The 72,089-nt window shown below is 38.6% G+C and overlaps 3 protein-coding genes across 4 annotated transcripts; all 3 read left to right on the forward strand.

Annotated features, from left to right (window-relative positions):
- The first annotated feature begins 723 nt into the window (after positions 1 to 723).
- Positions 724 to 3,738, forward strand: RPT2 (Phototropic-responsive NPH3 family protein). The gene is made up of 5 exons (XM_010246262.3): positions 724 to 929; positions 1,063 to 1,132; positions 1,393 to 1,770; positions 1,876 to 2,601; positions 3,092 to 3,738. Exons 1-5 carry the CDS (start codon positions 868 to 870, stop codon positions 3,569 to 3,571), a joined length of 1,716 nt encoding a protein of 571 aa, XP_010244564.1. The 5' UTR covers positions 724 to 867; the 3' UTR covers positions 3,572 to 3,738.
- A 14,825-nt stretch (positions 3,739 to 18,563) lies between these two features.
- LOC104588370 (26S proteasome regulatory subunit 6B homolog) lies at positions 18,564 to 45,002 on the forward strand. Its single transcript, XM_010246261.3, has 6 exons — positions 18,564 to 19,134; positions 37,422 to 37,652; positions 40,119 to 40,277; positions 40,495 to 40,647; positions 40,831 to 40,914; positions 44,682 to 45,002. The coding sequence occupies exons 1-6, from the start codon at positions 18,631 to 18,633 to the stop codon at positions 44,814 to 44,816; spliced, it is 1,266 nt and encodes a 421-aa protein (XP_010244563.1). The 5' UTR covers positions 18,564 to 18,630; the 3' UTR covers positions 44,817 to 45,002.
- Positions 45,003 to 55,177: 10,175 nt separating this feature from the next.
- On the forward strand, positions 55,178 to 60,136 carry LOC104588369 (uncharacterized). 2 transcript variants are annotated; one of them, XM_010246258.2, is made up of 5 exons: positions 55,178 to 55,533; positions 56,113 to 56,218; positions 56,916 to 57,039; positions 58,173 to 59,093; positions 59,471 to 60,136. In XM_010246258.2, the coding sequence occupies exons 1-5, from the start codon at positions 55,362 to 55,364 to the stop codon at positions 59,870 to 59,872; spliced, it is 1,725 nt and encodes a 574-aa protein (XP_010244560.1). In that variant the 5' UTR covers positions 55,178 to 55,361; the 3' UTR covers positions 59,873 to 60,136. The 2 variants fall into 2 exon arrangements, with proteins under 2 accessions (XP_010244560.1, XP_010244562.1); XM_010246260.2 differs by having other exon boundaries at positions 56,957 to 57,039.
- The last annotated feature ends 11,953 nt before the right edge of the window (positions 60,137 to 72,089 follow it).

Genomic DNA, 72,089 nt, shown 5'->3' on the forward strand with positions numbered 1-72,089 from the left:
CAGTTTTGTCTAGTCGAGGAGGATAATAAATTGTTGGGAGCAATTGTGACCTTAGGGACCACGGTCCCTGAATGCTTGAATCATTAATTATTTAAATAGGTAGATGTCTTTTCTTCTCAATGGGATGGATGCCAAATCTTTATGGGTAGTGACACGCGTACAATTTGTATCTGGTTATTGATTCCTGTGGAGCCCACCGTGTTATCCTCTCGACGACGGTTCAGTGACAACCCTCGGAGTCTAGTCAGCATGAGATGACGTGGAGAATCTTGATCCAAGATTTTAAGCATGCGGTGTCTGGAGATGCCTTGACCACATCTTTGAGTTTCAGACTTGATCACGTCACCTCATTGAGCAAAGAAAATGGATAAGAAAACTTCACTTTGTTATTGTAAATTGTAATCCGTAAGCCGATCCTTACTGGTTTCTCCCGGTTTGACCGTTTGAGTCAAATTATAAGTTAGAACATCGGTTCTGCTGTCTAACTTCTTCCCAAAACGACTCGACCAACACAAACCAGTTTACTCTACAAGTTCTCCCATTTTATTATACCCAGGGTTGGCATGATTCATGGACGAGCCAATCTGGTTCGTCTCGACCCGGTATCACTCCTGGTCAGCACACCCCATCCTCCCTCTCCAGAGAGCACCCACAGACCCACTCCACCAAGGCAAGCCGCGCGAGTACATTAAAGAAAAAAAAACAGTTACAATGGAAAAAGATAAACATTAGGTATATGATATATTTATTTATATATAGTTTAAAAGCAACATTAATTAATATTAATATAAAGTAAGAGTTCCTTCTCCTCTGTTAAGATCTCTCGAGCAGCTGCCTCCGCCGTTTCTTGGTCCAAATAACGCTTGTATGGCGACCACCGTGAAGAACAGCAGCCGAGTTTCGCTTGCCATGGAGAGAACTGGCCAATGGTAATTTAGAAGAGAAACATAACCGCCGACTGCAGTCTGCAGTGCCTATGTTCTTCTTTCTATTTTTTCTAATTATTCATGAGACTCTTCGCTCTGTAATGAATTACTTGTTTTCTTTTTTTCTTGTCTTTAGGGTTTTCTCGCAAGAGATCCCTTCCGACGTAGTCATCGAGATCGGCGAGGCGAATTTCGCCCTCCACAAGGTAAGGGAATCTCCTGCTCCTCCAAATTTTCGTTTTTCAGAAAATATTTTGATTTATTTTTTTTTTGTTATGGAAAATTATCCGAAAATGAAGCAAGAACTACTGAATTTTGATTTTGCTCGTCCTTCTCCTCCCAAATTTACTCTGCCTCGCCGTAGCTAGAGATACTTTACTTCCATCAACATTACACAGTTGTTATCTTTTGAAATCAAAATGATAAGTACTTTGTCTGTCTTTTGCTGGTTGTCGACTTGTTGCAGTTCATGCTAGTGGCTAAGAGCGGTTACATAAGAAGAAAGATCATGGAATCGAAAGAACCAGATTTGACTCGGATCGATCTTTCAGACATCCCTGGAGGGCCTGAGATCTTCGAGAAGGCGGCAAAATTCTGCTATGGTGTCAACTTTGAGATAACAGTACACAATGTCGCCGCACTTCGCTGTGCCGCCGAGTATCTCGAAATGACTGATAAATGCAGCGAAAGCAACCTCGCCGGACGGACCGAGGATTTCCTCTCTCACGTGGCCTTGACCACTCTTCCGGGAGCTGTTGTCGTCTTGAAATCTTGCGAGCTTCTCCTTCCCATGGCAGCAGACCTCAAGATTGTACAAAGATGTATAGATGTTGCAAGCGCAAAGGTAGATGAATGGGTAACTATATGAGGTTTTATTGCCATCATGGATAATTAAAGTCATCCTCGACTGAGCTATGAACTCTTTTTTTTTTTCGCTTTATGCTTTCAGGCATGTAGTGAGGCAAACTTTCCAAGTCGCTCCCCTACAAATTGGTGGACCGAGGAGCTATCGATTCTAGACATCAACTCTTTTCAAAAGGTTTTTACTTCCATGAAAACTCGCGGCGCGAAGACACTAACCCTAGCGAGTTGCTTGATGGTGTACGCCGAGAAAGCCCTTCCAGACCTCGTCCGAGACCACACCGGAAATGGCACTAAATCGTTGGATCCCGGTGACTCTAACATCAGGAACCAGCAACGGGACCTTCTTGAGTCGATTGTTGCGCTCTTTCCCTCCGAAAAAGCTGCCTTCCCTGTAAACTTTCTGTGTTGTATTCTTCGATCGGCGATTTTCTTGAAATCGTCGATTAGTTGTAAGAACGAGCTCGAGAAGAGGATCTCGGCGATATTGGAGCACGTTACTGTGGACGATCTATTGGTTTTGTCGTTCACTTATGACGGGGAGACGCTCTTCGATCTGCAAAGCGTTCGTCGGATCATCTCAGGATTCGTGGAGAAGGAGAAGAGCGTGGCGGTCTTTAGCGCTGGTGACTTCAGCGAAACTTGTTCCACAGCCATGCAAAGGGTTGCTAAGACGGTCGATGCTTATCTCGGTGAGATTGCTACGTACGAGGATCTTGCTATTTCCAAGTTCAATGGCATCGCGACTCTCGTGCCCAAGACGGCGAGGAAGGTAGACGATGATCTCTACCGAGCAATCGATATCTACTTGAAGGTGAGTTCACTCCGGCTGTCGGGCGTAAGACTGATGCCAGTTGTATTCTATTTTGGCCTATAAATCGTTTTGTTTTGTGTTGCTTGCAATTACATGAGGCCATTTCACTCTGAGCTTATTACCCAAAAAAAAAGTCACTTTGAGCCGTTGGGTAGGGTTCCAATCAACGGCCAGAAAGTGGAGTATAATATAGACCGGAAGGTTGATCTGATCTCTTAAGGGTCTAGCCAACCGGAGCCGAAGGTACCATTTGAATGGTCCCAGTTAAACCGGAAGAAAAGCAATCCTGTTGGATGATTATTGGATATTCGACGATTGTGATCATCCATCCAGTCAGGTTGAGAAGATTCTTGTATCAAAGCCGATGGCTCTGGGTTGAGTGCATATAGTGTTGACTTTTTACACGTTGACGTGTCAACCTGGAACTCATTTGTTACTTGTGGATGCATATTTTAATTTCATCATGTTGCTGGTTTTGGTTTCGATTCAGGCACATCAAAACTTGGACGAGATCGAGCGGGAGAAAGTGTGCAGTGTGATGGACCCACACAAGCTTTCTTACGAAGCTCGGGTACACGCCTCCCAGAACAAGCGTTTGCCGGTTCAGATCGTCCTCCACGCACTTTACTACGACCAGTTGAAGCTTCGAAGTGGCGTCATAGACGATCGTAAAACACAGGACGCGTTAATGACCAGGAACCAGATTCAAGCAGATGTTTCCCTGATCAAAGAGAACGAGGCCCTGCGGACGGAGCTATTGAAGATGAAGATGTACATCTCGGACCTGCAGAAGAATCAAGGAACCTCCTCCAAGTCAGGGGGCTCCAGGAAGCCCACTTTCTTCTCATCGGTATCAAAAACTCTTGGGAAGCTGAATCCGTTCCGGCACGGATCCAAGGATACTTCCAATATCGATGACAGTGCCATCGACTTGACCAAGCCTAGGAGGAGGAGATTCTCTGTCTCTTAAAATGTAGGAGAAGCTATTATTAGTTTATTGCCTTACTTATACGCTATACCTATATATATATATGTACTACTGTACTGTTTAATTTTAGTTGGCTAGAAAACTGCTAGCTTCTTGTAAATATTCCGGCCTGTTTATGATTATCATGTCTGAGTTTGCCATTTTGATAATTATTCGTTGGAGATTTTTGTTCTTATAAAGGAGGATCGAATGAATTTGAAGTGACCCTAGACTTAGAATCGGTTTAACCAAGAATTTGATTAGTAGTAGTTCATTCCGTGTGGAGTGTGTGGGGACTCCTGCCGGCACAATACCCTTAATTTGCATCCATGCATGTACAACTTCTTATTGATGCGAAAAAATGGTTGTACATGATTGGCCGGTGGTGGGCGAACAATAATTATGGTAGCATTGAACCTGTTTCGAGACCACGTGGAACGAAATAAATAATTTAGGTTAAATTGCTAAAACCTATCAATGAAGTTTCAAACATTTCCTGAATATTGATAATTGCAATCAATTTTCTATTATTGTAGCAAATAGATTCTTTTTGCTAGAATCCTCAATCCTCTAAAAATAGGCATTGAAAAGTCCAAATTACCCAATTATTTTTTATCAAAATATTTATTTTCTAGATTTTCATTACATATGAATGGTTAGCCCAAACCCTTTCATTCTCTTTTATGAGATATATTTATTTTTTAAAAATGTCCTTCATGTTAATTGCTCAAAGGTAAAGATGCAACATTAAATTTTCTTTTCTTATTGTTTATAAAGATTGAATTGTTTTTTCTCTTTAGAAAAAGCCTCAACAGTAATTGCATGGGTACTTGGGACCAAGGTTCGAAATTTCAATATATATCATACCATATCATTCGATGTATATCATATTGGGAGCCTCCCGATATGCCCTTGGAAGGGGTGTTTCGGGGTTTAACCCGTCTCAGGGGTAGAAGAGCATTAAACCGACCCCTTTGAACCAGGTTCGCAAAGAAAAAAAAAAAGAGTAACAAGGGCTGATACAACCCAATACACCCCAGGCGAGCTTCAGCGATCTAGCCCAGAATGTCTCCCAGCCCAAACTACAAAGCCTCACTAATGATTGAGCCCTCCATGGCTTCTTTGAGAGTTGGAAGTTGGCTAACTGTGGAGCTGGCCTCACAGATCGAACCTTTCATGATTCTCGTGAAAGTAGGCGACCAGCAGACAGTAGAGCCACCCCCTCAAGGTTAGCACCCACGACTCTAGTAGGAGTGGGTGGCTAACAATTTCAAGGGCAGGTGCAATGCATGTGCGGCATTGACCTACAAACGCAAACCCAGGGGGGTCAATCCCACGTGATGGCAAAGATGCATTCGTGTTTAAAGCTAATTGTGGAGCTGGTCTCACAGGTCGAACCTTTCATGATTCTCGTGAGAGTAGGCGACCCACAGACAGTAGAGCTACCCCCTTAAGGTTAGCACCCACGACTCTAGTAGGAGTGGCTGACCAGCAATTTCAAGGGTAGGTGCAATGCATGTGCGTCATTGACCTACAAACGCAAACCCAGGAGGGTCAATCCCACGTGATGGCAAAGATGCAGTTGTGTTTACAGCTACTATAGAATGACCATTCGCTTTGGCGACTTAGTCAAACTGAATTCTAAGGGGAAGCCAAACCACTTTTAGATAAGGCCCCTTACGTCGATCTCGAGACACATCAGTAATTTGATACCTCAATAACATTTTGACTTAGCCAAAATTATGAGTCTAGTAGCTTTGGCAACTAGGTAGTTCGTGCACCTCATCACGTCGGCAACACTAGATGTTTTCAAGACTTAGCTTATTTTCTAGCAATTAAAAATACACGACAAGAAGAGGGGCACAATATATATATAGAAACTTTGCTTCATTTGAAAGAAAATAGTATATCTCAAAAAAAAAATGTTTGGTTAAGCGTCCCCTTCCCCGGCATCGTCGTTCCTGCCAACCTCTTCAAGATCGTCTTCACCGATAATCTTGTCAGAGGTGTTTGGCTCGACGTCCATTACATCCACCAAGTTATTGGGGACCGGCCAGATGGAGATATGGTCGAAGTCAAAACCAAAGTGGCGGCCCTTGATGAAGCGGCGACAAAGTCTGAACCAACTCTACAGAGAAGGCACCGCAGCAGTAGCTTTCTCCATCTTGAACTCAACTCGATGGACCTCCTTGGCATGCCTTGACCGCCACTCTTCTAGTATACGGTCTCTTGCTTTCACCTCAATAGTCAAACTAGCCATCCTCTCTTGGGTCTCTCCATGTCAACGACGTTTGTACTCAACAGTGAGCTGAGTATCCTGAAGTTTAAGCCTCGAGAAGCGTGATCTGATTCCTCATCTTGTGTTTCTCACACCTTGTGCGTGCAGCCTGTTCCAAGAGAACTTGCATGAAGGAGTTGTCCTGGGAGCAAATGTAGCAGTTAGAGCAAGTTGAAAAAAAAAGAAGAAAAACAAGCACAACATACTTGCATCGCGTAGCAAACTATCCGAACGGCCAGGTTGGAGGATCAAGCTCCCCATAGGCCCAAGCGTCCTCTAGAAGAAGAAAACCTCTCCCCATCGCGTAGCAAACTATCTAAATCCAGTTAGTGACGAAGACGTCGGACACACTAGGAATGAAAGGGGAAGCCCTAGAGATGGAGGCCCTTGCCACAACCTTAGGAGTTGGTACAGGGGTGCGTTAGAGGTTGAATCAAGAACATGGGCAAGATCAAGACACACTACATCCCCGCCCTCTTCTAGGTCGATCACGATGTGCTCGGTCGACCTCCTCATTGACGATGAGTTGGCGGCCTCCCTTGCCTTTTGTTGACCCCGACTGCCTTGGCCGCAACAAGGATGTTGGATGCGCTTGACATCTTTGCATAGGAAATTACAATTAGACGAATTGGAAACAAAAGAAAAAGCAGCTTGCAACAAAGAAAATATCAAGGAAGACCAACCAATAGGACTAAGGCCGGCCTCAACAAGCCTTGGCTCAGTTAAGAACTCCTCAGCCCGAGATTGTCATACTACAAGGAACATGACTTCATCATCCAGCTCGCTATCAAACGCGACTCCCTTGATTCAGGTCACCAAGTAGTATCGACCGGCTAACCATCTTCCCGTGATAGGAAGAAGTACCTATGCTTCTAATATCTTACTTTCGTAAGGAAGCCATAAAGGAGTTTGTACCCTGGGCGGTAACTTATATAAAAACAATAGGGCACCCTAGGCATTTTCTTAATATATTGCAAAGCCCAACGAAATACCGAGGTGGTGACAAAGAGAGATTGTCCCCATGATGCACCGAATTGAGTTCAGATGGAGTTGTCCTAGGGAGATTCCTTAGTGACTGAGCACCTTGCAAAAGATGGGGTGAAGTGGGAAACGGAGTTCGATGACCATTGCCTTTTCAAAAATACATACTTGGTTCAGGCTGTGGTCGCATGGATATTGGCTACGACTGGGCAAGATGCAGTCATAAGATAAAGGAATGCAAAAGGTCGTCACCATCCCAACAACCCCATCATCAGTCAGCGAGCTAAGGACAACCCCCCCCCACGGGTTAAGAGGTAGAGGCTTCCCTCTAAGAGGCCTACCGCTCTAGAAGCGAGGTGTCAACCTCGTCTCGAGCGGGCACATTCAACTCCCCGTCAGAAGACACTTTGGAAAAGAAAGGCCACTCACTAGATAGGACGACGACAAATAAACTTTATAACGAACTAAAAGAAAGATCTCACTTGCAACAGGTAGAGCTTGTCCACACTCAAACAATCTTCGTAATGCACAATGTGAATGGGATCCCCAGGCCCCCCTCTATTTATAGGAAAGGGACCCAACTTTTGAATGGCTACGATGATAATGATCAGACGACTCAAGGATCATCCCAGGCAAAGAATGGCGGGTGATTTGAATTTGAATTATGCGCACCTCAATCAAATTTTGAATTTGTTGTGCACTGCTTTCTGCACGCCTTAAGCAAATTTTGAATTTTCTGTGCGCTGCTCTCTACATGCCTTAATCAAATTTTGAATTGGTCACGCGCTGTTGCCTGCACGCCTTAAATCGAATTTTGAATTTGACGCACGTAGCTTATACCCCATCTTTGGGAGTTCGAAATTCACCTCGCTGCAAACGTCGAGGTACCGAGCTTTCATAGAGGGATGAACCGGACATAGTCACTTCGACCAAAGATGTATAGCAAGCCTACCTCGAGACATGTCTTTGCAGGTTGGCCCCCATCTAATTAGCTTGATAGCATTTTGAATTTGTCGCTACCCTAATTGGCCAGTCCGGTCTTTTGCACAACAACGTAAGTGTATTTCGGTTTAAAGGAGGACTAGTTCACTTTCAGCACCTCGGCAGACATGCAAACTTGGCCTTCTTCACAATCGTCCTTCACCTTGGTTTTAGGCTCCGCATCGACCTTGTTGGCTACTCCTTCAAGGGCTGGATTGAGGGACGTTGTGTTGGAGTCTACATAAGTGGAGTGACCTGGGGAGGCAGTCACGCAATTAGAAGCCCCTCTTGAGAACAGCATACCAAACTTCATTCTTGAGGTATTTGGATGAATTGTAGAAGTCCTTGACGGTTGCATCCCTTGTACGGTAAATGTCCTCGGAGTGCCTGCTCCGCCTCTCCTCGAGCAGATGAGTTCACTCCTGTTCCTCAATAATCAAGATAGTGAAGTCTTGCGTAATGTTGCATTCAACCCTTAGACTCTTCCGACATGGGGAGCAAACTGGGTCGATGCCTATGAGTTCATCAAACTAGTCATTCCGGGCCAAGGACTTGTAGTTAGCTACTTCCTTCACCGTATTGACCACGTCTCCTAAGTGGAGGGGCAATTGATGAGGGATGATTTGGCCCTCCAGTGATATTATGCCACATGGAGAGCTTAAACCATTGTTTAACACCTCGACACCACATAGGCATCTCAACATTGGACCAAGTCGGCCATCTCCGAGTTGCCTTCCAACAGGAAGCGACCTGATCGCGCTTCATCACCAGCCTCATCTACTCTCTATCTCATTTTCTTGTTTACCTTCCCCCCTCCAAAAAAAATGAAAAGAAATTTCATGGTTATGCCACTAAATATGGAGAACAAGACAAGGTGGGAAGAAGAGATTACCTCTTTTCTTTCTTTCTCCGTCTTATGTAACTATCCCTCTATCTCTTCTATTGTTAGACTCCTTGTTTTATCCCTTACCTTAGGTGTGCCCACTTGAAAAAAAAACAAACAAAGAATCAAACAAAAATCAAACTTGACTCCTCCCATCTCTCTTTCTTATCTTTGTCTCTCCACATCTAATATTCGTTAAGTCAACGTGGCGTTCTCTTCCCATAGGATAGGGTATTTGCACGTGATTTTTTCCTTTTCGTGTGAAAATCTCTTGTAGTAGTATAAGGTATCCGCACGTATGCAATTCTAAATTCATGTCTCCCTCTTTTAGCCTCGGACAATGCAGGTGCCAGATTTTATTGTAGAGATGATCAAGGCTCCATGGCTCCTTTCTAGTTTCTTCCACTACTTTTAGCCTCGGTCGATGTAGTGTCAAATTTTATTGCAGAGATGATGCTATCGGTTCCGACTCTATTTCTCCTTTCCTTCACTACTTTCAGCCTCTGATGATGCCATCGGTTCAGTCGAAACAGTTGAAGAAATGGACGAGAGAAGCTTGATTTTGGGCTTGATTCTGCAATTCGACGAGGAAACCCTAATTTTGTTCTCTGTATTCTTTTTTTTTATGTTCAGATTTTATTGTAGAAATGATCAAGGCTCCCATGGCTCCGACTCTATTTCTCCTTTCCTCCACTACTTTCAACCTCGGACGAGGCAGGTAACACGGTTAGTTGAGGTTATCGTGCTCTTCACTCAAAAATTGAGCACTTTGTTGCATGTACAACATGTGTCACATTTCTACCTCCCACACCCTCCACTCCCAAACCATCAAACTTGACGAATGTAGAGATTTACTCACTGCAATCATCCAGAAATCTAACACTGAGGGGCTCGAGCTTCAACCACAATGATTTCTATACCAGGGTGAATGAAAGGAATGTCAACAACATAAGTCCCAGACAATTTGTTTGGAGTGAACTGATGGGAGAAAAGACCTCCACATGTTTGTTTGGAGTTCCAGTGCTTCCCTTGTCTCTGCAAGGGGGATTCATGTCTTCAAATAAGGAGATTTTGGGAATGTACATGGCGTAGCTCATCCTTCAGAAAATCATACCAAAGGTTAAAGCACTTTCTCTTTTCTGTAGATGGTATGTTTAATAATATCTAAAGTTATTGGAGTTTTGTGTTGATGGTGCAACAACATTCATAGTCTTGTTGGGTCTGGTTCTTGGAAATAAGCTTCCAGTTTTTGTTTCTTCTCTGTATTTTTTTTGTTGGTTTAGTGGGTTTTGATGGGTGCATTCTTTTTTTAGATCATTTAGGGCAACTGTGATTTTGGTGGGAGTTGTTATTGATTTATGAGGCGCACTTTGCTCATACCTGCGTGGCTCGCGAAGGGCGGTTTTGGTTTTGGTGCGATGCTGACCGTTGATGAGATCAACGTTCACGATTCGATCGGGTGTGATCAAGAGGCACAATTCAAAGTTAGCAGTCATTAACTGTTAACTACTTTTTAAACAGTCACCATGTTTGAATTTGTGACTATTCAATGTGCCTTCTCTGAACCTGCACCTACCTTTTCTTCATACCTCTTCATAAACTATTTAAGGAGCATGAATTAGACTACAAAAACACACATTTTCGAAATCCACTTTCTCTCTCTCTCTCTCTCTGTCTAGTCTGCTACAGTCTCACAGAAGGTTTCTTCAACTTTGCTGGTTGCAGATTCTCACCCAAGGCTCTGTTGTATCCTGGAAATGGATTTGCCTGTAACCCAACAGCAAACTCAGTGAAACTGAGTGGGGGCAAATAACGTTCTAAAGACAGTGTCTTCAGACACACTTCAGAGCTTCTCCTCCAAATTATAGTGACCCATTTTTCCAACACAAACTATATCATGGCAATTGCTCCATCAAATACGAGGGGCACATCTTCGACAGTCAGCACCACCAGGAGACAAGTCTCATCTCGGTGCACCTTTTCCACCTTTGTCTTTAGCCTGTAGCTGGTGTCCTCACTTCTAACGCGGATTTCTTCCAACCAATCTGTATTCTGTGTTCTGTGAACTGTCATACCTTTCAAAGCTTCTCCTCCAAAGTTACAGTGACCCCTTTTTCCAACACAAACCATATCATGGCAATTGCTCCATCAAATACGAGGGGCATGTCTTTGACAGTCAGCACTACCAGGAGACAAGTCTCGTCTCGATGCACCTATGCCACCTTTGTCTTTGGCTTGTGGTTGGTGTCCTCCCTTCTAATGCGGATTTCTTCCAACCAATCTGTATTCTGTGTTCTGTGAACTGTCATACCCTTCAGATCTTTTCCTCCAAAGTTACAGTGCCCCTTTTTCCAACACAAACCATATCATGGCAATTGCTCCATCAAATACGAGGGGCACGTCTTCGACAGTCAGCACCATCAGGAGACAAGTCTCGTCTCGGTGCACCTTTGCCACCTTTGTCTTTGGCCTGTGGCTGGTGTCCTCACTTATAACGCGGATTTCTTCCCACCAACCTGTATTCTGTGTTCTGTGAACTCTCATACCCCCCCCTCCCCTCCCTTATTCTAAGTGGTTGATCTTTAAGCCAACAAGTGGCCGTGGTGGGCGTTATCAGTCTCTTTCTCTTTCTCGTTCTCGGACAGCCAGACAGGAGAGTAGGTAAGATTTATATATAGGGAGAGAGAGGTCTGGTGGCTGGTGCTCTCCATCCTTCGATCTTCAGCGGTTGGGGTTGACAAGTCTAATGGCCCCTCCACTCCGTCCGAGATCCATTTCATTGTAGTCAAACAAACGCCATATTGTTCAGCTTTCCATGAATGGCCACACCCTCTAATCAGGCTTTAGATGGGAATTTCTAATTTAATCCATACTGCAACATCATTATAGCCACGTAGTAAATGGTCAAAGTTTAGTTTAACTACCAGTGTACCACTACTCTCACCATTTAGATTCACAAACCACAACAACGTAAGGGCATTCGTGTACTTTCACTGATAAGAGGGTGTGACCCTTTGGCCTTTAGAGCATGATGTCATTCATTGTAGCTTATGAGGTCAGATCGTCTGTCCCCGAGGGCCCAATAGCAATCAAACACGTCATTGGTCCCACTTAATATTTCAAACTGACGGAGTTCAGAATTAATGCCAGTCGGACTCCAAGTTTCTTTTAATTTTGATTTAGGCGCCCAACCTACTTCCATTCTTTTTATTTTCATTTCTTTCCTAAGTTGTATCCCACTTCTCTCTCATTCAACCAAACAGGCAAACATGCTACAACCACCAACATTCATCTCTAGTCATTGAGATTACAAAGAAGCACCCAGAGGCGGCTTTTCTAAATCTAATAGATCCCAAGGAAAACAATTGGTAAATGATATAACCAAACGAAAGAATGAAACAAGTGAAGCAACTGAGTGCCATTTCTCTCTTACCCTGTTTCTAGATTTCCAAATTCCAATTTCCAGGTGCTCTCTGGTTTATTGCAGGGCACGCAGTGGCTCTACATAATTGAAATGTATGAAAAACTATGTACCTTTGAAAAAGTTAATGGCTCCTCATCCTGTTGCCACTTAATAAAACATCTTGTTAGCTTTCATCTTACATAATAGTTCTATATTGTTATACCAAGAAGGCAAGAACTATTATCGGATTCCAACATATATGCTCTATTAATGTTTCTCCTTGTGAGGAAACGAGTTTTCACTTTTCTTTCTTACTAGAGAAGTGATATATGCAGCCTACAAACAGATTAAAAAGAAAAAAATGGTAAATCATATGGATTTTTTTCCTTTATTTTTAAGTGAAAAGAGGAACCTGTACCTGAGTTCTAGGTTTTGGGAGTCGATGAGGATGAGGCGGATCCCCTATTTCATACATATAGTAGTAGATTAATGAACTTGGAGTTGAGAACTTAGTGAAGCTTATAAGACAAATTCCATGCATTTCTATCACCTGAAAAAGGTTCACTCCTAATCCATGGTAATGGAGATTTTGCTTCCCATTTCAACTTTTTTGTTTTTCTATTAAAAGAAAATCTATACTTAGAATTTATGAAATTAATTTTGATGTGTGGAGGAATCCCATTATCATTTCAACTATCTAGATATTGCATATCAACTATGTCTTCATTCTTCTCGAGCTAAAGATTATTTACTGGTGGAGGAATCTACTGTCATTTCAGATGAGAAGATTATTCATGGTGAACCTGAACATTAGGAGAGGAAAGGCAGAACAGAAAATCGGTGGTTGTAGCATGTTCGGTTGAACAAGAGAGAAGTGAGATAGAGCGGATGAGAGAAATGAAAATAAAAAGAATGGAGATGGGATGGGTGCTTAAACGGAAACAAAAAGAAGTTTGAAGTCCGACAGGCGTTAAGTCTAAATTCCATCAATTTGAAATGGTAAATGAGACCAATGACGTGTTTAATTACTATCGGTGGGGACAGGACAGAAAATTTTCTGTCCCTTGGGGACAGACGATCTCAACTCGTAGCTTATTGCTATATAAGCACTTTGGCAATATCAAGAAATCCGTGCTCAACATGGGTACCTCCGCTAGTGTATACTTATTATGGGTCTTTTTCTCTTTTCGCTAAATGAAATCTACTCGTGCGAATAGAATAACTGTTTTACGTGCAAGCAGCTTGTGCGTGCATGTAGATACCAAGAGATGTCGCCGCAGAATAAGCTACTTGAGCTCCATGGTTGGTGCAAAGTCACCGAAATCATCGATGACTGAAGCAGTTTCTGCTTCCATGGGATAGAACGGCACAAGAGACTCTTTAGTTGATCTCAATCCGACCATCTTCGTCCCTCTTCAGCCTCCCAGCAATGGGATAGAATGGCACAAGAGCCTTGCTCAGAGCTTCCTTGAGCACTTTCCAATCGAAGAAATCGGCCGAAGCCGAACCGCTAGAGTTCCACAGGCTTTCTCCTCCGGGCGCACCATAGTCGACTCCTTCACGCTAATAATCTTCTTCGGCGTCGTCCGCCAATCACCTCACCTGAAAGTACCCATCGCCGAGCCACATTATTTTAGCGCCACTCATGTTAGACCACTGGCTATTATGCGCTGTATGGGACCCACGACTGAAAATCTCGCATATTACTATTACAGAATTTCATTTTAAGCTAGTTGAGATTTGAGAAGGTTTTTCATGATTTTCCATAATTATAATTTCTAGGAAAGGAATGATAAAGAAGAAACAAAGAGGGAGAAAACAAATCTAAGAAGAAGAAGAAGAAGAAGAAGAAGAAGAAGAAGAAAGGGTGTGTAGGGTACCTGCGACGAGAGACAGAGAGAATTGCCTAATGAGTAAATTGGAAGAGACTCAGATCGTGAGAGAGAGAGAAGAGGGACGAAGATGGTGAACCAGTGGACTAGGTTTGAGTCTCTGGTTTGGGGATTGGTGAGAGCTTCCTATTTAAGAAAGGGACTTAAGGAGAGTTGATCCGTCATTTACCTACGGCACCTACTGACGTGGACTAGGTTTGAGTCGGCCTGAAGGGGTCGCTCTGAGGGTTGGTGAACCAGTGGCACAAAATGGGCAACCTTCTCAGCCGATTCAATGCCTCTGATCTCTTAACACTGAAGTGGTTTTGTACCACTTTCACTGCTAAAGTGGTGTTCGGTGGCTCTTAACACTGAAGACTAATGATATCTAAAGTACAAACGACTCACGTCATTATTTTAGTGTATTTTACCCATATTGCCCCTCTAATGCTCAATTACTTTATAACATCTCATATGAAGATTCATCGGACCCACCACCAATTATAATGAAACCAATAATTGTTTATATTAAATAGTATTATAAATTATGAATAGTAATAATATAGTATTAATATAATATTCATAATACTAATATTATAATATAATCATATAATATTACTAACATAAAAAATAATGATTAATATTATAATATTCATTATAATATGTTATAGTAATATTCTAGTAGAAATTAATTAATTACAATATTAATTATCATCGTATAGTTTCATTAATTATTAATTACTAGTTAATTATTAATTATTAATTATTAATCATAAAAATAAATAAATATTGAATTAATTATTAATTGATTATGAAGTATTATTAATTATTAATAATATTTCATCCATTAATTAATAATAATAATTCATAACTAAGTAATAATTAATTATTATTAATAATAGTTAATTAATTTTTAGTAATAAATATTAATTATTAATAATAAGTATTAATTAATCATAAAATAACTAATGAATTAATCATTAACTTATTATTAATTAATTACTATTAATAATTAATATTAGGTAATATTTATTATAATAATTTTTAATATTGTTTCTTTATTGAACTATATAGATAAACAAAAATTCTCTTATATGGGGTTAAATTGGACATTTGACATTTTTCAGAATTCAGAACAATGTTCTTGCATTCAGAGTTCAGAGAAATGAAAAGTTCACCAATATCAATATACCTCTTAATGTAATTATTGAACTTTCAGATATCAGACGTCAAAGCAAACGAACAAGCCCTCAGTCTCAGGCTCTAAGTTCCTCACCCGATCCACCCCCAGTGGTTGTAGTAGTGGGACCCATGGCCAGGGTGATGTCAGAAGTTCAGAATAGTAGAGGACCTCCCTCCCATAGAAATGGTTGTAGGTCCCCTACAGATTGCATGATAAAATGGATGTTGGTGAAGATTATTGTTTTGGTGGACTCTGACATATGTTGATTGTCGACACAAAGATGTGGCCGCAAGTTGGGCCAAGCTAGATGGGTTAATGTCAACCCTAACCCAACCCGAGTTTGAGAAAAATAATATTTTTGTTTCTTAAGTTGGATTGGGATCGAGGTTGGTATGAGTTGGTTCATTTATGCACTTATTCCCACCCTTATTTACACATTTTTTTTTTAATATTTTACCTTCCACTTGCCCCCTCTACGCCAGTTACCCATTAAACCAATAAGAAAATCACATATGCTTAATTATTTCTAACAACCATAAAGAAAGAGGGATTCGCTTTTCGAATGTTTAGCCAAGTGGCCCCACTTTCCCCCACTTCCTCCTAAATTGTCTCTAATTCCTATTTATCTCCTAAATTATCTTTAACTTCTATTTATCTCTTAAATTATCTCTAACTTAGTAGAGAGATTCTCTACTAAACTATCTCTAATTCCTATTTATCTCTACTAAACTATCTCTAACTCCTATTTATCCTCAGCCCCACTTTTTATCTATATCTATCTAAAGAAAGTTTCAATTAAAAAAATTCAGAACTATTTAAATGTTATAACAAAATTATATACTAAATTTAAAATATTTATTTCAAACACAAAAAGTTAATAGATTTAATAATATTCATATTATTAACAATTCAATATTATTACAAAATTCATCATGAAATTATGTAGTAACAATATAAATTATAATTTTATGAATTATTCAATTTAAATGTTATTCAAATAATAAAATTTAGCATTAAAAAATAAAACATTATTTAAATATTTCAATAACTAAAAATCTTAAATAAAACATTAAAATTAGCTAAATAATATAACAAAATATTTAATATTACGTAATAACATTAAAATAAATAAAACTCAAATAATGAAAATTTTTAAATATTTTACATATTATTTAAATAACAAAATATTTAACATGACAAAATTTTAAATAGTTAAAATAACAAAATTATGTAATAAATTTAAAAAAAAATCATAAAAGTAGAAAAATAGTTATAATAGAATTCATAATAATAATAATTTTATATTTTACAAAATTAATAACGAATTATGTAATCAATTATAATTTTATGGATTATTAAATTCAATAAATAATTAACATTTTAAGAATTTAAATAACAATATTATTTCAATAACTAAATAATATTGTAAATAACTAATTTCACTTATATCAACAAAATTATATTTATTAGTAATAATTTTACAACAATAGTGTATATCCATTATATATTTATATATACTATAATTAGTATTTATTTTATTTTAAATAATTATTTATTTTTTATAAATATGCTTTCAATAATTATTTATAAATGTATTTTTACTTTTGATATTTAATAGAAAATTATCAATAATTATTGGATATTAAACAACTATTGGTTAGCTTTTGAAAATTAATTTATTGTATTTTTGTTATAATTTTTTTTAGTAATTATATATTTTTTATAATTTATAGATTGATACTTATTAGAGATTAAACTATTATTTAAGATTACAATATTTATAGACTAATTTATTATATTTTTGTAATTATTGTATTTTTATTATATATCTATTATATTTTCATTATAAACTTATTTTCAATGATTGTGTATGTTTGCTATAAATTTTCAATAATTATTGGAGATTAAACTATAAATTTAGTTAAAATTAGGAATGTAAATGATTGGTTCAATTCAGTTGTAGGCTGTTTCGCCAACCAAATCGATCTCGTCAAATATGCAATTTGTCACTCGAAACCAATTGACCATTAGCGAAAACCCACCAACTCGGGTTGTATCAATTTGGGTCTATTTTCGGTTTAGTTTGTTTGTTTAAAAGATTTAAACTTAAAATTAACTTTAAATTTCATAAATTACATTGATATTATTAAAAAATAAATTGCAAAAATTAAATCTATGATATAAAATATTTTATAGTAACAAATATGAGAATTTTCCTACTTTCTCGTATTAAAAAATTAAATTTAAAATATAAAATATTAATATATCTTTATTAAACCAAAGCCGATATGAAATACCAGAAAACCGACCAACTCGGGTTGAGTTTGATCAGATTGTTTATTAAAAAGTTAAAATATAAAACAACTATATACTCTTATGTATTTATATTGTTCAACTCACTTTTTTCAAAACCGGATCGGAAAAACCGGGAACCGGTCTCCTGACCGGTTCCGTTTTCCTCTAAAACTGCTTTTTCCCCCAAAATCGTTGATTTTGGTCAGCAAACCGCTGAAAACGGCCGGTTAACCGTTTGAACAGTTTTGACATTTTCCAATTTTTTAATTTTAATTTTTTTTTTTACTTTTTTTGTTAGAACGGGCTGGCCGTTCGGGTCGAACGGTTGAACCGTTCAAACTGGCAACTAGACCCCTGACCGGTTCGGTCACCGGTTTGTTTTTAAAAACCATGGTTTAACTTTCACTTAACAAAGCACGGGTCCCGTCACCATGCTTCTCTTTGCTCCATTATCCCCACCTTGCATTCTCTTTGACTTTCTCTCCTCTCCCCTTCTCACCACTCCCATTAAGCCATGTCACCCAACTACCTAAAAATCTATCTATAATCTCTCTCCCAAGGTATCTCATTTAAACCAATAGGAAACTATCATGTTGCCCCACTCCCTAATCAATTCCTAAAATGCATCCCCCCAATCTATATCCACTCTCCCTCATTTAAAATATTTATATTAATTAATAAATAGTTAAATATGGTTAAATAGTGCTATTACAAAAAATTAATAAATACAATAAGTTACTAAAAATTAAATATTCTTATTAGTATGATTAATAAATTACCAAAAGTTAATAAATATTGTTATTAATGAACTCATTAACAACTTTTTATAGCTCTTTAATTTCTATAAAATTGAGAATTATATTTAACAACTATCAAAAATATCCGAATCATATTCGATCCGTTTTCATCTCTACTTGGGACCAGATCCGGACTTTTATTGGGGAAAAAGATCCGAGCTCGAATGGGTGGGCTTATTACATAAATGTAAATGGGCTTCATTTAGAGTCCAGACATCCATGGTCTCCCAATTGGTAGACGATTACAGTCTGTCCGTAAACTTCCATTTTAGAAATGGGAGACAGCCGCTTAACAACGTCCTATAAATACCAATCAGCAGAAAAGAACTTTTGTTTCTTGGAACTCACTCCATCTCTCCCCTTCTCTCTGCAGAATTCACAAGATCAACCATGGCCGCATCAGCGATGGTTCTCGACCTAAAGCCCTCGTCGTCGGACCCACCGCCTTCGATCCCTTCTTCTAAGGCCGACCTTTACGGCTTTTCCGATCAGTTCATCTTCTCCGACGAGGATGATCTCTATGGACGCCTCAAATCCCTTCAGCGCCAGCTTGAGTTCATTGATATTCAGGAGGAGTACGTGAAAGACGAGCAGAAGAACTTGAAACGAGAGCTTCTCCGAGCACAGGAGGAGGTGAAGAGAATCCAATCGGTTCCGCTTGTTATTGGTCAGTTTATGGAGATGGTGGATCAGAATAACGGCATTGTCGGATCGACGACCGGCTCGAATTACTATGTCAGAATCCTTAGCACTATTAACAGGGAGCTCTTGAAGCCTTCGGCGTCGGTGGCGTTGCATCGCCACTCGAACGCCCTTGTCGACGTGTTGCCGCCCGAAGCCGACTCTAGTATCTCTCTGTTGAGTCAGTCTGAAAAGCCTGATGTAACCTATAATGTAAGTTCCTATTATCCCAAACTCATCGTTTCGAGAATTAAACATTTTCCTAAGAACTTGTTTTAGAGCTTTTTTTTGTTTGCATATGGAGCTAAAGGATGATTTAGAGTTTGTGGAGAAAATCCTTTTATTTCCTTGAACATTTTCGGCTGGTTAGGTCTTCTTGATCTAGTGCATCATAAAAAAATGGGAGTGATGTTGTGTATAAGCGTAAACTATCAAAAAAAAAAAAAAACTGTTGTGTATAAGTGTGTAGCATACTGGCATCCTCAGAAGCAAAGGCAAAATAAAAAATAATGAAATCTAATCCATAGTTTTTCTTTCTGATGTTCCTTTTTTGTTTTTTATAGGAAGAACAAAAATGCTGACCCTCTAACAAGTCTAGTGACGAGGGAAAAACTAAGAAGGGAAGTTTTATTTTGTGAGTTCAAGAATAGGTGAAAAGGGCTGTTTTGGTGTGTAGGCTTCTTAGAAGAGTGGAAAGTGGCTGCACAAGTTATTTTATTTTATTTTATTTTTATGAATAAAGATTTTATTAATTCAAATATCCAAGCTAATACAAAAATCCCCTGGAGAATAGTAAGAAAAGCAAATATCGAATTACAACTGAGCCCAATACAGATGATCCCTATTTGACCCTTGCTTGGATAAACAATCAGCCATTTCATTTGAAACTCCCCACCCACTGTATTCTCAAATACATATTTCATGTCAGCCAGACGGCCACTCGAATTTCTTGATTTCATTCTTATAATGCCACACAAGGTTCTTCAACCACCTCACGACTACTTTGGAATATCCCCTTCAATCAGTAGGTGTTCCATGCCTAGTTGATTGGCAAACTGTACTCCTTGTAAGGCAGCTAATAATTATGCCTTAACAGAGTCTCCAGTTCTCAATGGACCCGAGTAACATAGTGAAACATCTCCAAGCTTGTTTCTCAAAATCCATCTGATCCCATAAGGGCCTGGGTTACCTTGACTGTTCCCGTCAAAATTCAGCTTCAAAAAACCTTTAGAAGGGGGTTCCCAGCTTGAATTTACTCTATTCTTTATGGAGGAGCAACTTGCCACTGCTGACCAATTCCTCCATATCTCATTGAAGGAGAATTGGTGAAACAAATCCAATGATTTTAACCAATGTATTGCCCTATTCAGCACGTAGTCCTTTAATTCTTGTCGGCTTTTCTCCTCTAAGAAGATTCTTGCATTCCTTTTCTACCCAGATTGTCCAAATCAGAGCTTCTCTTGCACACATGCACACAATTCTTCTTCTTTTTTAGGCCAGGCAAAGGTAGAAGGATCAAAGAGCACGTTTATCTCTACTGGCATTTGGTGATTCTATGAGAACTGAAGTACTTGCTCCACTGCGGGGCTTGAAATTTAGTAGATCAGTCAACAGTGGAGGGAGATTTGGAAGCAGGAATGGAGTAGCTGAGAAGTGGTTTCAAAGGCTCATGGCAGCACAGAAATGCTGTGAGAGAAATTGAACAGCTGGGAAAGGAAGTGGGAGTCAGTTACTCATGGACTTGTAAACCAGTAAACTCAGTGACTGACTGATACAATGGAAAGGCGATGGGAATATAAGGCTCAAATATTCCGGGGTGTTATGTAAATTGAATATCTATATTAAGTGAAAGGAAGGGATAGATAGCAATGCTGGCCTATGCTAGGGGTGCTTGACCCTTCTTGTATCTATCAATGTTTTTAAGCGTGGTGGCATGACGCGAGGAGTTCCACTACCTAGAGGTGTGAGGCATAGTTCAGAATGTAAGAGGCGTAAGCCTCCCGAACACAAGGAGGCGTAAGCCTCCTTAAGAGGAGGGGGATGAGGAGGAGGAAGGGGAAGAGGAAGAAGAGGAAGGAGGATCTCATTTTTCTTTATTTTTAATAACAATCTTTTATATTAAAAAGAATGAAGATGAATAAAATTGGGCTGCATTGGAAAGGGGGGTTGGGGGTCTTCGCCCCCTAGCCAATGGGTTCGGGGGGGGGGGGGGCACTTTCTTTCCCTTTATCTATTCTTCCCTTCCCTTCCCTTTTCTTTTCTTTCGTTTTCTCTTTTTTTTTTTTTCTTTCCCTTCCCTTCCTTTTTTTTTTTTCTTTTCTTTTTGTCTTTTTATATGAGGTGTGCATGAGGTGCATGAGGCATACACCTCAAGCACACCTCATGAAAAAAGCATATGAGGTGTATGCCTCTTGCACCTGAGGCGTTCGCCTCAGAGGTGTCAGCGCCTTAGGGCGTTTTGGGGGTGCCTCACCTGGAGGTGCGCCTCTAGGCATATGCCTCCCGTGTATGTATCCATTCTTTTGCCACAATTAATAAAAGTTAACCTTTCCAACCTTTCCAATCTAAAAACATTTGTTTAAACATTCTTGAATCACATACTTGGAAAAGTTTCTTTACATATATAAGAAATTGAAAGAAGTGCCAATGCAAACCTCTAGATTGTGGTTGCCTACTATACTCTACCATCCAGTTTTCTCCACTATTTCCCTTTGTATGTTGCTTTGGGTAACTGAGATTTGAATCTGCAAACCATGGCCTAATATTAGCTAGCCAACCCCTTTGATTGAAAGAAGGCCAGATGCCTTCAAGACTCTAAGCTTTGAGGTCTAGGGACAAAGTGGGCTTACCTTAGTTGTTAGGATTTCCTAAATTTGTTGTTGTTGCTGTTGTTGTTATTATTATTACAGTGTTGTGGTTACTCTATAACCAAGATCACACAGTTTAAACTTGAGGAATTTGGCCTTTTTGGTTTGTAGATATTAAGGTCCTTTCTATTTTCTGTTTCTCGAATGTAGTTACAAGTGAAATTATGGACCTGTTTGGCCACTCTATTTCTCTGTAAATATGGTTTAACTCTCATAATAGAATGCTATTCTGAGACGAAAATAGAAAAGACCCTCTTATAAAGAGAGTACCAAGATCCTAATGTGAAAAGGAATAACAATGAAGGATGAAGGGAAAATCCATGAAGCAAATTGGAACCAAACTTTTATTACTAAGGAGGGGGGGCTTGGGCATCAGGAAAATCAAAATGTTTAATGAAGCTTGTGGTGGAGAAGCTTGATTGCAGAAAAATCCGGAGTTACACCCAAGGGGGAACTGGACTTTGGGTGATACTCTTCTTATGGTTGCTCAATTTAGAAAGGAATTCTGAAATACAGTAGAAACTTTCTGAACAGTATTTCCTTCAGAGTGGGGACTGGCGATGGGTTGAGCTTTTGGCATGATAATTGGTGTGTGGATATCTCTTTTGTAGGATGTGTACCCTGATATTTTCTTGTTAACTGAGAACTGAAGCTCTAGTGGTTGACTCCTACCAATTGTTTGGAGGCCAGGTGGTGTGAGCACCTAAATTGAGGAGGCACTGCCATGACTGGGAATTAGCTGACTTGCTAGATCTACTCCAACAGTTGGGTAATCAGAATTTATGGCCAGGTTGATGATGAGTGGTTCTGGAAAAGGGAAAAGAGTGGTCTCTTCTCAGTCAAATCTTTTGTGAGAACTCTTAGCAGTACCCACAATGTTCACTTCCCCTTTCCTCTGGCTTGGAGTCCCTTAATTCTATCCAAGGTTGGGTGGGTTCCTGTTGTGGTCTGCCACTTTTGAGAAATGCCTCATCATGACCTCTTTGCAAATCAGAGAGGTGCAGATTACCGATCAGAATTGTGAGTTCTGCAACTAGGACATGGAACATGTCAATCACCTCTTTTTTCATTGCCAGACAGCCTATAAAATCTGGGATTATTTTATTGGTGCAGCATAGGTGACCTAGGTAATGCCATGAATCCAGCTGGGGCTACTAAGGGCCTAGCATAGACCTGGGTGTACTGCCAAAGGAAACTTCATTTAGCACCTTGTCCCTGCAACCATCACCTGGACAATTTGGTCCAGAAGAAACAGAAGTCTTCTCCCAAAGATCAAGATGTGTGGAGGATCTGATCAATGTAGTGATTGGCAGAATTGGATCCTAGGTATCTGTGTCCAAAGAGTTTGCTGATTTGCTCATGACCCATCTTTGTAATGGTTTAATGTTGTCGAATGCTTGATGTTCCTGTGGGGGGTTCTGTCTGGTGAGCTGCCTGCTGCCCTGCCTTTCTGTTGTGCCATTTGGCCTCATAATAATAAGATCTTACTTTACCTTTTTTCCAAAAAAGGAATAGCAATCAACTAGTGGATTTCTACAGATTGGGATGAATTTACTCCAAGGGACAAAGAACATACCTATCAATTTGGTTAACCCTGAATAGCACCCCCAAGTATGTATGTCCTGCTTGCAGTAAGGTTAAGAATTAAGATTATCAAGAGAAATAAACATAGAACAGAGGGCTTTTGCTCCATTCCTTCACATTAGGATCTTGAATGTCACTCTCTTTTATTATAGGTAATTCTTTTATTAGAGTGTGGTATTTTGAGAGGAAATCCAATTAACTCAAAAAACAACATCCACTTGTCTAACATCAGGCCCCTTACCTTCTTAATTCTACATTGTTTTAAAATTGGGAAGCACAAATGTGTTAGATGGACTCTTCTAAATGGATGATGTGTTTGGTTCTGGCACTCCATTGGTTCTTGAGGGACACTTCTACCGTTCTACTTAACCATTTCATTCTTATCGTTTATCTTATTTAACATAATGAACAGTTAATGCACAACATGAATGTCTTTTTTTTATCAAATATTACATAGCAAAAAAAGCAACATTTTAGACCCCCTTTTTTGTAGGTATATAATGTTAAAACTTAAAAATATGAACTATTTTAATAATACATACTTTTCCATAGATGTGTCCATGAGTCTACATTTTCTTGTATTGCAAAGTTATACTCTTTGAGTATATCTTTCTTTTGATTAATACACTTTTACTTTACCTCTTCAAAACAAAAGTCATACTCTTTGACATGTGTAGATTCTGATTCCCATATCTGTGTCCAATGTCCATGCAACACTGCACAAGTGAAGTGCAAGGGGTATGTATGTAGAACCAAGGCTCAAGGCAGATCACAAGGTACATACCTGAAAAATTTCAAAAGAAAACATGCAAACCTAATAGAAAAGAAAACAAAATATAAATTTAATATATAAGAACAGAAAAACTTTTTGCCTAAGGTTAAGGAATGGTGGAGTGAAGAATTGAGAGAAGTGAAATGGGAAGGGGTTAGATTCCACAAAAAACTAAAAAGTTTGAGAGGCAAATTAAAAGAATGGAATAAGGTTCATTTTGGAAGAGTGGAGGAGGTAAAAGCTAGATTATTGGTTCAGATTGAGGAATTAGATGCAAAAGAATCCCAAGGGATGATGGATGAGCAAGATTGAGAAATGAGGAGGAAACTGAAAAAGGAGCTAGAGGAGACTTTGTTGAGGGAGGAGATTTCTTGGAGACAAAAATCCAGACATAAGTGATCAAGGAAGGGGATGGGAATACCAAATTTTTTCATGATTTGGCTAATGGGAGAAGAAGGAAAAATTTGATACTAAAGCTTGAGGTTGAAGGTGTGGAGATAACCTCTCAAGAGGAGATTGCCAGTAGGATTGTGGATCACTTCAAATCCATCTATCAAAAACCATTAGAGAATCGGTTAATAGTAGGGGAGGAGAATTGGCCAACTTTGAACCAAACAGATAAGGGATGGCTGGAAAGAATGATTGAGGAAGAGGAAATTAAACAAGCTGTTTTTTCTATGGATAGGGCTAAAGCACCGAGCCTTGACGGATTTACAATGGCATTTTATCAAGACTGTTGGGACATAGTCAAAGAAGACTTAATTGGAGTATTTAGAGAATTTGAGGATAACAATTTTGTGAGTCTTGGAATCAATGCCACCTTTATAGCCTTAATTCCCAAAAAGAATGATGCCAAACACCCCAAAGATTTTCGGCCAATTAGCCTGGTGACAAGCATTTACAAGATTCTGGAAAAAGTGCTCTCTAGGAGGATCAAAGTTGTTCTCCCCTCTCTCTTTAGCCAAGCACAAGGAGCCTTTATTCAGGATAGACAAATTACAGATTAGATCCTTATTGCAAACAAGAGTGTGGAAGAGATAAGGAGATCGAACAGGAAAGGATTTGTTTGCAAACTGGACTTGGAGAAAGCCTATGACTTAGTGGATTGGAATTTCCTACTGGAGATGTTGAGAAGACGTGGTTTTGGGGATAAATGGTGTAAGTGGATAAGAGGATGCTTACACTCTTGTCGTTATTCAGTGCTGGTGAATGGGATGGTTAAGGACTTTTTTCCAGCCAATAGAGGCTTAAGACAAGGGGATCCACTCTCCCCTTTCCTCTTTACACTTGTTGCTGATGTTTTTAGTATGATGATTTCCAAAGCAGATGAGGAGGGCCAAATAAAGGGATGGAGAATAGGGAGTAGAGGCATTCCAGTAACTCACCTTCAGTTTACTGATGATATTGTTATTTTCTGTGAAGGGAATGAGTTAAGCAAAGTGGAGAACCTTAAGATCTTAATAAGTACCTTTGAGAGGGTCTCCAACTTGAAGGTAAATCTTGATAAAAGTTGTGTGGCTGGAGTAAACTTGGAGAATAGGGAGATTGAATCCATTGCAGAATGCTTAGGTTGCAATATTTCTTCTTGGCCTTTGACATACTTAGGACTATCCTTAGGAGCCAACCCTAAAGAAAGTAGTTTCTGGGCCCCTACTGTGGAGAAATTTGATAAGTGCTTGGCGGCTTGGAAAAAGAATTACATTTCAATGGGGGGTAGGCTGACTTTAATTAAGGTTACACTTGCCAACCTTCCAACCTACTTCCTTTCTGTGTTCAGGATTCCTCTAAGGGAGGCTACAAAACTGGAGAAGAGAATGAGGGACTTTCTATGGGAACCAGGAGAGGTGAAAAATGATCACTTGATCAGATGGGAGATAGTTAACAAACCAAAGGAAGAAGGGGGTTTAGGGATAGGGAACATAGTGTTGAAGAATGTAGCCCTTCTAGCGAAGTGGCTATGGAGATGGCCCCGAGAGAGAGAGAGATTATGGCATGAGGTGGTGGCAAGCATTCATGGTTGTGCATGAAATGGTTGGGATTCCGGGATATCTCGTCGAGCTACCCTTACTACACCTTGGAAGGTTATACATGGTATTCTCCCTCGCTTCCTCAGATTCATCAGGTATGATGCTTGTTCTGGTAATGCTATTCTTTGCTCGGAGGATATTTGGGTGGATACTCAACCCCTCAAAGATTGTTTCCCTTCACTCTATTCCTTTTCCCTTTACAAACATGAGCCAATTGCAACTTTTCTCCCGAGCCCGTTAAACTCCTTATCTTTAAACTAGGACTTTGGATTTCAACAAAGAAGGATAGAATTCTGTCAGAATGGGTTCCGCCTTTGGAAGGTGTCATTAAGCTGAACTTGATGGAAGCAGCCAAGGCAATCCCGGGCCTTCAGGTATAGGGGGTATCCTGAGAAATAAGGACAGCAACATAATTTCCCTATTCTCAGGGCAGGTGGGAGTGGGGGATTCCACAAGGGCAGAAATACTTGCTGCAGTACAAGGAATTCAGATCGCCAACCAGCTTGGGGTGGAGCATCTCCTAGTTGAAGGGGACACTCAGGTGGTAACCAGGTGGCTCCTAAACTTGGATACCACCATTTGGGTCTACAAAGATCTCATCAAACAAGTAAAGTGGTTAACCAGCAATATGAGAGTTGAGGTAAAATGGGTTAGTAGGTCTGCTAATTCTTTGGCTGATGCTCTAGCCAAACAGGGGGTTTCTAGGGAAGATCTTTTTTGTGCTTCTATGTAAGTTGTTATTAATTCGGAAATCCGTACTTAACCAGCCTGGAGAGGTTGCAACTCGTACCTTTCCATGAGGATTTTGTACTATTTTTTATTGCTGATTTATAAAATCATTTCAATTATAAAAAAAAACAGAAAAACTTTTAAAAAAGAATAGCAAATCTAAATTCCCAAAGAAATATTTCACAAAACCTATCATGAGTACCATCTAATAAGTTGAAGAGTTGCTAACTGACTTCTTCAGAGCACAATGGAGAAGACCTTCGTTCAGGCGAACAGATGGAAAAAAACAACTGAGACTGGAAAAGAAGAGGATCCTACTGGAGGAATCAAAAGCAAAAGGTATACCAGTTCTGAAAATCAGGGAAGATAGAAGAGCAATGGTTCTACTGGATTTGGAGATTCTCTAAACTGGTTTAAAGGTTTTGTGGACAGACTGATATTTGCTGTGAAGACACTGGGGTGGAAGAATGAAATGACTAGAGACGGGAAGAAGTTCACAGCTGTATACAGGTGGAACAAGAATGGATGGTTTGTCACATTAACAGAAGGATTTGGGCAAGAAAAAAGATAAATGATCTGCCTGCCGGAAGGCAAAGCAGGACAGGGGTGGAGACTGTTGGCTGTGACTTTAGGAGAGGCAATACTGAATATAGTCAAGCCAATAAAACAGAGACTCAAGAAAACCGGAAAACAAATGAAACAATAGTTATAGAAGAGGAACATGTAGATTCAAAAACAAACCATGGTACGATGAGCAACCAAGAAAGGGAGGAAACGATAATGGCATCACCAACTGGTTTCAAAATGATATGGGAAGAAAAGAAAACTGTTTGGGTGAGAAGAAAATTGGTGAAGGCAATGACTGAAGTGAAAGACTAGAAGGAAATACTACAAGCAATCATGGAAAAGATAAGCCCAAAAGAAAAGGTGTTTCTTAATGATAGAAAGGCAATCCTGGATATTGGGGATCTCAAAATGGATCATTTGACTGTGGAGACTCCTACCGGTGCGGTGACGATAGAAAATTGGTCGCTGGCCTGTAACGAGAAGCTCCTCACTGAGTGCACTGCAACTATCAAGCTGATTGGACTGCTTTTCAAACTCTCGCAGGAGAGACTATTTCACAAAATAGCAGCTGTTTGTGGTGGTTTCCTGGAAGCCTTATGTCTGAAGCATACATAGTTTTCAAGGTGCCAAGGCGAGGCTAGGCGACTGGGGGGCGCCTTATCGCCTAGTCGCTTAGGCGCCCGCCTAGGCAATGGATTTTTTATGTTAAAAACATAGCTCCTAGGGTAGTTCCCTAGGTACCATAACCATATTTCTTTAATAATTATTCATGGTTTTCATAAGAAAAGTATAAATTTCATATTAAAGTATAGAAAATCAACATATTCATGAGAAGAAAAGAAAGAAGGAAAATAAAATTCAAAAAATATAGGGTCTGAACCCTTATTTTTGTTATAGGAAAAGAAGAAAATAAAAAGTATTGGTAGTAGTAGTAGTAGAAGAAGAAGAAGAATATATGGAAGAGGAAAATGTGTTGATTAGATAAAATTTTAAGTTCTTCCTTTACTTATTGGTTCAGGTTTTTAAGTCTTTGAGGGTTCAATACAGCATTTAGCAATGTTTGTGTTTATTAAACCCTAATAAGTAAGAAAATAATAAAAAGAAATTAGTATATAAACACACAAAATGATTATTTTAGTTTAATAATGTCTATTTTATAATTATAATCTCAAAAAAGAATGACTAAAAAAGTATTTTATAGTAGGAAGTAGAAAACTGCTTGGCGATTAGGTGAGGCGAGCCTCAAAGGGTGCCTTGTCGCCTAGGTGTCGCCTTGACAACTATGGTCTGAAGGATCTACAAGCAACAATGATTAAGGTGGTAGGAGTGAAACCAGAAAAACTACCCCGAGCTGTGGAAACCTTCACTAAAGATTGCTGGAGAACGATTTGGGTAGCATCGGAGGTCAAAGCAATGCTGTGGTGTCTAGAGATGAAGGAAGAAGAAAAAGCTGACGTGGCCTTTTGGAGGCCATGTGGAAAGAGTTGGGTGGACCGCCCAAAAGGTCAAAGGGGAGAAGAAGAGTGGGAAGCTGAAGGGGCGGATGAAGATGGCTAAACGAGATTTTTTCCCTTAATGGACAATTTTTCAAATGTATTTGAATTTAATCCTATCGCCCAGAAACCCTCTTATGCCCAAATTTTAAAAATGAAAAATAACCCAGATGATCCACGTGGCACTTCTAATCCTATTGGTGTCTCTGGAATCGATGGTGTGAAGATAAATGTCAATCCGGACCGTCGGCTTATATCAATTAACCCTGTGCAAACTGGGTCATGTGACAACTTAAAGAATCATGTGTCTGGCTCATGGACGTCGACTGGGGACGATAGTTTGGGTCTACCATCATCCAAATCGAGCCCTGTAAGGTGCTCCCAACCACTTGCGGTGGTTTCCCTTGTAGAAATCTATGTAGGCAGCTCTTCTTCAGTAGTGAAAGGATTCAAAGCTCATAAAATGAACCTCACGTGGAAGAAGTGGGGGGTGGAACACTCAACAACCTCAGAAAAACCCAATTCGCGCTATAATAGAGATCTCCACGACCACAAAGACTCGGAGGAAGAAACGGATTGGGAGGAATTTAGGGATGTTGAAGATGAAGTTGATCAATCTTCAAGTGTGGGTAGCTTCAGTTCAACTAAGGGCTGCAAATTTGAAGACCTGGATTCCCTTGGTATCGAGCTTCTTTTTAGAACAGATTCAAACACGGAGCTCCTGGAGTTGAAGGAAACGGAAGTGGGATTGACAACTACAAAATGCGGGGATATTTCAGAACAATCATAGAGAGAAAAGGATGTAGGATCAAGCCAAACACAAAAGCAGGAAGACAGTCTTGAGGTCCTGGGCCTACCAAATGAGCCAAGCTTGGAAACACATGAGGGACAAAATGTTTAGCTGTCTAGGCGTTGGCTGAAGAGGAGCCTATCCCTACTCAGTCGAACTCTAGTGGGGTGCCTCTCACCTTCGTCAGGGAGTCTCTAACCCCCCCTTTCCCCCCCCTCTTCCCCATTCCTAGTTCCATCTCCTAATTCCTGTTTTCCTGCCTTCTGTGTTAACTTGTGTCCTATGGTTATTGTAGATCCAGTTTTGGAAGCTTAACCGAATGTGAATAGTGATCCTAATGCCACAGGAAAGAATGGAAAGGGTAAAGAGACGGGTAAAGAGGAGGTGGAAATTGTAAATCTAGTCTATTGGATGGGGAAAAGAATCTTGAGAAGAGCCTAGATTTGTGAGACTTGAATGTAGTCCAAATGTTGGGTGAAAAGGACTTAGGACTACTCAATGAAGGACCTGGAAAGGAAAGACCACCTAGCAACCTCCCTCAAGAGAAAGAGCAACAGCCTTCTACCCCTGGAAAAGATCATCTTGCCTTGAAAACCTACCTAAGGAAGGATTTAGGAGGAAATAAAAAAAGGAAGAGGAAAATGAGTGAAATGGAGAAGTTAGCTTGTGGAATCTCCTATGACAAAGCTGAAATCTGCAAGGAGAAAAAGAAAGGGGATTAGGCTGGAAAAGAGGGAGGGATTTACAAAAATCCTTTGTAATGAAGATTCTCTGTTGGAACGTAAGGAGATTAGGGAGTGCAAAAAAGAGGAGGATGATCAGGAATGCCCTAAAAAAAGAGAGACCGAATGTTGTAATTCTCCAATAAACAAAGCTCTCTAACCTAGACAAAAGGTGGATAAGAAGTATTTGGAGTAATAGAGGGCTGAGTTGGTCCTTCGCCCCTTCTTGGGGAGCTTCTGGGGGTATTCTCACAATTTGGAAAAATGAGGAGGTGGAGTGTCAGGAAGAAGTAATTGGTTAGTTTTCAGTATCAATGAAAGCAAAGAGATTGAGTGATGGAAGAGAATGGGTATTAACAAATGTCTATGGCCCAAACTCATATAGAGAAAGGGACTCCTACTGGGAGGAATTAGCTGCATTTAGGGGTTTGTGGGAAGGTCCATGGTGCCTGGGTGGAGATTTCATAGTTTTCAAGGTACCAAGGTGAGGCTGGGCGTCAGGAGGGCGCCTTGTCGCCTAGGTGATGGACTTTTTTATATAGAAAATATAGATCCTAGGGTAGTTCCCTAGGTACCATAGCTATAGTTCCTTAATAATTATTCATAATTATCATAAGAAAAGTATAGAAAAAAGTAGTAGTAGTAGTAGTAGTAACTACTACTACTAATCAAAGAATGGAATAAGGAAAAATCAAAGAATGGAATAAGGAAGAATTTGGGAGACTTGAAGACTCAAAAGAAGGAATTGCAAAAAAGATTGAGGACCTAATTAAAAAAGAAGGCCTAAGGAGTTAATCTCTTGGAGACAAAAATCAAGGTGTAAATGGCTTGTGAAAGGAGATGGCAATACAAAATACTTTCATTCTTTGGCAAATGGAAGAAGGAAGAGCTTGATCTCTAGTATAGACGTGGAAGGGTGGGTGGTAACTTCAGAGGAAGAAATAACTCAAACTTTCTTAGAGCATTTCAAATCAATCTTTGCCACCTTAGGAGAGAGAGTTTTGGATTTGGGGGAGTTAGACTGGATTAGGCTACTAGAAGCCCAGGCTGCAGTCCTGGAGAGAAGCTTCAGTGCAGAAGAATACATGAAATAGTGTTTTCAATGGAAAGATCCAAAGCACCAGGGCCTGATGGTTTCTTAATGGCTTTTTATCAGGATTGCTGGAAAATTATAAAAGATGACTTATTGGAGGTTTTTGAGGAATTTTATCATCAAGGGGAAGTCTCACCGTGAGCAAATGCCACTTCCCTAGCACTAGTGCCTAAGAAGAAAGAAGCCAAAACTCCAAAGGACTACAGTCCCATAAGTCTTGTCAGTAGCCTATACAAGATCATAGCTAAAGTGTTGGCGGGAAGATTCAAATCTGTGTTGCCTCTGGTAATCTCTCAAAATCAAGGAGCCTTTGTGGAAGGGAGGCAGATAATTGAGCAAATTCTAGTGGCTAATGAGTGTGTAGCAGAAAAGAGAAGATAGGGAGGGGGTAGGCTTAATTTGCAAATTGGATTTGGAAAAAGCCTATATGGTGGATTGGACTTTCCTCATGAACCTGATGGTAAAAATAGGTCTGGGAGAAAGATGGAGGAAGTGGATTAATGGTTGTATTAGCTCAGCACATTTCTCAGTTCTGATTAATGGTGTGGCAGAGGACTTCTTCCCAGCTAAAAGAAGTCCAAGGCAAGGAGACCCTCTTCCCCCCCCTGTTCACTCTCATTGCAAAGGTCTTGAGTAAATTGATGACTAAGGCTGATCTCGAAAGCCAATTCAGGGGGTGGAGAATTGGAAGAAATGAGGTTGTTGTGACACATCTGCAATTTGTGGGTGACATAATCATTTTTCTGGGGGAAAAGTTGTGTGGCTGGGGCAAATTTGGGAGAGGAGTAGTTGTCACTTTTGGCTTAGATCCTAGGATGTGAGGTGAGAGCTTGGCCCCTAGAGTACCTAGGTATGCCGTTGGGAGGAAACCCTAGAGCAGAGAGTTTCTGGAAACCAATAGTGGAAAGATTTGCTTAAAAATTAGCATCTTGGAAGAGAAACTATATCTCTTTAGGGGGAAGAATTATGTTGATCAAATCCACCTTAGCTAATCTGCCCACCTATTACCTCTCCACCTTTAGAATCCCGGTGAAAATTGCATAGCAATTAGAAAAATTGATGAGGGATTTTTTGTGAGAGCCAGGAGATGAAAAGAAAGATCGTTTGGTGAGATGGGAACAGGTGTGTAAACCAAAGGAACAAGGAGGCTTGGAAATTGGGAACCTGATTAAGAGGATTACAGCTCTCTTAGGAAAGTGGTTATGAAGATTTCCCTTAGAAGAAGATAGATTGTGGCACAAGATCATTGAAAGCGTTCTTGGTGTTGCAGAAAATGGCTGGGATGCAAAACTGGCGCCTCACAAAGTTCCCCTTGGAAAGTAATCTCTGAGGTACTACCTACTTTTTTAAATTCTACCCGTTATGATGTGGGATGTGGGAACAAGGTCTTATTTTGGGAAGACCTTTGGCTTGGGGACCTACCACTCAAACTGCAATTCCCAGTACTATACTCTCTAACAAACCTCAAGAACGAATTGGTTTCTAGGTTTGACATGCCTTCATCACATGCTTCAAATTGGGATTTCAGGTTCAGAAGGGGGTTGAGGGACAACGAGTGTGAATCCCTTATCCTTTTACTCTCTCTCTTGGAAAAAAGGTTTTCTTGGATCAAAATCTCTTGGATGGTAGAGTTTGGTACCCCTCCCCTAATGGTCACTTCTCCTGTGCTTCTTTCTTTAACCTCCTTATTAGTTTAGAACCCTTGGGGGTAAATCTCCTGGTGAGAGAAATTTGGTGCAAACCAATCCCTCCTAAGGCTCAGGCTCTATGTTGGGAAAGTTTCCTTGAGAAGTTAAACACCTGTGACGTTCTACAGAAAAGAAGGCCAAATAATTGCTCTCTTCTCATGTGTGTCTCCTTTGCAAGGCCAGTGGTGAGACCCTTCCTCATTTACTACTTTCTAGTTCATTTATTTGGGACTACTTCTGCTCTCTTTTTGGTTGCAGATGGGTACCCCCTCAGGATGTGGCTAGCCTATTTAACTCCAGTTTCTTAAGGCAACAGAAGAAAAGGGGAAGATCTCTATGGAAAATCACAAGAGCAGCCTTGGTATGGACCATTTGGGAGGAGAGAAACCAAAGAATCTTCCAAGAAAAGAGTAAGTAGGTCAATGGATGAAGTGATTGAATGCATAAGGATCAGATCTGCACATCGGGCTAAATCTTTGGAGCTGTTTAGAGATGTTTCCACAAATGACTTATTATCGAAATGGTCTGAAGTGGTATAAACAGATACACACAAAGTAGTGATAATGGAATGGAAACCTCCAAGGCCAAACAAATTGAAATTAAATTTTGATGGGAGCTCCCTTGGTAATCCGGGGGGGTGGGTATGGGGGAAGTTTTCATGAACCATCTAGGTGCAGTTGTGGCTTTATTCTCTGGGCCAATTGGATTTGGTGACTTGGTTAAGGCTGAGACAATGGCTCTCTTACAAGGACTAAAACTGGCAACACAGATGGGTGTTAGAGAGCTTGAAGTGGAAGGAGATTCCTTATTGGTTATTTCTTGGGCGAAACAAACTAGTTCAACTCCTTGGAAATATAAATTTGCTTTTAGTGAAATTGGCCACCTTGCAAAAAGTTGTAACACTAGCTTTGGATGGGTAAAAAGAACAACAAATGGATTAGCAGATGTTCTCGCAAAACAGGGAGTGGACAAATCCACTATTTTGGGCAATGTTGTAATCTGTATTAGTAAAAGGGGGGCATGGTAATCAGGGTGGCCATTCTGGTTTCCGATGTATTTGGGCTACTGTGTAGCCAGGATCTGTACTTTTTTCAAGCATTAATAAATTACTCTGTGCTGATAAAAAAAAAATCAGAAAACCTATCATCTCAATTTTGTTGGAATGTTGTGGCCTTGTACGTTCAAGTACGTCATAGAATAAACCATTTAAACTCTTAAGCATTGTAAGTACACCCTACAATATAATAAATTATATATTTAATATCAAATTCAAGGTTAATTCTTAAAAAACATAGCATCAGAATAGGAGATGCACATCTAGGTTCAGGTGTAGTGCACGGCATGAAATGAGTCTTACCTGTGAATACCTAAGCATTCATGAGGTGTTTTAACTTTTAAAAGCACAAGGTGCAAGTCAAGGGGATGCCTTTTTGAAGCAAGGAGCAAAATTTTTCAAAATTTCAACAAAGTGCACAAAAAAATGCAAAAAATTCATAAAATAAATAACTAAATTTTAAAATCATTCTTTTTAGTATAGATTAAGAATTTAAAACCCTAACGTACACTTGTTCTTGTTTGGGCTTGCCTCAAGGGGTTTGGGGGTGGAGTCCCCTACCTAGTCACCATTCTTAAAAAATCGCCAAAAGTACATAACTAAGGCGCAAGGCACACCAGGTCCGCACCTTCTTAAAGCGGTTGTACTTGGTCCTAGATGAGGCATATGCCTTAGAATGTACCTTGCATGTGTGCCTGAGGTGCGCCTTTTTATTTTAAGTCACTGACCTAAGACCCCCTTTAAAACATTGTTCTACCATTTTTGGTAAGTAAAAAACATTGTTCTATTTGGACCATGATCAATGAAAAAACTTCTTTTGTGGTAAATATTCTATCTTGAAGAATCTATTCTATGTCTTTAATATTTGAATTAATTCCTAAAGGGGGAAAGAAATATTCTGACAATGGGAGGCCTATTTATATTGCTAATAAGAAAATACCGTACCATTATTTCCAATTAAAAAAATGCACCATTGTTTTAAAAGGTGCAACTTTAGTGTGCCTATGCTTGCAGGCAAGGCTCATTTTGAGGGGTGTGTCTCACCTGGCTTCTTTCTATCTTTTGATGAGTTAACCTAGAAGTTGATGTTGAACAAATAGTTTATTGTGTTGTAATTATAATTTTGTTGTTAGAGTTCAAAAAATGTAACCTATGTAGGACTTAAATGCACAACACTATAAACTTTATGTTAGTAACATGAGGCTGTGGTCAATTGAGCTTATAAGGTTTCTAAAATATTTAATTTCTTTCAGAATTTTGATGTGTATCCTTGGCAGGGAGGTGTGGATTTTCCCCTTTCTAGGGAAATTTGCATTTAACCTCCCCACCCCCAATGAGGGCCGCAACTTGGGCCTAAGGATGTCAATGGGTCGGGTTAAATGGTAAACCCAACTATAGTACTTGTGCCGTGCATGGCCCGAAACCTTGGGTCGTGCCAAGTTTAGGGGGTCCAAGCCCATGAGCTGGCATAACACGACACGGGAAAATGGCCTGGACCACAACTCAGCTCATCATGGCCCATATATATATATATTCAATTTTGTTGTACTATTTTTCCAATTTCATTGTATTTTCCATTTCATTTTATTATTTCATATATGGCCAATTGTATACATTAAAATTCATGTTGAATAAAATTTTAAGACTTTTCCCAATTTGTTGTCTATCTTGTTAAATTTTTCTATTTTATTATTATTTTTTTCGGTTTTTCTTAAAAGAAAGAAAATTTGTGCCGGTGTGCAACCCAACTTCTCGGCCGTGCTGGATTCCCCTCTTGGCAGATTTGTGCCAAGTAGGCATCGTGCCAGCCTGGCAATGCCCACATTACAGCTCTAGGGCTACATACTATCATAATTCCTTTATCTTATCTCTTAAGCTCTTACCCTAATGACAACTTGTCATTAGTGATATTCATTACATACTTTTATGTTTTATTATTGCTGATTTCATGATTTTAGATTTTCAATAAAGGATCTATCATAATTCATAATAGACTCTAGTAATTCACTAATTTGGAATATTGTACTAAAAGAAACAATAAAAACATCAACTAAGAAAATACCAATAAAAAATATTATTAATATATGGTCATGGAAGTTCGAGTTTAGGTCTCTTAATCAAAGACTAAGAGAGTTTGAGAGATTTTATGATAATACAATATTACCTTACCTTTCTCCCAAAAAAAAATTGAGAGATTTTATGAAATTTTAAGAGGGTGGGATAAAGGCCTGGCTAGGCCATCAGTTGTAACTGTATTTTTTTAGTGATATGAGCTGCTTTAAGCAAAAAAGGTATGCTAGGTTGCAGCAATATGTTGTATCTTGAGTGAAGATAAAAGTGAGAGCCCAGATCTTCTGAAGGCATAAACTCTGGGAACACAGAATCCAGCAACTCTGGGATAAAGGCCTGGCTAGGCCATCAGTTGTAACTGTATTTTTTTAGTGATATGAGCTGCTTTAAGCAAAAAAGGTATGCTAGGTTGCAGCAATATGTTGTATCTTGAGTGAAGATAAAAGTGAGAGCCCAGATCTTCTGAAGGCATAAACTCTGGGAACACAGAATCCAGCAACACGTTGGGAATATCTCCCGTACATGTATCTTAAATTCATGGGGAGATGTTCCCAATCTGTGGCTGGAAGCCCATGCTTGCAGAGTGATTGCATGGTTTTTGCTTTCAGAGATCCCCTCGCTAAAAGTGAGTAATGCTAGGTTATTCAGCACATTTTCTACTTTAATTTGTTGTAAGTTGAAAAATTTTTCTTGTTATTTCCATCTTGCTCATTTCTCTTATTGAAAATTATGGAATTGGGAAGTTATCTATGTTGTTGCTTATAAGTTTACAGGTAAATGGGTAATGCTGATTATCGAGGAGAATTTGTGTAGTTAGGATGTAAAATACAACCTAGCTGTTTCTTCTTTACTTTTTTTTATTGAAATTTAGTAGTTAATAAACTTGATTGCAAACTGAACTGTTGAATTAAGTCTGAGTTGGGTTAATTTTTCATTGGTCAGCTAGCATTTGTTTATGTCATGTATATGTTGTCAGATAGCACTGTCTGCTATCGTTTCAAATGCATGATGTCCTCTCATCTTAACATGTTTCTGATGGGTCAGGATATTGGAGGATGTGACATTCAAAAGCAGGAAATCCGGGAAGCTGTGGAATTACCTTTGACACATCATGAGCTATATAAACAGATTGGCATAGATCCTCCTCGAGGAGTATTGCTTTATGGTCCACCTGGCACAGGTAAAACAATGCTTGCCAAGGCTGTTGCTAATCATACGACTGCAGCCTTCATAAGAGTGGTTGGTTCAGAATTTGTTCAGAAGTATTTGGGTGAGGTAAACTGCTTTAGATTTCCTTTCTTCTAACCAATAGTTTGGCATGTTGCGTATTTGCTGCCTTATACCTTGGTGGTTCTCATGTAGAAATCTGTTGCTATAACCTAAAGTGCTTCAATTGTGATCTATATAAACATACATCTATGGTCATGCACATATCTGTAAAAGCAAACACATTCACATTTCACATATATCAGAATATTTCCTGACTCCAAATGAATGCCTGGCTATTTGTTTTTCTCACTATAAACAATGTTACACTGGAGGTTTCAACCTAGTTTCAATACGAGTATTACGACTCAAATTGTGGCAGACTAGGAAGATCCAGCATCTGGCTTGGCATCCATATGAGTGATGGATTCACAGTTATGCCCTTTGCCCCTTTGTGTTGAAAAGTTGAAATTAGGGGTGCAAGTCAGGTGGGTTGGGCCGGGTTTATGGTCAACCCTGGCCCAGCCCTAAAATTTGGGCTTAAGGCCCGAGCCCAAGGTCAAGCACGATTTTCTCAACCCGAGCCCAGCCCACACTGTAATTTGTTACACTCAAGTGGTCAATGAACCCACTCTAAAATTATACATATATATGTATTTATGCAAATATGTATACAAATGTGTGTGTGTGTAGTAATACACACAAACACACACACACAACACATATATTTATATACATGTGTATAGTTGGCCTGGGTTTGGGCTACCTAAGGGCTAGGCCTGGGCCCGGCCCGAAAAATAAAAATGCCCGATTTCTTGGGTCCAAGCCCAACCCAAGGACCGAAAATCCAAGCCTAGCCCATGTAAAATTTTGGGCTGGGCCGGTTCAGTCTCGGATTGGGCCTGCCCAAGTTGCACCCTTGGCTGAAACGCTGAATCATATTCCACTCTTTTAAACATGCACACACACACAAACATGTAGACCCTAGGGGGTATGCTAGTATTGTACACTGTTACATCTAACATGAAGACAGATCTACACTCCTTGCATTTCAACTTTACTTCTATGATTAGTCTTGGTATAGCAGTTGCACATGAAGTTTTTCTTTCTGATTCTTCCTCTAAAGCCATGTTGTAAAGGCTTTCTCTTTTAGATGGGCTAGGAATAAGCCTCACCTATCAAAGATTAAAAACAATACATGTCAACAGTATGCTGCATGCTGCACCATTTCCATGGGTTTTCTTGGGGTGCAGGGGATGGGGATGAGTATCCTGGGCTGGACCAGAAGCAAGCCTTTTGACATAGGGTGGAAATACACAGAAAATATGGGCCTACCACCCATAGAGATTGAAACAAGGAGAAAGAACAGGTCAGTGCATCTGTTATGATGGGGTGAGTGAGAGGAGGGTGGTTACAGTGGGAGGTGATAGTGAGAAACATGGGTTTCGAATTTTAGGGGGCTTCTTTGATTGATAAATATGTGGATAGAGAACAGAGGAAGGTAGAGAAGACTTCTAATGTGGCTAGATGCTTTAAGGGGCGGATTTTTTTTGGACAAATTTTAACAGTCAGGAAGGGGGTTTATTTGGGGGTTTTTGATAAAATTTTCCCTAAAAAAATTTAACTGTCAGAAAAATCAAAGAGCGACCCAAGTTCTAAAGGTCTTTGCTCATCTACAAGGGGGTTTATTTGGGGTTGGTCCTCATAAGAAGGTCAAGAAGGTCCATAAATGGAGAATAGGAAAAGATTCTATTTGAGCTAATAAAGCATTTTTTTTTTTGATAATGAAATGAAGTGAAGAATGGTGGGTTGAAGAGGTTGTTAATATTTTTGAGGTTCATATGTGAGAGTACACAATAGTAGCTTTTATTATTTTATCATGGAATGTTCTTTTTGTTCAGGGGTGTTTTTTGGGTTTTGATTTGTTTATTTGGAGGTTGGGTTTGTGACATTGCGTTACTGCATATGTTGTCTTTTTTTTGGGTGATTTCTTATCAGCTTTCTTGTACTTTTTTTTATTTGGTAAGTTTTGTTTTTACTATAAAAAATGGCCCATGCAAGTGGAAACTTATCTATCTATCCTATTCAATAAAAACAAAAACATCATTTTTATGCACAACAAAAAATGTAGTGATTTTGAAAAGTATAGTACACATATTTGTTGTGCATAAATTCATTGTGTACTGGCATGAATTTGTTGTTTGTTGTGCATAAATTCATTGTGTACCGGCATAAATTTGTTGTTTAATAGAACTCTTAAACTACAATTCTTATATCTTCCAAACATTATTCTTGAAGCTTGCAAATCAGAACCTAGATATGTTTTGGATTCCAACCCTGCACAAGTCCATATAATACTGCTTTAATATTTTAATTGAAACCTACATGGTCTATTAGAACTTCCTTTTGCACATTAATAATTGTCATTTTGTGTAGCCATATTGTTCATTCTCATTTTTCTTCCTTTCTGCTTGCTCCCTCCTGGATTTGGTTCATAACTCAGTAGTGATGGATTGCATCTAATCTTTTCGTCAGGGTCCAAGAATGGTCCGTGATGTTTTTCGTCTAGCCAAAGAGAATGCTCCTGCAATTATATTTATTGATGAGGTGGATGCTATTGCTACTGCTAGGTTTGATGCCCAAACTGGTGCTGACAGAGAAGTTCAACGAATCCTTATGGAACTCCTGAACCAGGTAGAAATCATATTATATGGATTAAAAAGATAAGATCGTTGAAAGTAGAGATGGAAGAACATAATGATTTCAATTGCATGCCTCAATCTACTGTTTCTTGGGTTTATTACTGATTTTATAATTATGACGGACAAGTTACACTCCTGTATTGTACTATCCCATATAATTCAGATTTACTTCTTTTGTTTATTTATTTATGGTCTGAATGCTTTTACAGATGGATGGGTTTGACCAAACAGTGAATGTAAAGGTAATAATGGCAACTAACCGAGCTGACACCCTAGACCCTGCACTTCTGCGTCCTGGAAGGCTTGACCGGAAAATTGAGTTCCCTTTGCCTGATAGACGTCAAAAGAGGCTTGTTTTTCAGGTTAGTATTATGGATACATATATAATTTTCTCTCTACTATGAAGTTGTAAAGAACTAAGGTTGCTCATGTATTACTCTTTTTCACCATTATATCCATAAAATGCTTTTGCAGTTCAACATGAATGTCATTTGTCAAGAATCCGAATTTCAAGAGCCTTATTACTATCATTTGTTCTTGTACAGGTTTGCACAGCAAAGATGAACTTAAGTGATGAGGTTGACTTGGAAGACTATGTATCTCGGCCAGATAAAATTAGTGCTGCTGAGGTCAGTTGATCCATCATATTAGCTCTTTATGTTTTGATAGAAAACTGTGTTCTTGTTTTCTTCTGTGGGTACTCTTGCAACTGATCCATCCTTGGTTATTGAGTTTTGTATGGATTAGGAACTACAAATGGTTTTTTTGTCAATCATAGTTGTCAAGATGACAAGGCCATGGTGGGAGGGGGCCCCTTGTCCTCTGGGGTACCTAGATGATGAAATTTGACAATAACAATTCCCTTGGAATATACCAATCAAAAAACAATTCCCTAGGAAAATACCAATCATAAAACAATTCCCTAGGAATATTATTAGCAACTAGTGGCAACTGAAGTCCTAGATATCCTAATATTCCATGTAACTCAAAACTCCAAACAATTGCCATTGATATACGGAGAAATGAAGCCAGATATACAGAACAAAGGGCATATGAATTGAATTATAACAATGTAGAGTGAATAAGATGAGGTGGTACAGGGTATTATATCTTTTTACAGGAGGCTTTTTGCTGAGGAGGTGGTTAGATGGGAATTGGATGGAGTGATTTTTGATCAACTTGGATAATTTGGATAGAGATTGGCTCAAGAGGAGTTTGAGGAGGGGAGGTTTGGCAAGCTTTGCAGGAGCTTTATGGAAACAAAGCCATAGGTCCTGACAGCTTTCTTATGGAATAATTCTACACCAAATGTTGGGATATTACTAAGGCTGATGTCATGGTAGCAGTGAAGGATTTCTAGGTGAATGCCCAGCTGTCATAGGGTGAAAAATCTAACTTCATTTCCCTGATCCCTAAGCTAATTGGTGGCTCGGATATTAAGGATTTCCGTATTAGCCTCACTGGAAGCTTCTACAAAGTCATTTCCAAGTTGTTGGCTAACAGATTGAGGAATGTGATGGAAAATTGGTCCTACCCTCTCAACGTGCTTTCATGGATGGTTGGCAAATTCCTGATGAGACCCTCATTGCTAATGAGTGCATTGATTCCCATCTTTGGCAAGGTAATCCCAATCTCATTTGTAAGCTTATGACCATGTGCACTGGCCCTTTGTTAACTTGGTTTGGTTTTATGTGGAGGCAATGGGTAACATGCTGCATTTCTAATCCTATGTTTTCAGTCGTCATCAATTGCTTTACTATTTCCGGAGTGATCCCTTGTCCCCATTTCTTTTCTCTCTAGTGGACTCTTTAGGGAGATTAATTAGCAAGGTTTTCAAGGGAGGATATATTGAAGGCTTATTTGTTTGCAGTGATGGTCCATTGGTGTCTTCATTGCAGTTTGCTGATGAAACCCTTTTTTTTAAGGGCTTGCCATGTTGACTTGATGTTTTTGAGGTGCCTTTTGATTTGCTTTGAGGTTGCCTCTTGGTTGAAGGCTAATCTCTAGAAGAGCTAACATATTCCTGTAGGGGATGTACCTCATTAGTGAACTGGCTAGTACATTGGGGTCTTTTGCTAGAAGCTAATTACAGATCTAGTGCTATCTGAGATTCAGTTATATAACGCTTTGAGGCTTTTGGGTTGGAAAGGGAGATATTTGTCTAAGGGGGAAAATTACCTTAATTCAAGTGTCAGTGGCTAAAATTTTGGAGAAGTCGAGAAGAGGTTTCTTGTGAGAAGGTGCCAACAAAGAGAAAAAGTTTCACTGCATTGCTTGGGCCTTTATTTATGAGCCTAAGGAGAAAGGTGGAGCTGGAATTAGAGGTTTAAGGGTCGTGAGTGATGCCTTACTGTTGGGGTACTGCTCAACACAGGAGAGAGAGAGAGAGAGAGAGAGAGAGAGAGAGAGAGGAGGAGGAGGAGGAGGATTATTGGTTGCAAGTACAAGGTCATCTATGAACCGGACCGCACTTATTCCTCAACAGTCCTTCAGTACTAGGGTGTAGAAAGGGGTTATGTCTGGAATGCCCAAATTCCAGCAGTATACTAAGGGATGGCAGGAGTATCTGTTTTTGGAAGAATTCTTGGTGCTAGGACCAACCATTTTGTGAGATTTCCCCTAATCTCCTTTTCTCTTTGCCATTGCTTCTAACAAGGATGGGCCGGTTAGTGAATTTATAGAGATGCTCAGTGGCCAAGCAGTGTAGATCCCTAGTTTTCTTAGAAACTAGAGTCCGTTTGGTTTGCAGGGATAGGGGTCTGGAATTGGAATTGAATGACACATTTCAATTCCAACCATTTGGTTGGGAGGAACTGGAATCTGATTCCCATTCCTGGTGGAATGGCTTTCCCCTGAATGGCCATTCCCTCCCCCTCCCTCGCAAACCAAACAGGCCCTTAAATGATTGGGAAGTACAATTACTGGAAGATTTAGGGTCCACTTGGTTAAGAGTCAGAATCGGAACCAAAATCCATTGGGGAATCAGAATCAGATGGAATGGATTCTTATTCCCAAGGGAGGGGTTGGAATGGCCAATCCACCAGGAATGGGAATGGGATTCTGATTTTGCCTAACCAAATGGTTGGAATTGGAATGGACCATTCCGATTCTGATTCCAGACCCCTATTCCTGCAAACTAAATGGAATCTTGCTGTGCAGGTTGTATGAGATGAAGGTTGATCCTAGCTGTAGGGATGTTTGGTTGTGGGTGGGGGGAAAAGATGACCACTTCTGAACTAAATCATGTTACTGTGCTTTATTGGGGTCCTTTGATAAAGTGGCATGGTCTTGGATGTGGAAATCTCAGACTCCCTCAAAAAGCATTGGATGCCATGTCTGGTGTCACTTCTTTAGACTATTTCAGATTTCAATGGTTTCTTCCGTATTCAATGGCTGAGCTAGTTTTGTCTTGGATGATGGGTGTGCTAAAGGGAACTTTCTTAGGAAATGTCTGCCTTTTGCTATATGTTGGATAATTACGAAGTAGCAGAATTGCAGAACTTTTGAGGCCAAGTCTGAATCTTTGGAGGTGATTATTAGCCGCGTGGAATGGAACTTGAGGAGATGGGCTGGTGACACAAGGCTGTTTGTGGGAAATCCATCTAGCTGCTTTTCTAATCATTGGTCATCCATTTTATTTTGATTTCTATGTATAGAAGCTGAATGTATATGTTATGTGCATGTATACAGGCACTCTTTTTTTGTATTAGATTGAGAGTTGCTCACCTCCTTTACAGTTAATACAATTACGTTTACCACAAAAAAAATGAAAATTGCCAAGTTTATATAATACTAGGAGAATATAATTGATATTTAAACTAGCCAAATAAATTGTTCTGAAAGCAGAGCTCAATTTGTTCATATCTTATGAATAAAGAAATCCAATCCATTAAAATAGAAGAAAACTCAATTCAACTAAGCCTCGTTGTCCCAAATATATGGAGTCAGCTACATGAATCCTGTTCTGCTATTCCACTCTCTTCAATTCCATATCTATTCTTCAAAGCTGGACCCGCAAAATCGTTTCTCACTACCACCAACCAACCTTTTTTTGAGAAGTTTGTAAGAAACATAAATAATCTTATGATGTATGATATGATTCACAATTTGATTCAATTTAATTTTGTCTACAATTTATGGTACAATTTTCAGAATATTGTCTGCTGAATATGTTTAGTCAATTCATCCAGCAAATAAAAATTATTTAAGAGAAAAACAACTCTCTTTCCTCCCTTTAATCTCCCAACAAAGGTTTAGTCTATGAAGCAAAGCACAGATAATGTTGAGACAAACTTAGGTAAGTATTATTTGTATGATCTGTTGTAAAATATATGGTGATTTGGGGTTGTCTTTCAATGTCTGAAACCACTATTGTTTTTCATGGTGGGGGATGCAGATCGCGGCAATTTGTCAAGAAGCAGGAATGCATGCTGTTCGCAAGAATCGGTATGTTATACTTCCAAAGGATTTTGAGAAGGGGTACCGGGCAAACGTAAAAAAGCCTGACACGGACTTTGAGTTTTACAAGTAAAGCGTTGTGGAACTGGAACCAACCACCACATGGAATGGAGGAGAACATTTGGATACTTGTGGTATATTTGTAAACATTTGCAGACGCATAACTTTTGGAGTTGTAGTGGATGCGGACTTGCTTTGTATTTATTATTACCATCATACCATGTTTACTTACCTTCCCAACTCCCAAGTGTTGAAGCTCTATAATTGTGCCTCGTACTCATTGCAGGCATTTCCCGCTCTGAATTGTTTAATTATGTTTTATTTTTAATCAATCCTGTACTGTAAACAATCAATTAGTCTACAGAACGTCAGAGAGTCCACCCACGAATACCGGAATACCCTGATACAAAATACAATACAACTCGAAGATGTCTACGGTCTACCTATCCATAAATATCTCAAGCAATACCCTGCGGATAGAACTGCAAATTGCAAACAGCCCTCCATTCACAATCGCTTCTTTAACATATCCACCTTTCTCTACTGTTCATCTAGATTGTAGAGTACAGAGCACGGTTCAGTTGTCTTGTGACATGGCTTTTTGGACGTGACAAATTTTCTCTCATTCGTCGTCGTTAGCGTGGTCAGAAAATGGCAATAATATGCTTAATCTGGGCCGCCTGTGGGCAGGAAAATGCAAACCCTATAAGGCTAGAACAGGCATCTCCAGTAGCCAGTAGCTGGGTTTTGTTTCAATAGTCAATACCTCTGTCCACATTGGAATAGGATAGGAGTAGGGTATTGTTTTGTTGATTTGTTCCTATATTTGATAGTGGGCCGGGCTCGGGCTGGATTTTTACAACGTATCAACAGAATAAAGGCCTGCTTGAGCCCAGCCCGCACCCCATGCCCAGGCTGGACATCTGGGCTGGGCCGTACGAATGAAAATTAAAATTTTAATTTAACTTCATGTTCATAATTATAGAAAAACATATTTAAAAAGTTAAATGCATATGTTTATATATATATAATACCAGAATACATGCCAATGCCATTTATATTATAATTACATTTACATAGATATATATTTAGTAAAATATTATAAAATGTTTTAAGATACTATATATACAATAATTTTTGGGCCAGGCCTAAGGCTTGTTTGGCCTGGGCCCAACTCACATTATGTGCAGATTTGATGTAGGTCTGGGCTGGCAGGGCTTGACAGAAATATGGCTGCCAATCCTAGACAATTGCGGGCTGGATCATAAATGATCATCCATGGCATTGATAATTAAGTATGGGTACCCATCCCATGCCATGCGGCACTAATGATGCGTGATTTGGTAGCTTATTGTTGGCAGGCAGCTTGGACGTTGGATTGAGTAGGTCGTTTGGTTGAGCTTCAAGAAAAGAGAGATTAGAATGTTCGGGTTGCTTGAATCGGGGTGAACACTCCGATGCTTAAGTCAACAAAGAGTTTTGAGAGAGCTAGAGCATTATTAGAGCTAAATTGTGCATACCTCATGAGGTTAGAAGTGAGACCTTTATATAGACATTGTTTGGTGCAAGTTTCACGCACCACGTTCGAGATCTTTGGGAAGACGTGACTAACTGGTCTGAAATCCTTGGAGGTAGTTTCGTATGTAGATTAGGTTTTTGTGTCTTCCTCTAGAACATTCGGTGTGGGAGCTGACTTCTAGATGACCTGGGAATAATAGGACGCACACGGAGGAGGTTGACGAGCATGTCTCGTAGGCCGCCACCTGGACCTCAGTCAGGCAAGTCGCTCCTCAAGTCGAGGTCCCTTGGACCGGTATTGACAAGGTACCATAGGTCGGCAAGTCCTTGAAGGAGGTCGCTTCTCACGTCGAGGTCCTTTGAACTGGTAACGAGGAGGTACCAGAGGCACCACAAGTCGGCCCTGGACAAGGTGCTGCTAACCGCCTTGTTGAGGTGCCCGAACTGTGTATGAGGCACCTTGGACTGATTCTAGGGTGCGTCTCCTTAACTTGGCGAGATACGCGACTATCCAAGTAGCGCTGAGGTGTCAAGCGGTGAAGACGGATGTCACGTGTCACTAGGTCAGTGGAGGGCCAAATCACCCCTCATCAATTGCCCCCCACACTCGAGCCACGACTAGTTCGATGAAGGGTGTAGCTTGTTTGAAGATGAGGCCCGAGGTGACCAGCTCTGGACGTCGGTTGAGTTAGTCCGCTTGTGTTGGTCGACTTGTCGAGCTATTATTGGCGTGAAGCCAACATTTCTAGTCTAAAAACAATTGAAATTGGTCGCAACTTTTCGAAATTTGAAATAGGGCGTGCTTTCAAAATTTGAACTATGCCATGCACGCCCTTCAAAATTTTGAACGCGGGCTTCTTCTTGGACTGTTGGATTGGGCAAATCTGGTCCATCGGTGGTTCGTGCTTCTATAAGTAAATTGGGGGGACCCTCAAGGGCCCCATTTCGTTATCCGGTTTTGGACTTATGCTAGGGTGAAGATTGGTGAAGCATTGATGATCTCTGGCTCGGCGGTGGTAGTTTTTGGCAACTCGTCTTTTTACACTTCTTGTCGGTGAGTCTCTATTTCCTCTTACTCATGTCTAGAGGGTTGGAGAGGGAGTGCTACCCAGATGCTCGAGCCGGGGAGGGGGGGTCCTCGGATCAAGAGCGAAGAGGTTCCCCTAGAGGGGCCTCGACGAGGAGATAGTGGATCTAATTAACACCTATCAGATTTCTAATGACTTGAACTATATCCAGCCCAAGGACGAGCAATATCTGTGGAGACAGGGACAGAATGAGGCCTATGTGTTCATGGAAGCCATCGTTGCTGGGATATGCTTTCCCCTTCATTCATTTATCTGTGAAATCCTCTGACGCTACGGCTTGGTACTGGATCAACTGCACACAAACTCAATCAGGACCATTTCTCTTAGCTATCATCTCAGTTTCCCCTTAGATATAGATGTCTTCTTGGGGCTATGTAGTATAAAGAAGGTTCCCAATGAGCCTTATTGGTTCTACATTAGCTACCAATCTGAGTTTAAGCTTTCGGGCGGTTTTTTGTCCAAAATCACGAACTAGAAAACAAAGTTCTTTCTGAGTCGTGATGAAGGCTAGCCAATGTCAACGACCTGGAGGTGCAAGCCATGAAGATATGAAATCAAGTTCGATGAGGAGTTGCTGAATGACCTTAGACTCCTGATTGAACGACGCTCCTTGGTCAACAAGTTCCTAGTTGAATCGGTGCTCATCGAGTTCCTAGTTGAACGACGGTACTTGCCTCTTGTCCCTCAATTGAGTTTTTTTTCCTGATCACAGAGATGACTATCTTTTCTTCGATCTTAAACGCAGCTCAAAAGCTGTTTAAGAAGAAGAGGAGGGCGGTTGGTGAGTCTAGCCATGCGGTAGAAGAGAGGTCGACGGAAGGTTGTCGTGATGCGGTTGACCTGGAGGAGGGCAACAACTCGATTCAGATCGACCCTGCTCATGTTGCTCCAATACCACCGATGAGCACGTCCCATTTCGATGAGGCGATGACTCCTTACGGCACAGAGATCTCTCTGTTTGTACCCGAGTCAATTGCTTTATCACCGATTGGATTCATGACCCATACGTGGCACTTCGTATGGGAAGGGGCATTCTCCTTCCAGAAGATGTTTGCATGTATCATGAGCTTGATCTCTCTGAAGTCAGTGCCTAGATCATTCGGAATGCCATGCAGGTATGCATCCTTGCAAAAAACTTGCTTTGCTACATTATTTATCCCTTATTGAGCCATTTTTCTGTTCACAGATCAATTCGCTGGGTCAAGTCATGCTAGATCAGGTCACCGCCTCGAAGGGCCAACATAGAATCCCTCCAATCTCAACTAGAAGAGGCCTATCTCAGTGCCGAGGAGGACTGGCAACACTTCTATTCCCTGAGCATGAGTATGAACTACGAGCTAGAAGAATCTAGGGGGATGATTGCCAGTCTAAACGACGAGCTCTAGGAATAGCAGGCCAGACACTTTGACAATATTCACCGAGCTGAAGTTGTTGCTATTGATCGCTTTAGCCAATCTTTAGAGTTTGAACAAGAGAGAATTGAAGCGGCGGTACCCTTTCTAAAGTGGAGCTTCAACCTGTGCCACCGCTTTCTTCGACACCTATACCTAGACCTTGACTTGGGCTCTATCTCGCTTAAGTCGGTTCTGGACGATCTGACCCAAGAGGTTGAACAAGAGGCAACTACTCTAGAGGAGGGTGACAACGTTGAGTATGATGATGAGGATGGTGACGAGAATGATGATTAGTGGAGGATCTGCCTTTCCATATAGGGTTCGACAATGATATGGAAAAGATATGATATCCAAAAAAGGACTAACCACTAAACATTTTTAGGACTGCTATACGCCGGGCCTGCGAGTTAGTGGAATTTGAATATGTTGTAGGGAATTCTCCCATAAATGGAACTTCTGAAATCTTCCTTTCCTCGCTTTTCCTTTTTTTTTTTGTTTATCAGGTTGACCAGGAAATGCCGATGTTCTTTGAGATCCGCTCGAGTTTGCCTTAGTTGGAGTGCTAGAAGTGGAGTTTAGCTTGACCAGGTCGGAACCATGCTCACCCCGCAAGCTGATAAGTGGTATTGAGGCTGCGGGTGCATCTATGCCATCACGGGGGTTCAACTTGAGGGGGCAGATCTATTGTTTGCGGGTTGCCGACTCTCATGGGAACCAAGAGATGTTCGACCTGCGAGGCTGGCTCCACAATCAACTAGCTACCAATTCTCATGGGAGCCGTGGAGGGCTTGATTTGTAGTGCGGCCTTGCAGTTAGGGCTGGGAGACTATTTGGGTTGTGATAGCATCACCAATACGTGCGTTGTTATTAGCGTTGTTGAAGACATTGTTGCTTGAGGATGCCATTGAGCTTAGGATTTGAGAAAGGTGAGAACTTGGCTTTGTATAGTGTTCCCATAGATGGTGCCAATTGATGATGCACGATTTGGTAGCTCTCTGTTGGCGGGTAGCTAGGACGCTGGACTGAGTAGGTCGCCTGGTCGAGCTACAAGAAGAGAGAGATCAGAGTGTCTAGGTTGCTTAACCCGGGACACTCTGATGCTTAAGTCAGCAAAGAGTTTTGAGAGAGCTAGAGTACTATGAGAGCTAAATTGTGCATACCTCATGAGGTTGGAAGTGAGACCTTTATATAGGCATTGTTTGGCGTGAGTTTCATGCACCATGTTTGAAGTCTCCGAGAAGATGTGGCTGACCGGTTTGAAGTCCTTAGAGGTAGTTTCACATGCAGACTAGGTCTTTGTGCCTTCTTTCGGAACATTCAGTGTGGGAGCTGACTTCTAGAGGACCCGAGAATGATAGGATGCACGTGGAGGAGGTCGGCGAGCACATCTCGTAGGTTGCTACCTGGACCTCAATCAGGTCGGCAAGTCCTCGAAGGGGGTCGCTCCTCACGCCGAGGTCCCTTAGATCGGTACTGACGAGTTACCATAGGTTGGAAAGTCCTCGAAGGAGGTACTTCACATGCCGAGGTCCTTTGAACCGGTAACGATGAGGTACCAAAGGTACCACAGGTTGGCCCTGGATGAGGTGTTGCTAGCTGCCCTACCGAGGTGCCCGAGCTGTGTATGAGGTGCCCTAGACTTATTTTGGGGTGCCTCTCCTTGACTTGGTGAGATACACGACTATCCACGTGGCGCTGATAGGGACGGCAATTTTCCTGTCCCTGATGGGTACTTGGGCTCCCCTATCCGACAAGGTCGGGTATGGGGAGTGGTTTGGCAGGGTTGGGGATGGGGCTAACACTGAATCCCTGATTGGGTTCGGGGAAGGGGATGGGGAATGCAATCCCCGTCGTGCCCCAACCCCGATTTATATATATATATATACATTATTCATAAAATATTTATATTATTATATTATATATTATTTAATTGACAAATAACAATTTCAATTAAAAATTAATTAAACATTACACAAGTTACAAAAACTCAAAGTAAAAAAGTAAATGACTTTCTTCTACTACCACTCGAGAGACAAAGAAGAAAAAACAGAGGTGGCGGCTAAAAGCTTGAAACTCAAAACCCTAGTACCTTACTCTTCTTCTTCCATTGATTTGTTCTTCCTTCTTCGTCTATCGTTCCCGACTACCGTCGCCTGTCGGTACTCTCTCTCTCTCTCTCTCTCTCTCTCTCTCAGGTGAGGCAACACTGCAACTTGCAAGCCCGCAATGGTCCTCTCTCTCTTAATCTCTCTTTCTCTCAACTTAATGCTTTTGATTTCTGATTTTTGAAGTCTCAAACAGATTACAAATGTGAGATGTTACATATCTGAATCTACTTCAGATCCGAATCTACTGTAAGTCGCAAGTCTGGAGTCTCTCCCTCAAGTTGGGGATCGGGCATAGGGATGGAGGATGATTTGGGGGTCGGGTCAGGAATGGGGGATGATTTGAGGGTTGAGGTTAGAGATAGGAAATATAATCCTCACCCCGTTGCCATTCCTAGGCACTGAGGTGTGATGAAGACGAATGCCACGTGTGATTAAGTCGGTGGAATGTCAAATGACCCCTCATCAAGCACAATTGAACGAAAGCTAGTCTTACTTTTATATGCTATCCTCGTTGTATTATTAAGCATGCAAATACCAAAAAATTAGTATTAAATAAACAGCCGGCATATGGGGAGCACGTGCCTTCTACTACTTTATAATTTAAATAAACAAGCTCTCTCTCGCTCGATCCCATTCACGTGAGGACAACTCACGAAATTCTCAAATGGAACTTGCATGCTATTCCCATTGACCTCAATAAGCGTGAGCTGAGTTTGCTTTCAAGGAATGATGGTGGTGCCGTGGTAGCCACTGGTCACATACATCTCTGATCTGATCCGATCCTGTAGAGGAGCAGGGACGAGAATCCTGATCCTCTTAATTATTCAATTTCCAATCCCCATGTAACCCGAAAACCGTAAACCCAAAGCCATCTACATCTAACTAATAAATAGTTATGTTCATCCATCTAACTAATAAATAGCTATATATGTACACGTACGCTGGTAGTCGTAGATATATGCACATCCAGATGGAGACCAATTTTATTACCAGCTACTATCAAATATATAACTTTAAACGACGACAAAGGAAATTTCCTTTTTTTCAATACAAGATCGATGGTCTTTTCTCTTTTGAACGGATAAAGTAATTTGTTTGGGCTATATATGCACTTATCCTCCTTTCTTTGGAATTTGGATGCTACTACCATACAGCATGGAGTTTCGCATCATAAACGTGGCAATCAATGCATACTATTTATCAAAATCAAAATCATGGATGGATTTTGATTTTGATCGATCAAAATTCTTTAATCCTTTCCAGCGTCATAAATTTTCCTTAATTTCTCCGCATCACTTCATCCGGACTTGGAAGTGCTAATAAATCCTCCGGCAACCGTGATTCGTGAGCCAACCAGCAATATTGGAGGAACACACTTCACTGTAACTCACAGTACATGCGTTCTAGAGACTAGAGGTGTCTGTGCCAAAAAACTTGCTACGTGTCCTCAAATTATGGTATAGCTGAAACTGAAAGTCGACACATCAGAATGTACTGTAGAATTCACATCTGTGCCCCACAACGTTTTATATCACATCTCCACCGTGTATTGAGATGATAGTACCAGAAATAATGATATCATCATCCGGAGATGTTCCCAATACATGGCGAAAATGTGCTATGGGACGTTGTGAGGCACAGATCTGGACTCGTGTACCGTGTACGGACTAGCAAGTTTTCTCTCATTGAATTCCCATCTATGCCCCACAAATTTCCCACAGGATATTCCAACAGTGTATTGGGAACATCTTACTCCCAAATGTGGGGCACAGATGTGATCAAGTTTTCTTGTAGAGTTAGGATCTTTGGCTAATAAAACACATTCTAACCCTCTGCCAATATGATCTAACACCGCATACCTCATCATGAGATTAGGTCGTATGAGATGTGTGGTCTGAGGTTGCTGGAATGTATTTTATTGGCAGGTGATCCGGACTCTTATTGTAGGATAAATAATGCAATGATGGGCTTTTAGGTTGATTCTCTATGGTTACCGTGGCCCATGGGAAGCAAACACGTGGCAGATTTTATATGGAGGTCCTCCACAGACAATCCCTATTCATCGGGTCAGTAAATCAAGCATATTGTATAAAAATCCTTCCTTGATTATTCCAATGGGATGGATCATGGATGCTCAAGTTCAAATTCGGGTTTTCACACAATTTGAAGTCGGGTCTGTGGAGGCATACTCAGATTCCAGAGTGTCACCTCACCCTTATCCGACCCACAACCAATGACACCCCAGTTGCAAAAGTATAACACAGGCAGCTGGGGGTGAATTACTGAATTATTACAACAACGCAAACTGCATAAAGGTTGTGTGAATTACGAATCATGAAAACAAGAGAAACAGCAACAAAGACAAGAGGGACTGACTGAATCTGGTGGTCAAAAAAGATCGGCCCATAAAGTTTGTGTCCTTTCAAGTGGCTCAAACTGTCGGATTCGGATGTTTGGGTTAATAATGGCAATATCATGATGATTCATGTATGGAAGATATGTGTAGTGTAGTCAAACTCTCGAATCAAGGCTTTGTGTTGTAAAGGGTCTCTATGTTATTCGTGGTTATTGCCTATTAGTCCATATATATATATATATATATATATATCGTCATCCCTTCCCTCCCATTCCCATGATCCCATTGATCCCATCTCATGGCCATATATTATGGTCATGGATGGTAAATCTCTTGCAATGCAAATGCAGACCATGTGCTGGAGTGGTCCATTACCATTAGGCAATTAGCTTTTAGCTTTAAGTCGGAAGGATTTAGTTTGCAATAAATTTATCTAAGCCGCGTAATTTTCTTATTTAATATTATTCACTTCATGGACATGGACCATGACCAACCATATATAATAATAATGATAATAAACCCAACAAGACAACAATATTTAGTGGACCAGTTCACCCAGACCCAGCCCAGATGCTCGAACCGGAGGACGGGCAGATCTATTAGCTGATCCAGTGTAGTAGTACTATCTGTATCTTTTACGGGTTTGATGGGTGGACATTGGACAACGCCCACATTATTATCCTTTTCTCCACTCTCCTCTCCTCTCCTCCTGTACACTTAGTTACATTACACATACAAGATGCTAATAATTAATTAATGTTAATGTTTGTAATTCCTCCCGACTCCTTGTTTTTATATGTAGATATAGAATAAATGCAAAATCTGACGAGGACACGTGCTTCCATAGACCAATGGAAATGGTAGGACCACATTCCCTTACGACGAGTTACCGTCTTTGCCTTGTATCTATCTATGTATATTAATATGTTTCCTTCAATGGAGCCTTGATCAATTAATCCTCCTCTTCTTGTTTCGTTCCTTGTTAAGCCTAAAATTTAAAAAGGAAAGAAAAGAAAAAACACGACGTCGTCTTTCACTCCGAAAAACCTTTTATAGGTTTAATTTGAAAGGAGTATATTTTGTATATATTTATAAGTATTTATACTAAAAATAAGGGGGGAGACCGGAGAGGGACTGGGGGAGGCAATGTGGATGTTATGTAGAATTAATCATATTTTGTTGCCAAACATGAGATACCCACCTCCACCCATCATAAAAAAAAAAAGAAAAAAAGAAAAAGAGAGTATTCAAAATTTCAAACTTGAAACTTGAAAGCAAAGGACGCAAGGCAAAGCAATGGTGGGTCAATAATTGCCGTAACTAATTACTCATTAATCATATATCCAACTATTGGTAAATGATCGTAAATTAATGACCTGGCTTAATTTTTTTATATCATTATGGGATTGAGGCATAAATATGTATATATATCTTGTGTAAAAAGCATAAAAGCATGGATGGATGTTGGGATCATAGATTACTCATTAGGCATTAGCTGCTCTCTCTCTCTACTCTAACCATCATCATGGATCATAATGTAATGCTTCTTCACTAATCATTATTATTATTATATTTATTTGTCTACCAAAATAAAATAATAAATGCAGAGTCACTGACCCGGCCGGGCGGCCGACGATCATCCCAACTCCCAATAACAAATATCTTAAGGTCAACGAAGGGTGTCATAGTAATTTTGACTCATATCTTGATTAATGGGGTTATTCAAAGATCAATTTTATCCTATTCAATCGGATGGCTCAAATTGCCGGTGTGAGTTATCAGTGAGAGATTGAGAGGAGACACCAACTAAACTGTTTCTACTTATACCCAATAAGCACCAAGCAGTAAAACTAAAATTACACTGAGCCCAGGTGTGGATGTGGTAAACTGGTAATAAACCGACAAGACAATGTATTATTATGTGATATGTATAACCAACCGTATATATAGGGATAGGGATGGCAAGGAGCGAGAGCTCCGTAGTCACTACTCACAACTGCACCAAATACAGATCCACGACTCTCTCTCTCTCTCTCTCCAAGAACATCGTCAGCTATACTTCTCGCTTTGTAACTACTATTGCATTTTCTGCCACAGCCCCCCCCCTCTCTCTCTCTCTGTGTTATCCATGGTCTTTCTTTCAGATTCGTCGATATGAATCGCATCTCAAGGGATTCTTTGGCCGGAGGGAGGATTGTTCCGGCGGGATCGCAACTCCGGAGAGGTCGGAGCATCGCTGCCATCTCGAGAGATACGGATGAAAACTTGGATCTCTTCTCCAGGAACCGCCGGAGCCTCCCCATCACTTCATCTGACGAACCAGACGGTACGGATCTCACCGCCTGACTCTCGGTTTGAATCTCCCGGATCTTTTCCGTTTTCTATCTTGAATCGACTAGAATACCCCCTCTAAACTTATCTTATTCTTTTGATAGTAGTGGGATTGAGGTCACATATAGGAGCATTGTGGTCATTTTCTATTAATATCCTGAAATTTCTTTTTTGGCAGGCTGTTCTTGCTATTTGATGTTGATTAAGATTAGGTTGATGTTCCTAGGTGCACCTGTGCAAATTTAGATGGCATCCGTATTTCTTCGCTAGAACTTTATATTTACTATAGTATTATTTTCTGGCCTAAGAATGATGTTAAATATTTTTCTCACTTTTTCGTTTTTATTTGATTCTACAATTTATTTATCATTATTATTTTCTGTTTGTCATTTCGCCCTTTATAACTCTAGTTGCTTAGTTAAATACTTCAGGAGGAACGCCAAGTCACCAATGTTTGATTTCCTCCTGATAAATTTTTGAGAAGAAATTAGTCAAAGTCAAATTTGTTATTTTGATATTTTCTTAAGAAAAAAATATCATATTTGTTAATAGCTCTGGTTATGAATGCCTTCAGTGTCGACGAAATTGGGGAGAATATCGGTTGGACCAGTAAAACTAGCGAGGAATGGAATCGACGATCTACTCTCTTCAGTGGATGGGGGAAAGCATGATTATGACTGGTATGCGTTCTGTCCATAATTTTCTCCCTGATGTAATTTGTATGCTTGTTATCTTTCGGATCACTTTTTGTCATTTACTTGCTTGCTAGCTTTAATAGTTTCATTCCTATATTGAATAAAGTTCTCTCCATCTCTCTGGTTGGCCATGGTGGTCTTCTATTCGCTAATTGCATTTTCTATTTAGCTAAGTGCTAACCAGTAAGAGACAATGGGAATTCAATTCCTCTTGAAGTCTAGATCCTTAATATGGTAAAATTTGTTAGTGTGAGGTCCGACAGTGCTAGGATCTTCTTGCCTGAGAATGTTGTTGGGTGTTTCTCATCGTATTATTTGGTCTATAGAGGCTATGATCAAGTTATTGCTCCTAGCCCAACAAACCTGAGTCAATTCTCAACCAAAATGAGTCTGTTTTGCAAGTTCCTTTTGTACTCATCTAGTTGTGGAATCACATTTCTGTGAAAGAATCTTCTTTTTTCACAATGGCATAGTATGGAAATGAAACAATCTTATTTTGTTTCTAAGTCTTTGAGGTTGATGATATAATCTTACCACCGACAAGTATGGTTGTATATATGTTCTTCTTTCCCTTAACAAATAGGTGTAAGTATATTCTTAGATAGATGATTTATAATTAGAAAATTGAACTCAAACTAGCATTTGACAGCTAATGTTTGTTTCCTTTAATTTCCATGAATAGGCTTCTCACCCCTCCTGAGACACCTCTTTTCTCTTCATCAGATACAAGTGAGTCCCCTCCAACCTTACTGGCTCCAAGAAGCAGTTCCTTGGTTAGATCAGTTTCCACAACTAAGACTTCAAGGGTACATGTTTCAATTTCTTCTTGTTCATCACTATTCACTTTGATCTAAGTTATAAATTTATTTATTCTAAAACTGCAATGGTGTACATCACCTTCATAACTGTTTCTCCTCCCTCCTCTTGACTGTTTTTGTTGCCTAGGGGAGAGCATGAGTGCAATCTGGTCATAATTGCTACTACCCGTCTAATCTACTGTAGTCTTTTGAAATTTGAACACATAAAAAAGAACTTAGTTTAACCATTGGCAATATAAAATAATCTTTATATCTGATGGTTATGCTCTTCCAATTTGATAAACTAGTGAAGCTTCTTATATGATTTACGGAGTGATGGGACCCCTTAGAGGTCTTCTATATATATGGAGGGGAGTGTGACATGTCTGATTGGTTCTAACTGGAGTATTCCCTCTTAAAAGTTTCCACTTAAACTAAACTGTCTTTTGATTCCCTTGTTGATCAGCAAGGTTTTAAGCAGAGGTCTTCAATTAGGCAACTCAACTCAAAGATAGGCCTTCCAGTGGATCAGATCCAGTTTAAGTTGTGCTGTTCGACTTGCTTTGGCTTTGGTTTAAATCCAACTTAGTCCAGTTCTCCCCATAAAGTGTCTCTTATCATCAGCGGTGCCACCTTCCCAGCAAAGACTGTTATTTACAATGGCATAGTTGTCAAGGTGTCTAGGCGATTCTAGGAGACAGTGGGGTGCCTAGGTGTTAAGAATTTCATAAAAGAAAGGGAAAAAAAAGTTTTGCGTAGTTCCCTAACTTTATATACCATCCAGCATACATACTACTTAATTTAGTAACAACATTAATTTCCTCACGGCAAATCAACATATCTAACAATAGTACCTCAAATATACTAATTTCAATACTTCAAAAAATAATACCAATATAATCAGCATTTAATGGAGCAATTTCATGTCAAATTAGCAACTAAAAAATGTTATTATTTTATATGATAAAATTTAAGATAGTAAGTAAAAGATACAAAGAACAGGGTACAGCTTCTCCTTTATTTAATGTGTCTGTGAGAGAGAGAGAAACCTCTTTGTGTTTCTATGCTTTATTTATTTTCCTCTTCTCAAAAATAGTAAATAGAATATGCATGGCTAATTTCTTATTTTCTCTTTCTTTCAGCTTTCTATGACACACTCAGAGAACAACTATTCATCAAGACCAACAAGAAGTGGTTCTGTTACCCGTCCTTCCATTTCTACCATGCACTACACTACCTACTCATCTAGCTCCAACAGATCTTCCTCAATTCTCAACACAAGCTCAGCATCAGTCACATCTTCATCCAGGCCATCCACCCCTACTACCCGCTCTACTACGAGACCTTCCACCCCATCTGCTCGGCCATTGTCATCGCGACCATCCACACCAACCAGATCCCATCCTGGCCCCAACATCTCTTCCGTTGATAAGCCAAGAGTGTCCCAAAACTCAAGGCCTTCTACCTCAAGTTCTAGGCCTCAAGTCTCTGCAAACTTAAGTTCTGCATCTCGACCAAACTCACGGCCATCAACTCCTACCCGTCGAACCCAAACAGCAGCTCCAGGGCCAGCTCCAGTGGTAGCTCGCTCAGCATCTGTTGGGCGGGTCCTTCCAAATGGCCGAAGCACAGCACCTGCTTCCCGAGGAAGCTCCCCAGGCCCAAGGGCCCGGCCATCACCACAGCCTATTGATCTTCCTGATTTCCCACATGATACACCACCAAACCTGAGGACCACATTGCCAGATAGGCCCATTTCTGCTGGTAGGTCTCGGCCAAGTGTTGCTGTCACGGTCAGGGGAAACTTAGAGACATCTGGGCCTGTGAATCCACCAAGAAGGCAGTCATCACCTATTGTTTCAAGGGGAAGACTTGCAGAACTTTCAGGGAGGGGCCGCTTGCACACCAATGGACATGATGTTGAGGCACCTGAATTGCAGAAGACACCGCCAGTGTTGGAGCCTACAGTCCGGAGACTAACAAAACCCACAACTACTAGTGAGAGTACTGGATTTGGAAGAACAATCTCAAAAAAGTCACTTGACATGGCTCTCAGGCATATGGTATATCTCTTGTTATAGGAGGAAAACAGAAAGTACAAGTGTGGATGTCAGGAGACTCCATTCTGACTTTGCTGTCATTGACTCATGGAAGTTCCATGCAAAGTCGGACTGAAGCCCAAGCCATTCAGTCTGCCATGCTGATATTCCTGAGTAATATTTTTAAATTCTCAAGAAATATCTTTGTGTGCATATGATATATGCCAACATATCTGATATCCCTCATATATAAAATGGTTAGAAATCTTCCACAGATCCAAATTCTGACCAAGCAGGACTTTAAAGGGGTTGACTACTTTTTACCCCATCTGTTTATTAAACTTTGAGGTTAAATCTACATTATTACCTCTTAACTAAAAGTTCTTTATTCTTTAACGCAGGACATCCGAAATGGCACAGGGAGCGTCCGTTCTCTGTCTGGAACTACTCTTTTCCCTCAGAGCATCCGCAGTAACCTAAAAAGCCAACCTATTCGTGTCTTGGATGCTTCGTCTTTCCTCAGCAGTAATGGTGCCCCACCCGCCAGCAGTAATGGAGGCATCTCAGAGAATGGAAACTGTATTGATAAGTCCCTGCATAATGAGGCTGAGGAAGGTGATGGTCGGCTTTCAGCAAAACTGAGTCAAATGGACATTTACGAGAGCTCCCGTTATGATGCAATTCTGCTCAAAGAGGACCTGAAGAACACTAACTGGTTGCACAACGTTGATGATAAGTCTGATAAGGGGATCACCTTCGATCACCGGTTTGAGCCACTTCCTGAGCCATTTGGTCTTCTATAATCTCTAAAATGGCTGTGATGTTGATGCCCTTTTTCCTTCGTTTCTTTTATTTTTGTTTTTAGTTATTATTTTTCCAAGATGGAAACCATCAAACTGTCTCTCTCTCTTTCTCAGGTTGTCCCTTTTGGTAGTACGACTTCATTTGTACCATAAGGGTTTTATGTTTTGTACCCTTTGTATAAAAAGTAAAACAGTAAATAGAGAGGATGATGATGAAATAATATTTCAGTGAATCTAAGGTAGACACTAGAGAGTAATTGTCCAGGTCTTATTGCAGATTTGTGCAAAGTTTTTATTTATTTATTTTTCACTGCCAAGTTTCAGCAAAGGCACGACTCTCGAGCCATAAATCCCACAATCATACCAACTTTGAATATTTTTGCCTCTATAATCTTAATTATCTATTTAAAAGACTTTTTTATGACTAATGTTTTAGACGAATGTACTTTTTATATCGCATATAATAATTATTATTTATTAAACTTTGTTTATTTTAAATTGTCTAACCTTTTAGATGATTATTAATGAAATTTATAGTATCAGTTTGTTAAGCTATGCATATGTGTATATCAATGTTACCGTGGACATTCCTAGGGTTGTCAATGGATTGGTTTTGGGTTGGACCCCAACCAATCCGAAGGTGTTATGGACGGACTGGACGGTCTAAATAATTGTATGGACTCGGACCAGTCCAAATTTAAGTGGTCCATATATAATGCGGACCGAATTTGGATAAACTGCTGAATCAAAAAGTCTCCTAGCGCTCCACAGCTCCCGCCGATAGTTGAACGAAGAAGAAGGTTTCTCTCTGGCAGTGGTATTCCTCGAACTCTAACAGAACATCACCTATGAACTGTTTTTGAACTACTGCGCCAACACAAACTCTTTCTGAAGCGGCTCAAATGTTCTTTCGGGGAGCGCCAGGTTCTTTATTTGGGACATATAATCAGTGGGCAAGGTGTCACAGTGGATGGCTCCAAAATCCAAGCAATTCAGGATTGGCCCAAACCTCAATCCGCCAAGGCTCTCCGCGGGTTCCTAGGACTACAGGGTACTACTGCAAGTTTGTGCAAAATTATGGATTATTGGCTGCCCCATTAACCAATATGCTAAAGAAGAACGCATTCCAATGGGATGAAGCAGCTGACACCACCTTTGCGAACTTAAGGGATGCCCTCTCCTCCACACCCGTGCTGCAGTTACCAAAATTTGACCCGGAATTTACGATTGAATGCGATGCATCCGGTGTAGGTATTGGAGCAGTACTGCAGCAGTAAGGACATCCAATAGCCTTCTTTAGCCGCAAACTGGCTGACCGGCATCTAAAGTTACCAGCCTACGAGCGCGAATTGATTGGGCTATCTAAGGCCGTGCAACATTGGAGGCCATACTTGTGGGGAAGGTCCTTATTCGTCAAGATTGATCACTACAGCCTCAAGTATCTACTGGAGCAGCGGCTTACCACTTCGCCTCAACAGCATTGGGCGAGCAAACTGCTCGGGTTTGATTTCCGGGTGGACTACAAGGTGGGGTCCTTAAATCGGGCCGCATGCTATGCTCCTTTGTGCGATTTCACGGCCCCGTGTCACCCTGTTAGAAGGCATTAAAAGCACACTGCCCCAATCACCGGAATGGAAGGACCTTGTTTAGAAAATACAGTACGAAACGACCAACCCGAATTGGTCCATTCATGACGGGCTGGTGCTATACAAAGGACGGATATACCTCCTAGCCGACTGTTCCTTAATTCCCTCCGTCATCTCCAGCATACATAACTCCCACACATGAAGGCATTCAAAAGACATTGCATCGCGTCCAAGCCAATTTCCATTGGCCTGGCATGAGGACTTCGGTTCGGGACTTCATCCAGAATTGCTCCACGTGCCAACAACAAAAATGGGAAAACTTGCACCCGGTAGGCCTTCTCCAGCCTCTTTCACTCCCAACACAAATCTGGGCTGATTTCTCTATGGACTTTATTGAGGGCCTACCCAAGGTTGGCGGGAAATCGATCTTATTCGTGGTGGTGGATCGCTTTTCCAAGTATGCCCATTTCATTCCCTTGTCCCACCTATATAGCGCAGTTTCAGTTGCCCATGTTTTTTTTACACATATTTTCCGTTTGCATGGGCTACCAGAATCCATCGTTAGTGACAGGGACCCGGTTTTTACTAGCATCTTCTGGAAGGAGCTGTTTCGGTTGCAGGGTACAACCCTAGTTTTTTCCTCCGCCTACCACCCTTAGATAGACGGGCAAACAAAGGTGGTAAACCGTACGATAGAGATGTATCTCCGTTGTTTTGTGGGTGACCAACCACGGTGGTGGGTTGATTGGCTTCCCTGGGCCGAATACTGTTACAACACAGCCTATCATTTTTCTCTTGGCATGACACCATTCCGGGTCGTCTATGGTTGGGACCCTCCCCGCCTACTGTGCTACGAACCCAATTCGACGCGGTTGGATGAGATTGATCGTGGCCTACAAGACCGCGATGCCCTCCTGGCCGAAGTCTCTCTCCGCTTACAGCAAGCGTAGGCGTGCATGAAGAATGCCTATGACCAGCACCATCGGGAATTAACTCTCGAACCAGGACAGTTCGTGTGGTTGAAGCTCCAGCCCTATCGGCAGCACTCCCTAAGACGCAGGGCTCCCCCTAAATTGGCTCCCAAATTTTACGGGCCCTTCAAGGTTTTGCGGCGGATTGGGAAAGTTGCATATCAGCTCGAACTTCCAGAACACAACAAACTCCATGATACTTTCCACGTATCCTTGCTCAAGCCATTTACAGGTACTCCTCCTGATACAGTACCTCCCCTACCACCCTTAAAGGATGACAGACTCATTCTCCAGCCCTGAGCTCTTGTTCGATCCCGAGTCAATCGGGGTATTCTCGAAGTCCTGGTGGAATGGGACGACCTACCATCAGCCGAGGCCACCTGGATCCCCTGGAGGGGTGTAATGTTGTGGATGCGTTCGTGGGGAAGACATACCGCCGCCGGTAGCAGCATTGATGAGGGGCCCACATGGGCAGCAACTTATCTTATTAGCTTATCTTATCCTTAGCCAGCAGCAGCTTATCTTATCCTTAGCAGTTTCTCTTATCTGTTCTTATCTGTTTCTTACTTTATCTATTAGAAGAGTAGTAGGAGTTTGATTTATCTTAGGGGAGCCTTATCCTTCCCAAGTTAGGAGTCTTATCTTTAAGCAGTCGAATTCAACAAGGAGTCTTCCTACAAGGACGACTCTCACCTCTTGTAATCTCCTATTTAAGGAACTGCGATCAGAGAGTAAGGCATCCAAAATTTCAGTCAAAGAGAAGAGAGTAAAGGAGAGTTAGGGTGATCTCTTGGGCAAATCACCCCTTAGGTCGCGACGATAGGGTCTGCACGCAAAGGGAGGGGCAAGGGGAAACTAGAGGTTCTCCCCGTGGACCGACCAGTGACGAGATCCTACGCCCGGGCCCATAACAGTACAGGTGAATAAATTGGCATGAATTACAGAGACAAGATGAAATGGTGGAATATTTCCTTGGTTAGTGTTATGCAACAAAGCCCAGATAGTTGTTGGGTTAATCATATAGTGCAATATTTTATTTGAATATTAAACACAAGTTCCCCTGTAAATCTCCTGCAACAAAAATAAATGAGAGAAACATTCAAACAGACACACAGACAGACAATGAAAACGAACATTGCTCACTTGGTTGGTCAAATCTGATTGCAGTAGGAGACTGCAGATTGGTGGTGATAAGTTGGATGGAAAATGAAGGCCCTTAGGCACTCCATCAGGAGAGAGATGAGAGAAGCCTAGTGGTTAGTGTCCAATTTGAATTGGTTGTTCAAGTGGATACCTTGATCAGCAAATACTTCAGTTGATGTACTTCTGGTATATTGGTTTATATACCAGGGCAAATATACCAGGGCCTGGGTTTCAGATTTGATGTACTTCTGGTATATCGGTTTATATAATTTTTTGTACTCGTGAGATCTTTACCTGTTTGTACCGTCTTCTCTCCATCCTTTCAGGTACTCAGAAGTTTCTATTTTTAATTAATACAATTCGAGGTTACTGATCAAAAAAGAAAGTTAATGTTCTTAATGATTGATATTTAACAGTAGTTTTTTCAATTTATGTTTTTATTGACTTGTACTCTTTCATATTGTCAGATTGCAGCAACCATCATGCCAGAAGATTATCGACACAAAAGGTATTTCTATGCAACCCCACTTCTTGACTATTAAATTATTTCCTGAATTCGTTTTTTTCTAGCCCTTCATTCAGAATAGATGTCAAAGCAACCCCACTTCCAGATTGTTCAGCATGCACTTTAACCATGATTTCTTGACATGACATATCTAGTGACTATTGGTATGTTGCAGGTGTGGATCCTCTGTAATGACTGTAATGATACTACTGAAACATTCTCACATTATTGGGAACAAATGCTGTCATTGCAATTCCTACAACACGTATGATTTCCCCACCAGTTCTTCCTCGATGACCAGATTTTGCACTTCCAAATCCAGTCAACTAGGTGCACTTCTCATACATTGGTAAGCCAAGTTCATCCTTCATGTTACTAGCTGAACTTCACCTTGAAAGTTGGTTGCAATTGTAGTCAGGTGGCTTCCACCATTTCTTAAAAGCTTAGACAAATATTTATTAACTCATTCCAGCATTACAATCATCATTCAAAATCAGCTCTCTTCTCATGTCTAGGTATAAGCTTAGACAAAATTATCGAACTCGAGTAACAATGACAGTGATTTCATATTAAGATCAAAGGAAATGTTACTATTTTGCTTTAAGAATATATCCCAAATTTGATGAACTTCTTGCCTAAAACTGGGAGGCAACCTGCAATCAGTAGAAAATAAGTAGTTCCCAGAGTGTGATGATAAACTATGGCCCATGAATTCAACCAAAACTTCTGTTGTTTTTGTTTTTTCCAGTTCTGTTATTTTGGTTTTACAACTTCTGTTTCGGTTTACAGGTTTGGAATTTCAATTGTCAGTATTTCTATTTTACTATTATATTTCTCCTTCATTTTTAGATCTCCATGGTCCACACACCAAATAATTTGTTTTCTGTTGTATTTTTCTCTGTTAACCGAAACAGGGGGAGGATCGTTGATGGAGATGAGTCGGAATTTTGCCTTGATACACCAAATATGAGTGATAATGAAGATGTTTAGTGGATCAAAAATATTTGTACATTATGCCTATTAATAGTAAAGAGCTTTACTGAAGACGAAATGTACTCTGGACAATCACTGTTAAGTAACTGTAAATTTCATTTTTTTGCCTTTATGGTGATATCTTTCACTCAAAACTGATGGGCTTGTAAATGGTCAGATTAATTGTCTTAAAACTGTTTACTAACTGTACATATGCATTGATAATCATTTTGTTTATTTTCTTAGAAATTAGGCAAATAATTTATTCTTTATTGAGTATTATTTGCTAAGGAAAACATTTTGTTTTTCTTCATTATTTTAGTTGCAACCAAAATATTTTCTAGGGAAAATGATTTCTGAGGAAAACATTTAATTTGGACTGGATTGGGTCTAATCCAATCCATTTGCATTTCAATTGGACCGGACTAGATCCGGTTTGTATGGGGTTTTGTCTGGACTTGGTCCTGTCCATTTGTAAATGGACCAGTATTAGATTGGACCAAATCCAGTCCAATTGACACCCCTAGACATTCGATGGTTTATACATTCCATTTTTATAGTAAATTACACTTTAGTATATATATTAAAACAAAGTGATCAAGAAATTGTCCTTTTTTTGAATTTTTTGTTTTTTTTTATCCCATGTCATTTTTGGAACAACCAATGACATGCACTTTCCCAATCACCTAAATAATATCTTCTTCTAAAATTTATCTTAAACTACCTCCCCCACTTTCTCCAAAATTATCTCTAATTCCTATTTATCCTCTCCCATACTTTTTATCTACATCTATCCAAAGAAAGTTTGGATTAAAAAATTTAACAATTATTTAAATATTCTAACAAAATTATATAATAACTTTAAAATATTTATTAAACATACAAAAAATAATTATTTTTACAATATATATCATGAAATTATGTACTAACAATTTAAATTATGTTTTTCTAGATTATCAATTTAAAAGCTTTTCAAATATTTAATAATATGTAATAGCTTTAAATAAATAAAATTCAAATAACAAAAAAAATCAATATTTTATAGATTATTTAAATATTTAAATAACTAAATATTTATCATAATTATATTTTAAATAGTTAAAATAACGAATTTATCTAATAAATAATTTTATATTTGTACAAAATATATCACGAAATTATGTACTAACAATTTAAATTATGTTTTTCTGGATCATCAATTTAAATTATTTTTAAACATTTAATAAAATGTAATAGCTTTAAATAAATAAAATTAGAATAACAAAAAATTTAAAATATTATATAGATTATTTAAATATTTAAATAACTAGATAATTACCATGACTAGATTTTAAATTGTTAAAATAATAAAATTATGTAATAAATTTAAAATATTTCCTTAAAGAAAAAGATAATTATAACATAAATAAATAATATTTTAAAATTTAAATATTTTACATATTTAAGTATTTAAATAGCTGGGTATTTTAAATAAAAAATATTTAACATAACTATATTTTAAATAGTTAAAATAAAGAAATTATGTAATAAATTTAAAAAAAATTCTAAAAAGTAGAAAAATAATTATAACATAATATTGAAGTTAATAATAATTTAATATTTTTAAATAGTATTGTAAATAAATAATTTCACTTATATCAAGTAATAATTCGAGAAAATAACTTTCAAAAAATATTAATATTTATTAATAATAATTTTAAACTCTTAATCTGTATTTATTATATATATATATACTAAAATTAATATTTATTGTATTTCAGTAATTATTTGTTGTTTTTGTGATAAATGTATTTTCAATGATTATGCATAAATTTATTTTTTTTTGTTATATAATAGAAAACTTTCAATAATTATTGGAGATTAAACTACTATTGGTGAAATTTTTAAATTTAATTTATTGGATTGATTGTATGTATTGTATTTTTGTTATAACTTATTGATTAATATTTATTAAAGATTAAACTATTATTTGAGATTATACTATTTCTTGACTAAATTAATATATTTTTAGTACTTATTGTATTTTTGTAATTATTGTATTTTTTCATTATCAATATATTTTCAATAATTGTGTATTTTTGCTATAAAATTCAATAATTATTGGAGATTAAACTATTGTTATTTATCAGAGATGAGTCTATTAATTTAGTTGAAATTATGAGTGTTCATGAGTTGGTTCGGTTTGGTCATAGGCTATTTGGCCAACCAAATTGACCTGGTCAGGTTGGGGAGTTGGTTAGCTAAAACCGACTGACCTTTTTGTGAAAACCGATCCACTAAAGTTGTTTTGGTTTGGGTCGAATTTTTGGTTTGGTCAGTCAGTTCAAAAGATTTAAACTTAAAAATTAAATTTATTTTTAAAAATTATAGTACAATTATAATTAGATTTATGATATAAAACATTTTAGACTAAGAAATATGGGAAATTTCCCACTTTTCCATATTAAAATTTATATTTAAAATATAATATATATATATATATATATATGGTTAGGTCATTCGATTTTGGTTAGTTTACAAATGGCCAAAGTGAAATTGGTCCAACTTAGTCGAATTGGGAAATTTTTGAACCAAAACCAACCTTAAATAATAGAAAACCGACCAACTCGGGTCAAGTTGATCGGGTTGGTTAGTTTCATCAGTTTGATGAATAAACCTAACTGAAATTAATTATTTTTATTTTTGTATTATAAAAAAATATTAAAAGTAGTATATAAAATATGAATAGTTATTAATTATTTAAAAAGTTAAAAGTATAAAACAATTGTATACTCTTATGTGATTCTATTAGGGTCATTTAGTAGAACACATCTTATAGTTTTACATATTACTTAAACATACCTTATAGTTTTCATTTTATTAAAACATCTCATATATTTCTACAACTTATTTACTTAATCAACCTTTCATTAAGGAGTGTTTATTTTGTCATTAGGCCCATGATTTTTTATTCCAAAAATACCTTTAACACTTTTTTGTATAAAAAACAAAATTAACCAAATATAGCCAATAGTGTGGTTGCCCATGTCTTGTAAAGGGCAAAAATGGTATTTTTATTTTTATTTTATTTTGATTAAATTTATTTAAATGAACATTAGGGTCAACATTATCATTTTCCATTGTCATCTAATGGAAGATTGATTAAATCCATTGCAAATTATAAATGGTGTTTTAGTAAAATTTTAACTATAGGGTAGATTTTAGTAAATCCATGAAACTATAAGGGGTATTTTAGTAAATGACCATTTTTATTATTTAGCTTTTGCTTAATAAATCCCGTGCATCGCACGGGTCCCCGCTAGTAAACTATTAAAATACACACAGATAGTCATTGTATCTATACATATCCAAAATCTAAATACATTTTTTTAATTGCATCTTCAATATTCTTTGTATTTTTTGATACTTTGAATCTTGCACTTAATTTTACATCACATATCAGCTTGTAAGGCATATCGATACAAGTATGACGTATTGGTACTTTTTTTGTGTTTTAGTTATTTTTTCAAAACAGTTCAGAGGGATTGGTTTAAGTCCCGGCTACCCTCTGAACCGATACACCCCCTATAGGGGCATATTAGGAAGGCCCCAATACGATACATAACAATATTTTGAACCTTGCACATAAGTAAAATGTGATGCCCCTATGTGTGTGTGTGTGTGTGCGATGCGCGGGCTTTGTTAAAAGAAGTTGAGGCAAAAGGAACAATTCACAACTAGTTGTAATTTAGTTTATCAATTAATGATGATTAGTGATTGTTTTGCAAAATATAGAAACAATTCACAATTTAAATGTATTGTTGAAATAATGGAAAATAAATAAATAAAATATTTGAAGAACAACTCTCCTCTTTATTGCTTAGCTACAATATTGGATCCTAGGATTAGGAAAGATGGTTTAGATATTTTACTTGAAACATATTGTGAAAATATAAATATTGAAATTGAAAATAAAAAATAGGAAATTAATAGTTTATTATTTGAAATTGAAAATATAAGTATTGTTGTACAAGTGCATCTTTCACTTCTAAAACTAGTTCCAGTAGTGGAAAAGAAAAATTTTGGTCTCTAATAAGTAGGAAGTAGAAATCTACATCCTCTTCATCAGCAAGTTCATTTACTAAACTTAAATTTTATTTACAAGCAAAATTTTCTAGTTTAGGTGATTCCTTTAATTTGGTGGAAATGGATAATTTTAATATTTTAGCCTAGTGGAATTGACATTAAAAAAATTATTCAGTCCTTGTCACCATGGCACGTGATCTATTAACCTCTACAGTGTCTACAGTTCCATCAGAGTTTTGTTTTCAGGTACTAGGGTGTTGGACGACAAGAGAAGTTGATGAAAGTTTGAAGATGTGCATTTGCTTTCAAAATTGGCTGGATGCTGAAGATATATTACAAGACAAAGGAGGACATGACACTACACCTGATGTTTCACTAGAAGCAGATGATCAAAGTTAAGAAAATGGAGGTGCATGTGGAATTTAAAGAAAATAAAGTCAATATTTTTTGTATACTCAATAGTTGTATAGATTTTTTTTCAAATTATTGTAAATTTTGTTTTAATTTTATTTAAATTACTTGATATTTTTCAACAATGTAATTTTTTATATTCAATTTGTAACTGTATTGTATTTTTTATATTTTATTAATTTATTCCATTTTCCATATTTCATTCATATGACCATTGTTTCATTTAAATTTAAATGAAATAAAATTTCTATTTTTTCATATTTATTGTCCACTTTGAGTCTTTGACTTTGTATTTGGTTAAGTATTTTTTTTTTTCATTTTTTTGTTAAATTTATTATTTTTTGGGGTTCTATCCAGTAAATGTAACTTTTCATTCTTAATACCAATAAAAGTAAGACCTTTTATATAATAGGCAAAATTTCATCCCTAAATACCAATAAAAGTAATAATTTATATATAATAAAACAAAGTGGTCAAGAAATTTTCTAAATTTTTGAATTTTTTATTTTTTTTATTCCATGTCACTTTGAAACAACCAATGAGATGCACTTTCCCAATAACCTAAATATCTTTTCTCCTAAACTACCTACCTCACTGTCCATAATTATCTCTAATTCCAATTTATCTTCTAAACTATCTCTAATTTAGTAGAGAGCTTCTCCCCTAAATTATCTCTAATTCCTTTTTATCCTCTCCCCTACTTTTTATTTATATCTATCTAAAAAAGTTTGGATTAAAAAGGTTAAGAATTATTTAAATATTCTAACAAAATTATATAATAACTTTAAAATATTTATTAAAAAACAAAAAATAATTTTATATTTTTACAAAACATATCACGAAATTATGTACTAACAATTTAAATTATGCGTTTTCGAATTATCAATTTAAATGCTTTTCAAATATTTAATAAAATGTAAAAGCTTTAAATAAATAAAATTCAATTAACAAAAAAATTTAAATATTTTATAGATTATTTAAATATTTAAATAAATAAATATTTATCATAACTATATTTTAAATAGTTAAAATAACGAAATTCTCTAATAAATAATTTTATATTTTTAGAAAATATATCACGAAATTATGTACTAACAATTTAAATTATGTTTTTCTAGATCATTGATTTAAATGTTTTTCAAACATTTAATAATATGTAATAGCTTTAAATAAATAAAATTCAAATAAAAAAATTTAAATATTTTATAGATTATTTAAATATTTAAATAACTATATATTTATCATAACTAGATTTTAAATAGTTAAAATGACAAAATTATGTAATAAATTTAAAAAATTTCTTTAAAGCAGAAAAATAATTATAACATAATATTTAAATTAATAATAATTTAATATATTACAAAATTAGTAATGAAATTATGTAATAATAGTATAAATTATAATTTTACGAATAATTAAATTCCATAAATAACCAATATTTTAAAATTTAAATATTTAAATAATTGGCTATTTTAAATAAAAAAAATATTTAACATAACTAGATTTTAAATAGTTAAAATAAAGAAATTACGTAATAAATTTAATAAATTTTTGAAAAGTAGAAAAAAGTTTATAACATAATATTGAAATTAATAATAACTTAATATTTCTACATAATATTGTAAATAACTAATTTCATATATAACAAGTAATAATTTGTGAAAATAACTTTTAAAAAATTAATATCTATTAATAATAATTTTAAACTCTTAATCTGTATTTATTATATAATTATATATACTAAAATTAATATTTATTGTATTTCAATAATTGTTTATTGTTTTTGTGATAAATGTATTTTCAATGATTATGTATAAATTTATTTTGTTTTGTTATTTAATAGAAAACTTTTGATAATTATTTCAGATTAATTTACTATTAGTGAAATTTTTAAATTTAATTTATTGTATTTTTGTTATAACTTATTGATAAATATTTATTAGAGTTAAACTATTATTTGATGTTATACTATTTATTGACTAAGTTAATATATTTTTAGTACTTATTGTATTTTTTTCATTATCAATATATTTTCAATAATTGTGTATTTTTCTATAAAATTTCAATAATTATTGGTGATTAAACTATTGTTATTTATTAGAGATTAGACTATTAATTTAGCTGAAATTATGAGTGTTCATGAGTTGGTTCAGTTCGGTCGTAAGTTATTTGGCCAACCAAATTGACCTTGTTAGGTTGGGGAGTTGGTTAGCTGAAACCGACTGACCTTTTGTGAAAACTGACCCACTCAAGTTGTATCGGTTTGGGTCAATTTTTTGGTTTGGTCTTTCAGTTCAAAAGATTTATACTTAAAAGTTAAATTTAATTTTAAAAATTATAGTGCAATTATTAAAAAATAAATTTAAAAATTAGATTTATGATATAAAACATTTTAGACTAAGAAATATGAGAAATTTTCAACTTTTCTATATTAAACATTATATTTAAAATATAAAATATTAATATATATATATCCATGGTTAGGTCGTTCGATTTTGGTAGGTTTACAATTAGCCAAAGTGAAATTGATCCAATTTGGTCGAATTGGGACATTTTTGAACCAA

This window comes from Nelumbo nucifera, chromosome 2, assembly GCF_055504915.1.
Source record: "Nelumbo nucifera cultivar China Antique chromosome 2, China Antique-T2T, whole genome shotgun sequence".
Lineage (NCBI taxonomy): Eukaryota > Viridiplantae > Streptophyta > Magnoliopsida > Proteales > Nelumbonaceae > Nelumbo > Nelumbo nucifera.

What these genes read in the sequence shown, in the direction of transcription:
- LOC104588370 (XM_010246261.3), top strand. Translation starts at nt 18,631, where the DNA reads ATGGCCGCATCAGCGATGGTTCTCGACCTAAAGCCCTCGTCGTCGGAC. An exon ending in AGCCTGATGTAACCTATAAT is followed by an intron (nt 19,135 to 37,421) that starts GTAAGTTCCTAT and finishes CTGATGGGTCAG; the next exon opens with GATATTGGAGGATGTGACAT. An exon ending in ATAAAATTAGTGCTGCTGAG is followed by an intron (nt 40,915 to 44,681) that starts GTCAGTTGATCC and finishes TGGGGGATGCAG; the next exon opens with ATCGCGGCAATTTGTCAAGA.
- LOC104588369 (XM_010246258.2), top strand. Translation starts at nt 55,362, where the DNA reads ATGAATCGCATCTCAAGGGATTCTTTGGCCGGAGGGAGGATTGTTCCG. An exon ending in CCACAACTAAGACTTCAAGG is followed by an intron (nt 57,040 to 58,172) that starts GTACATGTTTCA and finishes TCTTTCTTTCAG; the next exon opens with CTTTCTATGACACACTCAGA. An exon ending in ACATGGCTCTCAGGCATATG is followed by an intron (nt 59,094 to 59,470) that starts GTATATCTCTTG and finishes TCTTTAACGCAG; the next exon opens with GACATCCGAAATGGCACAGG.
- RPT2 (XM_010246262.3), top strand. Translation starts at nt 868, where the DNA reads ATGGCGACCACCGTGAAGAACAGCAGCCGAGTTTCGCTTGCCATGGAG. An exon ending in TAGATGTTGCAAGCGCAAAG is followed by an intron (nt 1,771 to 1,875) that starts GTAGATGAATGG and finishes TTATGCTTTCAG; the next exon opens with GCATGTAGTGAGGCAAACTT. An exon ending in CAATCGATATCTACTTGAAG is followed by an intron (nt 2,602 to 3,091) that starts GTGAGTTCACTC and finishes GTTTCGATTCAG; the next exon opens with GCACATCAAAACTTGGACGA.